We start from the raw sequence: 69,848 nt of genomic DNA on the forward strand, positions 1-69,848 counted from the left end.
TGGGGCAGTCGGTGCCCGGCTCTGGAGTCGCCTCCACGTCCTGCTCTGGACGGTGCTCAGGGCAGAAGGAGCTGGAAGAAAATGGATGGGCAAAGTGAGAAATGTTGGATCTTCTCGCAGGGGTGACCAGGAGTGGGGAGGAGGTACCGGTAATCTGGAATGTAGTGTGTGACACAGCCGCCCTCCTTGGCACAGGGCAGGTGGAACCATCTGCCACAGTCCTCCTTGCAACACATGATGGTTGCCCCGCTCTGGCCACAGACGCAGCAGCGCTGGAAAGAGCCAAGCAGCGCCATCAGCAGCAGCCTCGGGGCCTCCCCAGGCAGCCCCACGGCTCCGGGCAGGGCGTAGGATGTGGCCACTGCTGGGTCTCAGCCCACAGAGCCGTCTGGTGGAGGAGCCTCCTGTGCCAGAGCCTCGGTGCAGCTGCCGGGAGCCAGACTTTGTCCCCCAGCCGGCCGGAAGGGCAGGCCTTTCATTCCAAGTGTCTGGGCTCAGCTCTGGCAAACCTCGCCTGGCACAAATCTCCCTGCTCTTGTCAGGCGCTCACCTTTTGTGCCGCCCGCCAGACTGCAATTTGGATATCTCGAGGAAGAAACCCCATGAGTCCGACACGACAGTTCTCTCGACAAAAACGTAGAGTGGCAAAGAACTGCAGCAAAGGGGATGATCAGATGAGGAGAGAGAGGCAGGAATTGCCTGTTGCAATGGTGGAGGGAGCACCCAGAGCCACTCACCAGGCAGAACGCGTGGGCACAGAGCCCGCACTTCTCCAGTTGGTCGCCGCAGATGTCCGGGTCGGCCTCTGCACGGCGACACAGCACGCAGGCTGCAGGGGACAGAGCCAATGGCGGCGGGCATGAGCACCTCTGCGGGGCTCTTTGGCTGCAGCAGCATCGGCCCCAAGGGCTGCTCCGTCCCTGCCTGCCTGCCTGCCTGCCTGGCTGATGGGCAGGGCCGGAGGCCTTGCAGAGCAGGGGCCATTGCGGACACGGGTGTCCCAGGAGCTGCCCCCCGGCCCAGCTGGGCCCCACTTGGGGAGGAAGGAGGCTCCCAGCCACGGCATGGCTGAGCAGCTCCTGCCTCCCCCTGCCTCTGCCCTGGGCCCCACATCGCCTGCCACAAGCGTCCCTGGGCCAGGCTGTGGGAGGGCGGCTTTGCCCTCACCTGGCTGCCGGGCACCAGGGCCCTCCTGCTTGCTGTCGCGCATGGCAGCTGTCGGCGGGGAGTCCCTGTCCAGAACTGCCACAGTCTCCTCCAGGTGCTGGTCCTCTCTCTCTGTGGGAGAAAGAGGAGTGTGGGGAGTTTGCAGAACAGGCCCAGGGCCACGAGGGCACTGCTCCCTGCTCAGCCCCGCGTGAGCCCTGCTCCCGTCCGCCTTCTCCTCCCGTCGTCGCCTCGAGGAACACCGCTGTCTGCTCTGGCTGTTCCTCCGCTGATTCTGGGAAGGGAGAGGCAGGTGAGCCTGCAGCACAGGCCCAGGGCCCCGAGGTGAAGGTCAGATTGAAATCTGCATGGATTTCCACGTACGGTAAGTGGAGAAGATGGTGCAGTCTGCTGTGGTTGCTTTGGTTTTTACCCTAGAACAGAACGTGTTGGTACGAATTTGCCGGCTTGTTGTATTTTGCAACAGCCTGCTACTAAAAAATTGCCTGTCCAGGAAACCTGCACAGATGTGTGAAAAACGCGGTTCACTTTCCTGGTAAACGTAGCAGTTTAATAAAGGACAATAGGATATAAAATTAAGCAAAATTTAACGGCCGGTTGCTTGGCATTCAGCCAAGAGCGCACCCGGCTCTTTCGGAGACCCCCTCTACATAGCTTTTCTTTGCATCAGCCTATCGTATAAGCAATTCTGCGTATTTAAACCTTCCCCCAAACTAGTTTAGATGTTCCAAGGAGTGTTTAGCCTGGCTCCTCCTCGGGTCCACCCTTTTAGAGCATGCACATGGTTTGGCTGTGGTTCTAGTCTGCTCTTATTACCGTCTTCCGCCTGGGCTTTGGTCCATGCTTTCTACAGACGGTAGGTGCTGACAGTTGGCATGTCAGTAGCAGGGGTCTTCATCATACGTTCACTGGATGTTATCCCAAGCAAGCAGGCAGTTCAGTTACCACAGGCGTAACTATATCCGCTATTTCACTACTCTAAGCTAATTTTATAGCAGAAATAAAATATATATCTTTATAGCAACGTTGCTTTAACATTATACATATAGCATCCACTTTCATATTGGTGAAAAGCCAGTACTTTAATATGTACGTGTAACAGATGGATTAGGGATCAGCACCTGTTGGCAAAATGATGACTTCTTTTACTAAGTACTTACAGATATTCTCAGAACAGTCAGAGAGAAAAGGAGAGAGATTTCTACCAGGCTAAGCCTGGGGAAAAGTCCAAGAGGCATGTAAACTAGCCACTGTCTCTCTTCTGTTCATCTTGTTTATAGGCATCTTCTACCACGGTGTGCTACTCATAGTGCACCAGTGGTGTGGAAGGTTTTCACTCTGAGACCAGTCATACCTCACCTTAGCGGATCCTGGTTATAAAAGAGGAACGCTAGCTGTTAATGAAGTTCGGATCATTCTTTGCCTTCTGAACTAGGAGTCATTTTCATTGCCGTCCCTGCCTCAACAGCGACAAGTACTTACTACAGAACTAGGACAGAAGGGAGGACTTCTTTTACCAACTCATGGCTTCCCTGGAATCTAAGCCCTCAGCTCCCTTGATGTGGAGTACTGGAGGGAACACTGTACCAAATCTCATCATTAAATTGGTAGCACCGGACAAAGGAATGCCCGACTGCTTTTTAAGAGTTTAACATACTTGCAGAACGATGAAGGTGACCCTTTTCAATGGCAAAACCTTTAGTAGGTTTTTTCAGCATCATGTTTCTCCTGATACACTTATGAGAATAATGTGAAGATTAGGATTCAATATGTTTTCAGCCATCCCTTTCATGCCTATTATCTTTTGACACACCTTCATTTTGCTTTCAATTCTACAGCTTCCCTCTGGTGTTTTAAATCAGGCGCAATATTTTGCTGCTTCGTGGTGCCACTCTCTCGATCTACTGAAGAGGGCCAAGCAATGCCGGGCTGTCAGCAGGCCCCATCCGTCGCTCCTGCTGGCCGCCCCGGGGCAGGAGCGGCCCCGGCCGTGCCATGGCAGCGCTTCCCTCGGGTGTCGGCACTGCCGGCCCGGCTCTGCCGAGCGGCCCCGGCCGTGCCATGGCAGCGCTTCCCTCGGGTGTCGGCACTGCCGGCCCGGCTCTGCCGAGCGGCCCCGGCCGTGCCACGGCAGCGCTTCCCTCGGGTCTCGGCACTGCCGGCCCGGCTCTGCCGGGGGGCTGGGGCAGTGCCACGGCGCACGGCAGCTCTGGCCCTGCAGCCTCGGCCAGCAGCAAGATCTGCGCGCTGGGACCCCGCAGCGGCCACCCGCTTCTCCCAGAGCCCGAGGAACGTCCGCACGCTCCCAACAGCGCGGCGGGAATGCGCTGAGGGAGCCGCGCGCGCTCGGCTCCGGGCGGCAGCCGCCCCGCCCCTCACCCCCGCCCCCCCTTCCCGCCCTCCGGCCCCGCCGCGCGGCGCCAGCGCTGTCATGGCGGCTCTCGCCCACAAGGCCGCGCCCTGAGCCCGGCAATGGTGCCGGGAACGTTCTGGAAGTCTGGAAGGCGCGGGCGGGGACCCGTTGCAAACTGTGCGAGAGGTCCCATTTCCTGAAAAAAGCATGTCCTGTAATGCTTCAGCTTTGCACACGTCCAAGCCTGATCAACAAGAAGAGACATTTAACCTGTGACACACATAGCAGCCTGCAAGCTCGAAGGCCAGGTGTTAGAAAAAGCAAAGTACTTGTTGCTAGAATTGTCTTTTAAGACTCAGGGCTGGGCACGTTTCATTGATCTCAGACCCCGAGGGAAGTTGACAAAGCTTGGGAAGAAGGATGCCTGCTGGTAGTGGACACAAGGGATCCAGAATTTAGGGGCCATAAGGCCACCTGCTAGAACTGCCGAGATAAGGAAAACACTCCTAAAGTCAACTCGGCAAATATGCTGAAATCAGCTCCAGCTGGGTAAAAAAGTGTGATGGTTGCAGGCAACGGGACTTTGGCACCCAAATGATCCTGGGCCTGACCATGGGATGGTTCTGGTCACCAGAACACACAAAAAGTCGGCGCAGTGCAAGCTCTGGGCATTGTGCTTCAAGAACCAGGCTGAAAAAGCTGGTGAGACTGTGCTGCATTCTTGTGTGGTATCGACCCCTTCTCTCTCCTTCTTCTCAAAATCTATTGTAAGCCTGACTAAAAAACCCTAGTTAGAGCCACGCTCACTGCCTTATTCTCTCTCAAAACTTGCAGCAGACTTAGAGGTTTGGTACCTTACAGAGCGGATGTGAGGCCCTGGAGCTGGAGGGACAGACAAGTGATGAAGTGGGCAAAAGTCCTTCTGGAAGAGAGGGGGCACAGAGTACCGGTAGGACAGGCAACACCATGGGACGTGGCCTCCTCTGTTCCAAAGGAAGGCAGGGTCCTGGCAGGCCTTCCCGAAAGCGTCTCAAAGGAAGAGGATTTTTTAGTAGCAGGCTGTTGCAAAATACAACAAGCCGGCAAATTCGTACCAACACGTTCTGTTCTAGGGTAAAAACCAAAGCAACCACAGCAGACTGCACCATCTTCTCCACTTATCCTACTAGGAAATCCATGCAGATTTCAATCTGACCTTCACCTCGGGGCTCTGGGCCTGTGCTGCAGGCTCACCTGCCTCTCCCTTCCCAGAATCAGCGGAGGAACAGCCAGAGCAGACAGCGGTGTTCCTCGAGGTGACGACGGGAGGAGAAGGCGGACAGGAGCAGGGCTCACGCGGGGCTGAGCAGGGAGCAGTGCCCTCGTGGCCCTGGGCCTGTTCTGCAAACTCCCCACACTCCTCTTTCTCCCACAGAGAGAGAGGACCAGCACCTGGAGGAGACTGTGGCAGTTCTGGACAGGGACTCCCCGCCGACAGCTGCCATGCGCGACAGCAAGCAGGAGGGCCCTGGTGCCCGGCAGCCAGGTGAGGGCAAAGCCGCCCTCCCACAGCCTGGCCCAGGGACGCTTGTGGCAGGCGATGTGGGGCCCAGGGCAGAGGCAGGGGGAGGCAGGAGCTGCTCAGCCATGCCGTGGCTGGGAGCCTCCTTCCTTCCCAAGTGGGGCCCAGCTGGGCCGGGGGGCAGCTCCTGGGACACCCGTGCCCGCAATGGCCCCTGCTCTGCAAGGCCTCCGGCCCTGCCCATCAGCCAGGCAGGCAGGCAGGCAGGCAGGGACGGAGCAGCCCTTGGGGCCGATGCTGCTGCAGCCAAAGAGCCCCGCAGAGGTGCTCATGCCCGCTGCCATTGGCTCTGTCCCCTGGAGCCTGCGTGCTGTGTTGCCGTGCAGAGGCTGACTCCTGTGCTTCCCCAGGCCCTGTCAACAGCTCCTGTGCTGCCCAGGGCACCCACGGCCGCTGCTGGCTTCTCACTCTGACCAGAACCAGCTGGGGCGTGACAGCTCTGCTGCTCTGGGCACGGCTCTCGGGCAGAGCACCCGCGTGTCCCTGGGCTGGGGGCAGTGCCCAGGCCGGGCTTGGCAGAGCCCGTCCGCTCCTGGAGGGCTGGGGTCTCTGCTCTGGTCCCACCTGGCCCCGGTCCAGAGGGCCTTTGGCATTCCCGCTTGCCCTTACAGCCGCCAGGCATGAGCCGGAGCTCAATGGCCTCAGCCTGGCCGGACAGTCAGGACTGGAGCCTTCCCGTGGCTCCCCAGCACCCAAGACCATCAGCCCCAGCTCGGAAACACTGCCTAACAGGGTTTGCCAATATTTTTTCCTGTTAGATCGTTGAAGGGATTTTGAAAGTAACATTCTTTGGCAACTTCTTCGAGGAACAAAAGTGACACGCTTCTAAGCAGTAAAAGGTTTATTGGTTTCCTCGTATTTTCTATCTGGTACCCGTCTGCTTCCTTCGGTGTTCCGGAAAATAATGAAAATCTAACAAGTTCTTCGGAGAAGGTTCTGGATCCGCTATGAGGAGAGGTCTCTAAATTCACTCTTTCTCTTAAATACATTCTTTACATAGAGTTAAGTAGCTGCTCCTGTAACAGACAAAGATGTCGTGGTTTACCTGACCGGAGAACACCACTTGGTGTTATCCACACCGGCACACTAAAACGCTTTTGTTCCTGGGGACTTACAAAGTTGCAGGCTCTTCTCGAGGGCCTGAATTAATTCTGCATGCCCGTTCATGCCAGCATTCCCTCCCCCTGCTCAGCTTTCACCTGGCATTCCCATGGAACAGATCTTAGATACTCACCTCAAGCAATAATCTCCATCTGTCTTCCCAGTCCTCTTTTTCTTCACTGAGCTCTGCTGATCTGCAAAATAACGTTGGGCCCTCTGCACAAAACAAAGAACCAATTAACAGGCTTAACCACTTCTGATAGTGCTGCTGCTTCTAACAGTCATGGACAACACAGCAATAATGTTCTTCAGAAATCAATTCTTCACATCCTTCCTGTTCTCTTGCCCCCCACCAGACGTTGGCTCCAACAGAAATGTTCCCTACCGCAGCCTGGTGTACGAAGGACCAGGAAAGGCAGCAGCAGTTTTCCTCAGCGTGCTGCAATCTAAATTGCAGTGAAATAGCAGCTGTTTCGTTAGAAGCTCAGCACCAGGATCGCCCATCTTCTCCCAGAATTGAGGCCTGCTGAGGACCGAGCTCTCCATTGTAACACACCCTGTCAATCAGACGGGCTGGAAGATTGCTGGGCACTAACTGCATGAACACAGCAATACATTTCAGCAGCGTTACCGAATCAGTCTCGAGAAACGCGCATCATTTAAGCCTGTCTTAAGACTCTATTCTACAAAACATGTAACAAGCAATTGTTTTGCTGGCCTTTGCAATTTTGGGGGACTCTGTATGTTTCCTTTGGTTGTTGCTTTCTTAGTTTCTAAATACAAAATTCACTGGATTCGGAAGAGAAAACCCCAGGTTCATTAGGACCAAGAACCCCAGGGACATATGTGGCTGACAGGAACACTCAACATTCCTAATGGTAACACCAGAAAGACAGGGAAAAGTTAAAGATGATACAAATACCTGAAAGGATCCAAAATATCTAGGTAAACTGTCAAGTGCCTAATGTTTTGGTAAGCTCTAAAAGTCCAGATTCCTATTAGGCAATTATCTGAAAGAAAAGAAAGCCAGAAATCTGCTTGGCCTTTATTTTACCAGGACTTTCTCACGGGATTCTACCACAACTTTGACCGCAAGTAAGGATGCCAAATTTTGACTAGAAAACATTCATAAGCAGGCAGCATTTTTCCTCCTCACGGAATTCCAGGAACAGTTAAAAAAAAATACAAAAGGCGCTGAAGACATTCTGTCGTACCTCTTAAGCGTTCATCATCTTTGGAGAAGAAGAAAACTCTAGCACTTTCTGTGCGTGGTAAAGAAAGAAACCTAGACAAGTACAAAGGGATTTTAGCACCCTAAATTGGCCTATCAAATTCCATGAACACAACTTAAAACTGTACCGCTTCAGAGAAATGGTATACATTGAAAAGCTTTATTCCCTAGTAATCAAGGAAAGCCTTCTATTAAAAAAAACCAAAACGCTTCTTAAAGGAAAATTGACTGTGTCTTTGGCTTTTGGCCAAACTCAGTTTGGAGTTGGTCAAACCAAAACGACCCAGTTAATTGCTTGTGCTCAACGTCTCTCTTTTCATATTCAACTTCACATCAAGTGGGCTGCTGGGAATTTTGACTCTGGGCAGCACAAATGGTTTTCCAAGATGACTTTCATTGCTCAGGGGTGTGCAGTGCCAGTTTCCCATTTCCTGAGTGCTGCTATTAATATTCCCACAGCATCCAACTACTACAGCCAAGTAGACAACAAGTAGAAACAGAACTTGCATTTCTTGGTCCTTCTCAATTTCTCATATCTCAGGCTCATCATCACCCTCAGAACTGCTGTCTTGGAAACGTGGATCCTCTTGCTATGTGACTTTACCGGCTTTATTGTTCCAAGGACGCACGGCTCTGCAATAAGAGCACCAAAAAAGAAACAAAGCCAAAACCAGATTATCCCCTCCACTAGGTGCTGCTGTTGGAGGTCCCAGTTGAGGCCCGACGTGGCTGGCGGGAGCGGTTGCTCCTGCGGGACATCCCTGACGGCGTCCCCCTGCGCCTGGGCCTCTCAGCGCTTGCTGCTGTCCTGTGGCTCATGTCACGGCGACTCCTGGACCGGACAGGTGGACTCTGGGCCTGACCTTGCTGGTGGGCGCGGCTGCGTCCGGGGGATGCCCGTGGCGATGTCTGCCTTCGCCCGGGCGTCTCAGTCCTTGGTCTTGTCCTGCTGCTCCTGTCACGGCGACTCCTGGGGCGGACAGGTGCACTTAGGGCCCGACCTTGCTGGCGGGCGCGGCTGCGTCCGGGGGATGCCCGTGAAGGTGTCTCCCTTCGCCTGGGCCTCTCAGCCCTTGTTGTTGTCCTGCTGCTCCTGTCACGGCGACTCCTCAATCGGACGGGTCCATCTGGGGCCCGACCTGGCTGGCGAGAGCGGGTTCGCCTGCGGCCGGGCCCAGCACGTCTGGAATGGACCCTGTCCCCAGAGTCAGGGGAGTTGTTGTACGTTGACCTTGATGTGCTGGGGCTGCTGGTGGCCAGCGAGGAAGACGGCAGAGACTGCTGCCATGCTGTGTGTTGCTGGCTGTTGCGGCCACTGGGCTCTGCAGAGGAAGACTGGGGATCCAGCCCCGATGGCACCGGGGTGCAGGAGCTGGGGCTGATGGCCTCAGATTCTGGGGAGCCATGAGCAGGCTCCAGTCCTGACTGTCTGATCCAGCTGGGGCCACTGAGCTCTGACTCATCCCTGGAAGCTGTAAGGCCAAGCAGGAATGTCAAAGACCACCCAGGCCTGAGGCAAGCCAGGCCAGAGCAGAACCCCCAGCCCTTCAGGAGCAGAGGGGCTCTGCCCAGCCCGGCCTGGGCACTGTCCCCAGCCCAGGGGCACCGGCTGCTTTGCCTCATACCCGTTCCGAGACCAGCACAGCTGTCACACTCCCAGCTCTGTATGCGGTTTCTCAGGCCAGAGCAGCGCCTGTGGGTGCCCTCAGCAGCGCAGGAGGAGCACAGGAGCAGTTCCCAGGGCCTGAGGAGGCAAAGGGGCTCATGGACAACGTGTCCACAGCACAGGATTGTCCAGACACGTTCTTCTCTTTCTTTCCCCTTTGAGCCCTTGAAGTGACACACGTACCCTGCAGAGCCTCAGGTGCAGCTCCCCAGACTCACAGGACAGGGCAGGGCCAGGACTGCTGGGGCAGGGCCTGGCACAGCACAGCACTTGCACCTCCTGTCCTGGGAGCCAGGCAGAAGGACACCAACCTGAAAGGGATTCGGATCCCCACGATGAACATTTGTACAAGAAATTCTCCCGTGTCCCTGCACAGGGGGCAGCGGAGGAAAAAAAGACCAGCGCGCATGGCCTGTCCCTGCAGGGCAAACAGAAGCAGGGTGAGCAAGGCCCTGGTGCCGCTGGGCACCTGCTGTGGCCCGGGGCTGAGGGGATGGCTCCTACCTGGATGCAGTCCCTGTGGAACCAGGCCCTTTTGCACGCTGGGCACACCAGGGTTCGGAAGGTCTTTCTATCCTCCACAGGCTCCATGCAGATGGGGCAGTCGGTGCCCGGCTCTGGAGTCGCCTCCACGTCCTGCTCTGGACGGTGCTCAGGGCAGAAGGAGCTGGAGGAAAATGGATGGGCAAAGTGAGAAATGTTGGATCTTCTCGCAGGGGTGACCAGGAGTGGGGAGGAGGTACCTGTAATCTGGAATGTAGTGTGTGACACAGCCGCCCTCCTTGGCACAGGGCAGGTGGAACCATCTGTCACAGTCCTCCTTGCAACACATGATGGTTGCCCCGCTCTGGCCACAGACGCAGCAGCGCTGGAAAGAGCCAAGCAGCGCCATCAGCAGCAGCCTCGGGGCCTCCCCAGGCAGCCCCACGGCTCCGGGCAGGGCGTAGGATGTGGCCACTGCTGGGTCTCAGCCCACAGAGCCGTCTGGTGGAGGAGCCTCCTGTGCCAGAGCCTCGGTGCAGCTGCCGGGAGCCAGACTTTGTCCCCCAGCCGGCCAGAAGGGCAGGCCTTTCATTCCAAGTGTCTGGGCTCAGCTCTGGCAAACCTCGCCTGGCACAAATCTCCCTGCTCTTGTCAGGCGCTCACCTTTTGTGCCGCCCGCCAGACTGCAATTTGGATATCTCGAGGAAGAAACCCCACGAGTCCGACACGACGGTTCTCTTGACGAGAAAGTAGAGTGGCAAAGAACTGCAGCAAAGGGGACGAGCAGATGAGGAGAGAGAGGCAGGAATTGCCTGTTGCAATGGTGGAGGGAGCACCCAGAGCCACTCACCAGGCAGAACGCGTGGGCACAGAGCCCGCACTTCTCCAGTTGGTCGCCGCAGATGTCCGGGTCGGCCTCTGCACGGCGACACAGCACGCAGGCTGCAGGGGACAGAGCCAATGGCGGCGGGCATGAGCACCTCTGCGGGGCTCTTTGGCTGCAGCAGCATCGGCCCCAAGGGCTGCTCCGTCCCTGCCTGCCTGCCTGCCTGCCTGGCTGATGGGCAGGGCCGGAGGCCTTGCAGAGCAGGGGCCATTGCGGGCACGGGTGTCCCAGGAGCTGCCCCCCGGCCCAGCTGGGCCCCACTTGGGGAGGAAGGAGGCTCCCAGCCACGGCATGGCTGAGCAGCTCCTGCCTCCCCCTGCCTCTGCCCTGGGCCCCACATCGCCTGCCACAAGCGTCCCTGGGCCAGGCTGTGGGAGGGCGGCTTTGCCCTCACCTGGCTGCCGGGCACCAGGGCCCTCCTGCTTGCTGTCGCGCATGGCAGCTGTCGGCGGGGAGTCCCTGTCCAGAACTGCCACAGTCTCCTCCAGGTGCTGGTCCTCTCTCTCTGTGGGAAAAAGAGGAGTGTGGGGAGTTTGCAGAACAGGCCCAGGGCCACGAGGGCACTGCTCCCTGCTCAGCCCCGCGTGAGCCCTGCTCCCGTCCGCCTTCTCCTGCCGTCGTCGCCTCGAGGAACACCGCAGACGGCTCCGCTTGTTCCTCCGCCGATTCTGGGAAGGGAGAGGCAGGTGAGCCTGCAGCACAGGCCCAGAGCCCCGAGGTGTGGGGTTCCTCTGGTCGCTGGGCAGCAGCGTCCCTGCCCTGCCTTCTCCTCCCGTTGTCAGGTCGCACTGAGCCACGGCCTGAGCCCAGCGTTGCCTTTTGGGGCCAAAGGAAATCTCTGCTCCTGCCTCTGGCACAGGGCATTCTGCCAGCAGGTCAGGGAAGGCTGTAGCCCCCGAGAGAGGCGTGAGCAGTGGAGGAAAGCCAGCATCTCTCCAGTCTTCCAAAAGGGCACTAAGAAGGAGCCAGGAAACTGCAGGCCCATCAGCCTCAGCTCCATCCCCAGAAAGGTGACAGAATATCTCCTCTTGGATGTCATCTCTAAGCGTGTGGAATAGCAGGAAGAGAAAACTGGATGGGCTTAGCAGCTGTTCTGCAGGGCAAACAACTGAGTTCGCAGAAGAAGAAATTCATAAAATACGGGTTTATCCATGGCAAGGACGCAAACAAGGCCGTCCGCATGGAAACTGGAAAACACGTCAGGGTTACTTGTAGTTAGAGGACACGTGCCTTAGTCGGCAGCGTACGTGCCTTAATAATTTGTGGTAAGCTCTTGCCAATGAATTATTGACGCTAAATGCTTTGCACCAATAGAATACAATAAGCTATTGCTTTGCCCATTGAATAGGATGAGCTGTTTTGATGTAACTAGTGGCTTAGGATCACACTTTTTTAGGGGTATAAAACTTGAGAACAACTTGTAATAAAGAAGAAGCCGTTGTTGTCACTGCACAGGTGTATGTGTATGTCTCGTGTCCATCTCTACTGCGACAGAAAACCATGCTTGGCCAATCTCATAGCCACCTCTGCTGCACTGACTGGCTGGGTTTGTGAGGGGAGAGCAGTGGCTGTTGTCAGCCGGGACTCCAGCAAGGCTTTGTTCCGGCCTCCCTTATCACGGTCATGGGGCAGCTCAGGGACAGTGGCGTGGAGAAGTGGGCAGTGGAGCTCCAAACCCAGACAGCTGCGAGCTCAGGGGGCCGTGCTGGGGCCACTCTTGTTTGCCTTATTCCCCAGCGACCTGGCAGAAGGGACGGAGCGCTCCCTCAGCACGTTTGCGGATGGGACAGAAGCGGGAGCAGGGGCTGGTGAACCACACGGCTGTGCTGCCTTTCAGTGCGGCCTGGACAGGCTTGAGAGTTGAGCAGAGAGGGGCCTCGTGAAGTTGCACAGGGGAAAGCCTCTAGAAGAGCTTGAAGCTTTGTAATTACCAGGCAGCAGAAGTTTTCTAGTATAGAGGAGTGTATAACGTCATCTTGTGATGTCCAGTCAGGGAAACCACTGCATCTCTTTATGTTAGAGGAGCAGTTTCTTGTAGGTATGTAAAGAAAGCCTTTGAGAAAAACACTGACTTCAGAAACTTCCTCTAATATTATGTTGGATTTCCATGATTTTCTGGAATGCCAGGCCAAGCGTAAGGATTCCAAAAGGAAAGTGAAAGCAAATTAATAAATCTACTTGTAGAGGTCAGAAGCATTTCCCGTTTGTTCCTCGAAGAAGTTGCCAATGTTACTTTTGAAATCCTTTCAAAGATCTAATAGGAAAAAGCATTGGCCCCAAGTGTTAGCCTGTGTTTCTGAAGAGGAATATGCTTTTTGTGTCAATTCAATGTTTGTAGCAGGGTTTGGGTTTTTTTTTTTTTTTCGTGTGTGTGCTTTGAATGTGAGTCTTTGCAGGACTTTGAATAATTCGATCATATACCCAAGACAACATTTTACTGTGTCCTGCTGTCCAGTGCTGAACAGGGTTGAGACAGAGCAGGTAGCTCTGTGTCTGTATGAAACTTGCAGGAGCAGCACCAGGAGCAGCAGCAGAGCAGTGCCCGATGGTTGCCTCGGGGCCTGGCATTTGACCCTGCACTTGCTGCAGGAGTCCCTGCCTGGTTCCCTGCTGACCAAACCTTCGCAGCCATCCCAGAACCTGGGTTCCCAAGGGGGCCGCCTCAAGTGGTTGCCAGGCACCTGAGGCCATGGCTGCCCAATGTTGGCTGCACGATGCTGATGTCAGCGTGGCCATTGTGACCCGTGCGACCAAGGCCACAAGAGGCAACGCTGGGCTCAGGCCGTGGCTCAGTGCGACCTGACAACGCGAGGAGAAGGCAGGGCAGGAACGCTGCTGCCCAGCGACCAGAGGAACCCCACACCTCGGGCTCTGGGCCTGTGCTGCAGGCTCACCTGCCTCTCCATTCCCAGAATCGGCGGAGGAACAAGCGGAGCCGTCTGCGGTGGTCCTCGAGGCGACGACGGCAGGAGAAGGCGGACAGGAGCAGGGCGCACGCGGGGCTGAGCAGGGAGCAGTGCCCTCGTGGCCCTGGGCCTGTTCTGCAAACTCCCCACACTCCTCTTTTTCCCACAGAGAGAGAGGACCAGCACCTGGAGGAGACTGTGGCAGTTCTGGACAGGGACACCCCGCTGACAGCTGCCATGCGTGACAGCAAGCAGGAGGGCCCTGGTGCCCGGCAGCCAGGTGAGGGCAAAGCCGCCCTCCCACAGCCTGGCCCAGGGACGCTTGTGGCAGGCGATGTGGGGCCCAGGGCAGAGGCAGGGCGAGGCGGGAGCTGCTCAGCCATGCCGTGGCTGGGAGCCTCCTTCCTCCCCAAGTGGGGCCCAGCTGGGCCGGGGGGCAGCTCCTGGGACACCCGTGCCCGCAATGGCCCCTGCTCTGCAAGGCCTCCGGCCCTGCCCATCAGCCAGGCAGGCAGGCAGGCAGGCAGGGACGGAGCAGCCCTTGGGGCCGATGCTGCTGCAGCCAAAGAGCCCCGCAGAGGTGCTCATGCCCGCCGCCATTGGCTCTGTCCCCTGCAGCCTGCGTGCTGTGTCACCGTGCAGAGGCCGACCCGGACATCTGCGGCGACCAACTGGAGAAGTGCGGGCTCTGTGCCCACGCGTTCTGCCTGGTGAGTGGCTCTGGGTGCTCCCTCCACCATTGCAACGGGCAATTCCTGCCTCTCTCTCCTCATCTGCTCGTCCCCTTTGCTGCAGTTCTTTGCCACTCTACTTTCTCGACAAGAGAACCGTCGTGTCGGACTCATGGGGTTTCTTCCTCGAGATATCCAAATTGCAGTCTGGCGGGCGGCACAAAAGGTGAGCGCCTGACAAGAGCAGGGAGATTTGTGCCAGGCGAGGTTTGCCAGAGCTGAGCCCAGACACTTGGAATGAAAGGCCTGCCCTTCCGGCCAGCTGGGGGACAAAGTCTGGCTCCCGGCAGCTGTACCGAGGCTCTGGCACAGGAGGCTCCTCCACCAGACGGCTCTGTGGGCTGAGGCCCAGCAGTGGCCACATCCTACGCCCTGCCCGGAGCCGTGGGGCTGCCTGGGGAGGCCCCGAGGCTGCTGCTGATGGCGCTGCTTGGCTCTTTCCAGCGCTGCTGCGTCTGTGGCCAGAGCGGGGCAACCATCATGTGTTGCAAGGAGGACTGTGACAGATGGTTCCACCTGCCCTGTGCCAAGGAGGGCGGCTGTGTCAATGTATACGTTACCCCATACAGGTACCTCCTCGCCCCTTCTGGCCACCCCTGTGGAACGGTGTTGCATTTCTCACTTTGCCCATCCATTTTCCTCCAGCTCCTTCTGCCCTGAGCACCGTCCAGAGCAGGACGTGGAGGCGACTCCAGAGCCGGGCACCGACTGCCCCATCTGCATGGAGCCTGTGGAGGATAGAAAGACCTTCCGAACCCTGGTGTGCCCAGCGTGCAAAAGGGCCTGGTTCCACAGGGACTGCATCCAGGTAGGAGCCATCCCCTCAGCCCCGGGCCACAGCAGGTGCCCAGCGGCACCAGGGCCTTGCTCACCCTGCTTCTGTTTGCCCTGCAGGGACAGGCCATGCGCGCTGGTCTTTTTTCCCTCCGCTGCCCCCTGTGCAGGGACACGGGAGAATTTCTTGTACAAATGTTCATCGTGGGGATCCGAATCCCTTTCAGGTTGGTGTCCTTCTGCCTGGCTCCCAGGACAGGAGGTGCAAGTGCTGTGCTGTGCCAGGCCCTGCCCCAGCAGTCCTGGCCCTGCCCTGTCCCGTGAGTCTGGGCTTCAACTTCACGCAGGACTTGGAAAAGCGCTGGAGAAAGAGCAGGGACAACCTGTACCTCCATGAGGGCACGACATCAGAAACTCATCAGCTTTCCCTTTCTCCATCAGACTGCCAACATGGGAGGACAACGACGCCTTTGCGGATCTAGGAGAGCGGCACAGCAGGTGCAATGCCAGGGACTGCCTTTACCCGGGAGGCAGGGAGGAGGCAGAGGAAGAGGGGTAAGTTGGGGAGCTGCACCTGAGGCTCTGCAGGGTACGTGTGTCACTTCAAGGGCTCAAGGGGGAAAGAAAGAGAAGAACGTGTCTGGACAATCCTGTGCTGTGGACACGTTGTCCATGAGCCCCTTTGCCTCCTCAGGCCCTGGGAACTGCTCCTGTGCTCCTCCTGCGCTGCTGAGGGCACCCACAGGCGCTGCTCTGGCCTGAGAAACCGCATACAGAGCTGGGAGTGTGACAGCTGTGCTGGTCTCGGAACGGGTATGAGGCAAAGCAGCCGGTGCCCCTGGGCTGGGGACAGTGCCCAGGCCGGGCTGGGCAGAGCCCCTCTGCTCCTGAAGGGCTGGGGGTTCTGCTCTGGCCTGGCTTGCCTCGGGCCTGGGTGGTCTTTGACATTCCTGCTTGGCCTTACAGCTTCCAGGGATGAGTCAGAGCTCAGTGGCCCCAGCCGGATCAGACAGTCAGGACTGGAGCCTGCTCATGGCTCCCCAGAATCTGAGGCCATCAGCCCCAGCTCCCGCACCCCGGTGCCATCGGGGCTGGATCCCCAGTCTTCCTCTGCAGAGCCCAGCGGCCGCAGCAGCCAGCAACACACAGCATGGCAGCAGTCTCTGCCGTCTTCCTCGCTGGCCACCAGCAGCCCCAGCACATCAAGGTCAACGTACAACAACTCCCCTGACTCTGGGGACAGGGTCCATTCCAGACGTGCTGGGCCCGGCCGCAGGCGAACCCGCTCTCGCCAGCCAGGTCGGGCCCCAGATGGACCCGTCCGACTGAGGAGTCGCCGTGACAGGAGCAGCAGGACAACAACAAGGGCTGAGAGGCCCAGGCGAAGGGAGACACCTTCACGGGCATCCCCCGGACGCAGCCGCGCCCGCCAGCAAGGTCGGGCCCTAAGTGCACCTGTCCGCCCCAGGAGTCGCCGTGACAGGAGCAGCAGGACAAGACCAAGGACTGAGACGCCCGGGCGAAGGCAGACATCGCCACGGGCATCCCCCGGACGCAGCCGCGCCCACCAGCAAGGTCAGGCCCAGAGCCCACCTGTCCAGTCCAGGAGTCGCCGTGACATGAGCCACAGGACAGCAGCAAGCGCTGAGAGGCCCAGGCGAAGGCAAACATCGCCACGGGCATGCCCCGGACGCAGCCGCGCCCGCCAGCAAGGCCGGGCCCTAAGTGCACCTGCCTGCCCCAGGAGTCGCCGTGGCAGGAGCAGGAGGACAGCAGCCAGCGCTGAGAGGCCCAGGCGCAGGGGGACGCCGTCAGGGATGTCCCGCAGGAGCAACCGCTCCCGCCAGCGACGTCGGGCCTCACCTGGGACCTCCAACAGCAGCACCTAGTGTCGTCTTTTCTTTCTGGTCCGTCTGTTCGCTGCCGGAAGTGAAGGTGAGAACGGTCCGTACAGGGACCTTGAGATTTGCAGGTCTGTGAGCAAACCGAATTCACTCTTGGCATTTCTACTGGCAGGAAAGTAGTCTTATGCTAAATACCTTGATTTCTGTCTCACCATGTATTAAGTGAAAAGTCACTTAAATGATGTGGCTAATTAAAAAGGACTCTTGTTCCTGCCTTTAGACTCCAACCTCAGATGCTTCCGCACTGCTTTCTCTTGAAAGTGAAGCACTCCTTGATGGGCTTGGATAGGGTTAGGGAGACATTCAGAGCAAGGTGGCTCTTAGGGAAGCTCTCTTGGAAAAGGATGTGTGCTGTCTTGCTATCCTTGAGCAATCTCATTCAGTAAAGCCAAAAGGAAGAAGAGAGAAGAGAGTGACACACTGCCTCAAGCGCCTGAAGAAATCGATCACTATATTGCTGCTGATTTCAAAGACTTGCTTGGACCTTGAAAGAACAAACCAGAAAAGACAGTGGAAATATCCTGGGACAAAGAGGATGCGCAGGACTCTGCCCCCGATGACCATTTGGGACCTTTGCCTGAGAATTAACTCAGGCCCTCAAGAAGAGCCTGCAACTTCGTAACTCCCCGGGAACAAAAGCGTTTTAGTGTGCCGGTGTGGATAACATCACGTGGTGTTGTCCAGTCAGCTAAACCACGACATCTTTGTCTGTTACAGGAGCAGCTACTTAACTCTATGTAAAGAATGTATTTAAGAGAAAGAGTGAATTTAGAGACCTCTCCTCATAGCGGATCCAGAACCTTCTCCGAAGAATTTGTTAGATTTTCATTATTTTCCGGAACACCGAAGGAAGCAGACGGGTACCAGATAGAAAATACGAGGAAACCAATAAACCTTTTACTGCTTAGAAGCGTGTCACTTTTGTTCCTCGAAGAAGTTGCCAAAGAATGTTACTTTCAAAATCCCTTCAACGATCTAACAGGAAAAAATATTGGCAAACCCTGTTAGGCAGTGTTTCCGAGCTGGGGCTGATGGTCTTGGGTGCTGGGGAGCCACGGGAAGGCTCCAGTCCTGACTGTCCGGCCAGGCTGAGGCCATTGAGCTCCGGCTCATGCCTGGCAGCTGTAAGGGCAAGCGGGAATGCCAAAGGCTCTCATGGACCCAGGCCAGGCAGGAACAGAGCAGAGTCCCCAGCCCTCCAGGAGCGGACGGGCTCTGCCAAGCCCGGCCTGGGCACTGCCCCCAGCCCAGGGACACGCGGGTGCTCTGCCCGAGAGCCGTGCCCAGAGCAGCAGAGCTGTCACGCCCCAGCTGGTTCTGGTCAGAGTGAGAAGCCAGCAGCGGCCGTGGGTGCCCTGGGCAGCACAGGAGCTGTTGCCAGGGCCTGGGGAAGCACAGGAGTCAGCCTCTGCACGGCGACACAGCACGCAGGCTGCAGGGGACAGAGCCAATGGCAGCGGGCATGAGCACCTCTGCGGGGCTCTTTGGCTGCAGCAGCATCGGCCCCAAGGGCTGCTCCGTCCCTGCCTGCCTGCCTGCCTGCCTGGCTGATGGGCAGGGCCGGAGGCCTTGCAGAGCAGGGGCCATTGCGGGCACGGGTGTCCCAGGAGCTGCCCCCCGGCCCAGCTGGGCCCCACTTGGGGAGGAAGGAGGCTCCCAGCCACGGCATGGCTGAGCAGCTCCTGCCTCCCCCTGCCTCTGCCCTGGGCCCCACATCGCCTGCCACAAGCGTCCCTGGGCCAGGCTGTGGGAGGGCGGCTTTGCCCTCACCTGGCTGCCGGGCACCAGGGCCCTCCTGCTTGCTGTCGCGCATGGCAGCTGTCGGCGGGGAGTCCCTGTCCAGAACTGCCACAGTCTCCTCCAGGTGCTGGTCCTCTCTCTCTGTGGGAGAAAGAGGAGTGTGGGGAGTTTGCAGAACAGGCCCAGGGCCACGAGGGCACTGCTCCCTGCTCAGCCCCGCGTGAGCCCTGCTCCCGTCCGCCTTCTCCTGCCGTCGTCGCCTCGAGGAACACCGCAGACGGCTCCGCTTCTTCCTCCGCCGATTCTGGGAAGGGAGAGGCAGGTGAGCCTGCAGCACAGGCCCAGAGCCCCGAGGTGTGGGGTTCCTCTGGTCGCTGGGCAGCAGCGTCCCTGCCCTGCCTTCTCCTCCCGTTGTCAGGTCGCACTGAGCCACGGCCTGAGCCCAGCGTTGCCTTTTGGGGCCAAAGGAAATCTCTGCTCCTGCCTCTGGCACAGGGCATTCTGCCAGCAGGTCAGGGAAGGCTGTAGCCCCCGAGAGAGGCGTGAGCAGTGGAGGAAAGCCAGCATCTCTCCAGTCTTCCAAAAGGGCACTAAGAAGGAGCCAGGAAACTGCAGGCCCATCAGCCTCAGCTCCATCCCCAGAAAGGTGACAGAATATCTCCTCTTGGATGTCATCTCTAAGCGTGTGGAATAGCAGGAAGAGAAAACTGGATGGGCTTAGCAGCTGTTCTGCAGGGCAAACAACTGAGTTCGCAGAAGAAGAAATTCATAAAATACGGGTTTATCCATGGCAAGGACGCAAACAAGGCCGTCCGCATGGAAACTGGAAAACACGTCAGGGTTACTTGTAGTTAGAGGACACGTGCCTTAGTCGGCAGCGTACGTGCCTTAATAATTTGTGGTAAGCTCTTGCCAATGAATTATTGACGTTAAATGCTTTGCACCAATAGAATACAATAAGCTATTGCTTTGCCCATTGAATAGGATGATCTGTTTTGATGTAACTAGTGGCTTAGGATCACACTTTTTTAGGGGTATAAAACTTGAGAACAACTTGTAATAAAGAAGAAGCCGTTGTTGTCACTGCACAGGTGTATGTGTATGTCTCGTGTCCATCTCTACTGCGACAGAAAACCATGCTTGGCCAATCTCATAGCCACCTCTGCTGCACTGACTGGCTGGGTTTGTGAGGGGAGAGCAGTGGCTGTTGTCAGCCGGGACTCCAGCAAGGCTTTGTTCCGGCCTCCCTTATCACGGTCATGGGGCAGCTCAGGGACAGTGGCGTGGAGAAGTGGGCAGTGGAGCTCCAAACCCAGACAGCTGCGAGCTCAGGGGGCCGTGCTGGGGCCACTCTTGTTTGCCTTATTCCCCAGCGACCTGGCAGAAGGGACGGAGCGCTCCCTCAGCACGTTTGCGGATGGGACAGAAGCGGGAGCAGGGGCTGGTGAACCACACGGCTGTGCTGCCTTTCAGTGCGGCCTGGACAGGCTTGAGAGTTGAGCAGAGAGGGGCCTCGTGAAGTTGCACAGGGGAAAGCCTCTAGAAGAGCTTGAAGCTTTGTAATTACCAGGCAGCAGAAGTTTTCTAGTATAGAGGAGTGTATAACGTCATCTTGTGATGTCCAGTCAGGGAAACCACTGCATCTCTTTATGTTAGAGGAGCAGTTTCTTGTAGGTATGTAAAGAAAGCCTTTGAGAAAAACACTGACTTCAGAAACTTCCTCTAATATTATGTTGGATTTCCATGATTTTCTGGAATGCCAGGCCAAGCGTAAGGATTCCAAAAGGAAAGTGAAAGCAAATTAATAAATCTACTTGTAGAGGTCAGAAGCATTTCCCGTTTGTTCCTCGAAGAAGTTGCCAATGTTACTTTTGAAATCCTTTCAAAGATCTAATAGGAAAAAGCATTGGCCCCAAGTGTTAGCCTGTGTTTCTGAAGAGGAATATGCTTTTTGTGTCAATTCAATGTTTGTAGCAGGGTTTGGTTTTTTTTTTTTTTTCGTGTGTGTGCTTTGAATGTGAGTCTTTGCAGGACTTTGAATAATTCGATCATATACCCAAGACAACATTTTACTGTGTCCTGCTGTCCAGTGCTGAACAGGGTTGAGACAGAGCAGGTAGCTCCGTGTCTGTATGAAACTTGCAGGAGCAGCACCAGGAGCAGCAGCAGAGCAGTGCCCGATGGTTGCCTCGGGGCCTGGCATTTGACCCTGCACTTGCTGCAGGAGTCCCTGCCTGGTTCCCTGCTGACCAAACCTTCGCAGCCATCCCAGAACCTGGGTTCCCAAGGGGGCCGCCTCAAGTGGTTGCCAGGCACCTGAGGCCATGGCTGCCCAATGTTGGCTGCACGATGCTGATGTCAGCGTGGCCATTGTGACCCGTGCGACCAAGGCCACAAGAGGCAACGCTGGGCTCAGGCCGTGGCTCAGTGCGACCTGACAACGCGAGGAGAAGGCAGGGCAGGGACGCTGCTGCCCAGCGACCAGGGGAACCCCACACCTCGGGGCTCTGGGCCTGTGCTGCAGGCTCACCTGCCTCTCTCTTCCCAGAATCGGCGGAGGAACAAGCGGAGCCGTCTGCGGTGTTCCTCGAGGCGACGACGGCAGGAGAAGGCGGACGGGAGCAGGGCTCACGCGGGGCTGAGCAGGGAGCAGTGCCCTCGTGGCCCTGGGCCTGTTCTGCAAACTCCCCACACTCCTCTTTTTCCCACAGAGAGAGAGGACCAGCACCTGGAGGAGACTGTGGCAGTTCTGGACAGGGACTCCCCGCTGACAGCTGCCATGCGTGACAGCAAGCAGGAGGGCCCTGGTGCCCGGCAGCCAGGTGAGGGCAAAGCCACCCTCCCACAGCCTGGCCCAGGGACGCTTGTGGCAGGTGATGTGGGGCCCAGGGCAGAGGCAGGGCGAGGCGGGAGCTGCTCAGCCATGCCGTGGCTGGGAGCCTCCTTCCTCCCCAAGTGGGGCCCAGCTGGGCCGGGGGGCAGCTCCTGGGACACCCGTGCCCGCAATGGCCCCTGCTCTGCAAGGCCTCCGGCCCTGCCCATCAGCCAGGCAGGCAGGCAGGCAGGCAGGGACGGAGCAGCCCTTGGGGCCGATGCTGCTGCAGCCAAAGAGCCCCGCAGAGGTGCTCATGCCCGCTGCCATTGGCTCTGTCCCCTGCAGCCTGCGTGCTGTGTCACCGTGCAGAGGCCGACCCGGACATCTGCGGCGACCAACTGGAGAAGTGCGGGCTCTGTGCCCACGCGTTCTGCCTGGTGAGTGGCTCTGGGTGCTCCCTCCACCATTGCAACGGGCAATTCCTGCCTCTCTCTCCTCATCTGCTCGTCCCCTTTGCTGCAGTTCTTTGCCACTCTACTTTCTCGTCAAGAGAACCGTCGTGTCGGACTCGTGGGGTTTCTTCCTCGAGATATCCAAATTGCAGTCTGGCGGGCGGCACAAAAGGTGAGCGCCTGACAAGAGCAGGGAGATTTGTGCCAGGCGAGGTTTGCCAGAGCTGAGCCCAGACACTTGGAATGAAAGGCCTGCCCTTCCGGCCGGCTGGGGGACAAAGTCTGGCTCCCGGCAGCTGCACCGAGGCTCTGGCACAGGAGGCTCCTCCACCAGACGGCTCTGTGGGCTGAGACCCAGCAGTGGCCACATCCTACGCCCTGCCCGGAGCCGTGGGGCTGCCTGGGGAGGCCCCGAGGCTGCTGCTGATGGCGCTGCTTGGCTCTTTCCAGCGCTGCTGCGTCTGCGGCCAGAGCGGGGCAACCATCATGTGTTGCAAGGAGGACTGTGGCAGATGGTTCCACCTGCCCTGTGCCAAGGAGGGCGGCTGTGTCAATGTATACGTTACCCCATACAGGTACCTCCTCGCCCCTTCTGGCCACCCCTGTGGAACGGTGTTGCATTTCTCACTTTGCCCATCCATTTTCCTCCAGCTCCTTCTGCCCTGAGCACCGTCCAGAGCAGGACGTGGAGGCGACTCCAGAGCCGGGCACCGACTGCCCCATCTGCATGGAGCCTGTGGAGGATAGAAAGACCTTCCGAACCCTGGTGTGCCCAGCGTGCAAAAGGGCCTGGTTCCACAGGGACTGCATCCAGGTAGGAGCCATCCCCTCAGCCCCGGGCCACAGCAGGTGCCCAGCGGCACCAGGGCCTTGCTCACCCTGCTTCTGTTTGCCCTGCAGGGACAGGCCATGCGCGCTGGTCTTTTTTCCCTCCGCTGCCCCCTGTGCAGGGACACGGGAGAATTTCTTGTACAAATGTTCATCGTGGGGATCCGAATCCCTTTCAGGTTGGTGTCCTTCTGCCTGGCTCCCAGGACAGGAGGTGCAAGTGCTGTGCTGTGCCAGGCCCTGCCCCAGCAGTCCTGGCCCTGCCCTGTCCCGTGAGTCTGGGCTTCAACTTCACGCAGGACTTGGAAAAGCGCTGGAGAAAGAGCAGGGACAACCTGTACCTCCATGAGGGCACGACATCAGAAACTCATCAGCTTTCCCTTTCTCCATCAGACTGCCAACATGGGAGGACAACGACGCCTTTGCGGATCTAGGAGAGCGGCACAGCAGGTGCAATGCCAGGGACTGCCTTTACCCGGGAGGCAGGGAGGAGGCAGAGGAAGAGGGGTAAGTTGGGGAGCTGCACCTGAGGCTCTGCAGGGTACGTGTGTCACTTCAAGGGCTCAAGGGGGAAAGAAAGAGAAGAACGTGTCTGGACAATCCTGTGCTGTGGACACGTTGTCCATGAGCCCCTTTGCCTCCTCAGGCCCTGGGAACTGCTCCTGTGCTCCTCCTGCGCTGCTGAGGGCACCCACAGGCGCTGCTCTGGCCTGAGAAACCGCATACAGAGCTGGGAGTGTGACAGCTGTGCTGGTCTCGGAACGGGTATGAGGCAAAGCAGCCGGTGCCCCTGGGCTGGGGACAGTGCCCAGGCCGGGCTGGGCAGAGCCCCTCTGCTCCTGAAGGGCTGGGGGTTCTGCTCTGGCCTGGCTTGCCTCGGGCCTGGGTGGTCTTTGACATTCCTGCTTGGCCTTACAGCTTCCAGGGATGAGTCAGAGCTCAGTGGCCCCAGCCGGATCAGACAGTCAGGACTGGAGCCTGCTCATGGCTCCCCAGAATCTGAGGCCATCAGCCCCAGCTCCCGCACCCCGGTGCCATCGGGGCTGGATCCCCAGTCTTCCTCTGCAGAGCCCAGCGGCCGCAGCAGCCAGCAACACACAGCATGGCAGCAGTCTCTGCCGTCTTCCTCGCTGGCCACCAGCAGCCCCAGCACATCAAGGTCAACGTACAACAACTCCCCTGACTCTGGGGACAGGGTCCATTCCAGACGTGCTGGGCCCGGCCGCAGGCGAACCCGCTCTCGCCAGCCAGGTCGGGCCCCAGATGGACCCGTCCGATTGAGGAGTCGCCGTGACAGGAGCAGCAGGACAACAACAAGGGCTGAGAGGCCCAGGCGAAGGGAGACACCTTCACGGGCATCCCCCGGACGCAGCCGCGCCCGCCAGCAAGGTCGGGCCCTAAGTGCACCTGTCCGCCCCAGGAGTCGCCGTGACAGGAGCAGCAGGACAAGACCAAGGACTGAGACGCCCGGGCGAAGGCAGACATCGCCACGGGCATCCCCCGGACGCAGCCGCGCCCACCAGCAAGGTCAGGCCCAGAGCCCACCTGTCCAGTCCAGGAGTCGCCGTGACATGAGCCACAGGACAGCAGCAAGCGCTGAGAGGCCCAGGCGAAGGCAAACATCGCCACGGGCATGCCCCGGACGCAGCCGCGCCCGCCAGCAAGGCCGGGCCCTAAGTGCACCTGCCTGCCCCAGGAGTTGCCGTGGCAGGAGCAGGAGGACAGCAGCCAGCGCTGAGAGGCCCAGGCGCAGGGGGACGCCGTCAGGGATGTCCCGCAGGAGCAACCGCTCCCGCCAGCGACGTCGGGCCTCACCTGGGACCTCCAACAGCAGCACCTAGTGTCGTCTTTTCTTTCTGGTCCGTCTGTTCGCTGCCGGAAGTGAAGGTGAGAACGGTCCGTACAGGGACCTTGAGATTTGCAGGTCTGTGAGCAAACCGAATTCGCTCTTGGCATTTCTACTGGCAGGAAAGTAGTCTTATGCTAAATACCTTGATTTCTGTCTCACCATGTATTAAGTGAAAAGTCACTTAAATGATGTGGCTAATTAAAAAGGACTCTTGTTCCTGCCTTTAGACTCCAACCTCAGATGCTTCCGCACTGCTTTCTCTTGAAAGTGAAGCACTCCTTGATGGGCTTGGATAGGGTTAGGGAGACATTCAGAGCAAGGTGGCTCTTAGGGAAGCTCTCTTGGAAAAGGATGTGTGCTGTCTTGCTATCCTTGAGCAATCTCATTCAGTAAAGCCAAAAGGAAGAAGAGAGAAGAGAGTGACACACTGCCTCAAGCGCCTGAAGAAATCGATCACTATATTGCTGCTGATTTCAAAGACTTGCTTGGACCTTGAAAGAACAAACCAGAAAAGACAGTGGAAATATCCTGGGACAAAGAGGATGCGCAGGACTCTGCCCCCGATGACCATTTGGGACCTTTGCCTGAGAATTAACTCAGGCCCTCGAGAAGAGCCTGCAACTTCGTAACTCCCCGGGAACAAAAGCGTTTTAGTGTGCCGGTGTGGATAACATCACGTGGTGTTGTCCAGTCAGCTAAACCACGACATCTTTGTCTGTTACAGGAGCAGCTACTTAACTCTATGTAAAGAATGTATTTAAGAGAAAGAGTGAATTTAGAGACCTCTCCTCATAGCGGATCCAGAACCTTCTCCGAAGAATTTGTTAGATTTTCATTATTTTCCGGAACACCGAAGGAAGCAGACGGGTACCAGATAGAAAATACGAGGAAACCAATAAACCTTTTACTGCTTAGAAGCGTGTCACTTTTGTTCCTCGAAGAAGTTGCCAAAGAATGTTACTTTCAAAATCCCTTCAACGATCTAACAGGAAAAAATATTGGCAAACCCTGTTAGGCAGTGTTTCCGAGCTGGGGCTGATGGTCTTGGGTGCTGGGGAGCCACGGGAAGGCTCCAGTCCTGACTGTCCGGCCAGGCTGAGGCCATTGAGCTCCGGCTCATGCCTGGCAGCTGTAAGGGCAAGCGGGAATGCCAAAGGCTCTCATGGACCCAGGCCAGGCCGGAACAGAGCAGAGCCCCCAGCCCTCCAGGAGCGGACGGGCTCTGCCAAGCCCGGCCTGGGCACTGCCCCCAGCCCAGGGACACGCGGGTGCTCTGCCCGAGAGCCGTGCCCAGAGCAGCAGAGCTGTCACGCCCCAGCTGGTTCTGGTCAGAGTGAGAAGCCAGCAGCGGCCGTGGGTGCCCTGGGCAGCACAGGAGCTGTTGCCAGGGCCTGGGGAAGCACAGGAGTCAGCCTCTGCACGGCGACACAGCACGCAGGCTGCAGGGGACAGAGCCAATGGCAGCGGGCATGAGCACCTCTGCGGGGCTCTTTGGCTGCAGCAGCATCGGCCCCAAGGGCTGCTCCGTCCCTGCCTGCCTGCCTGCCTGCCTGGCTGATGGGCAGGGCCGGAGGCCTTGCAGAGCAGGGGCCATTGCGGGCACGGGTGTCCCAGGAGCTGCCCCCCGGCCCAGCTGGGCCCCACTTGGGGAGGAAGGAGGCTCCCAGCCACGGCATGGCTGAGCAGCTCCTGCCTCCCCCTGCCTCTGCCCTGGGCCCCACATCGCCTGCCACAAGCGTCCCTGGGCCAGGCTGTGGGAGGGCGGCTTTGCCCTCACCTGGCTGCCGGGCACCAGGGCCCTCCTGCTTGCTGTCGCGCATGGCAGCTGTCGGCGGGGAGTCCCTGTCCAGAAATGCCACAGTCTCCTCCAGGTGCTGGTCCTCTCTCTCTGTGGGAGAAAGAGGAGTGTGGAGAGTTTGCAGAACAGGCCCAGGGCCACGAGGGCACTGCTCCCTGCTCAGCCCCGCGTGAGCCCTGCTCCCGTCCGCCTTCTCCTGCCGTCGTCGCCTCGAGGAACACCGCAGACGGCTCCGCTTGTTCCTCCGCCGATTCTGGGAATGGTGAGGCAGGTGAGCCTGCAGCACAGGCCCAGAGCCCCGAGGTGTGGGGTTCCTCTGGTCGCTGGGCAGCAGCGTCCCTGCCCTGCCTTCTCCTCCCGTTGTCAGGTCGCACTGAGCCACGGCCTGAGCCCAGCGTTGCCTTTTGGGGCCAAAGGAAATCTCTGCTCCTGCCTCTGGCACAGGGCATTCTGCCAGCAGGTCAGGGAAGGTGGTACCCCCCGAGAGAGGCGTGAGCAGTGGAGGAAAGCCAGCATCTCTCCAGTCTTCCAAAAGGGCACTAAGAAGGAGCCAGGAAACTGCAGGCCCATCGGCCTCAGCTCCATCCCCAGAAAGGTGACAGAATATCTCCTCTTGGATGTCATCTCTAAGCGTGTGGAATAGCAGGAAGAGAAAACTGGATGGGCTTAGCAGCTGTTCTGCAGGGCAAACAACTGAGTTCGCAGAAGAAGAAATTCATAAAATACGGGTTTATCCATGGCAAGGACGCAAACAAGGCCGTCCGCATGGAAACTGGAAAACACGTCAGGGTTACTTGTAGTTAGAGGACACGTGCCTTAGTCGGCAGCGTACGTGCCTTAATAATTTGTGGTAAGCTCTTGCCAATGAATTATTGACGTTAAATGCTTTGCACCAATAGAATACAATAAGCTATTGCTTTGCCCATTGAATAGGATGAGCTGTTTTGATGTAACTAGTGGCTTAGGATCACACTTTTTTAGGGTATAAAACTTGAGAAACAACTTGTAATAAAGAAGAAGCCGTTGTTGTCACTGCACAGGTGTATGTGTATGTCTCGTGTCCATCTCTACTGCGACAGAAAACCATGCTTGGCCAATCTCATAGCCACCTCTGCTGCACTGACTGGCTGGGTTTGTGAGGGGAGAGCAGTGGCTGTTGTCAGCCGGGACTCCAGCAAGGCTTTGTCCCGGCCTCCCTTATCACGGTCATGGGGCAGCTCAGGGACAGTGGCGTGGAGAAGTGGGCAGTGGAGCTCCAAACCCAGACAGCTGCGAGCTCAGGGGGCCGTGCTGGGGCCACTCTTGTTTGCCTTATTCCCCAGCGACCTGGCAGAAGGGACGGAGCGCTCCCTCAGCACGTTTGCGGATGGGACAGAAGCGGGAGCAGGGGCTGGTGAACCACACGGCTGTGCTGCTTTCAGTGAGACCTGGACAGGCTTGAGGGTTGAGCAGAGAGGGGCCTCGTGAAGTTGCACAGGGAAAGCCTCTAGAAGAGCTTGAAGCTTTGTAATTACCAGGCAGCAGAAGTTTTCTAGTATAGAGGAGTGTATAACGTCATCTTGTGATGTCCAGTCAGGGAAACCACTGCATCTCTTTATGTTAGAGGAGCAGTTTCTTGTAGGTATGTAAAGAAAGCCTTTGAGAAAACACTGACTTCAGAAACTTCCTCTAATATTATGTTGGATTTCCATGATTTTCTGGAATGCCAGGCCAAGCGTAAGGATTCAAAAGGAAAGTGAAAGAAAGCAAATTAATAAATCTACTTGTAGAGGTCAGAAGCATTTCCCGTTTGTTCCTCGAAGAAGTTGCCAATGTTACTTTTGAAATCCTTTCAAAGATCTAATAGGAAAAAGCATTGGCCCCAAGTGTTAGCCTGTGTTTCTGAAGAGGAATATGCTTTTTGTGTCAATTCAATGTTTGTAGCAGGGTTTGGTTTTTTTTTTTTTTCGTGTGTGTGCTTTGAATGTGAGTCTTTGCAGGACTTTGAATAATTCGATCATATACCCAAGACAACATTTTACTGTGTCCTGCTGTCCAGTGCTGAACAGGGTTGAGACAGAGCAGGTAGCTCCGTGTCTGTATGAAACTTGCAGGAGCAGCACCAGGAGCAGCAGCAGAGCAGTGCCCGATGGTTGCCTCGGGGCCTGGCATTTGACCCTGCACTTGCTGCAGGAGTCCCTGCCTGGTTCCCTGCTGACCAAACCTTCGCAGCCATCCCAGAACCTGGGTTCCCAAGGGGGCCGCCTCAAGTGGTTGCCAGGCACCTGAGGCCATGGCTGCCCAATGTTGGCTGCACGATGCTGATGTCAGCGTGGCCATTGTGACCCGTGCGACCAAGGCCACAAGAGGCAACGCTGGGCTCAGGCCGTGGCTCAGTGCGACCTGACAACGGGAGGAGAAGGCAGGGCAGGGACGCTGCTGCCCAGCGACCAGAGGAACCCCACACCTCGGGGCTCTGGGCCTGTGCTGCAGGCTCACCTGCCTCTCCCTTCCCAGAATCGGCGGAGGAACAAGCGGAGCCGTCTGCGGTGTTCCTCGAGGCGACGACGGCAGGAGAAGGCGGACGGGAGCAGGGCTCACGCGGGGCTGAGCAGGGAGCAGTGCCCTCGTGGCCCTGGGCGTGTTCTGCAAACTCCCCACACTCCTCTTTTTCCCACAGAGAGAGAGGACCAGCACCTGGAGGAGACTGTGGCAGTTCTGGACAGGGACACCCCGCTGACAGCTGCCATGCGTGACAGCAAGCAGGAGGGCCCTGGTGCCCGGCAGCCAGGTGAGGGCAAAGCCGCCCTCCCACAGCCTGGCCCAGGGACGCTTGTGGCAGGCGATGTGGGGCCCAGGGCAGAGGCAGGGCGAGGCGGGAGCTGCTCAGCCATGCCGTGGCTGGGAGCCTCCTTCCTCCCCAAGTGGGGCCCAGCTGGGCCGGGGGGCAGCTCCTGGGACACCCGTGCCCGCAATGGCCCCTGCTCTGCAAGGCCTCCGGCCCTGCCCATCAGCCAGGCAGGCAGGCAGGCAGGCAGGGACGGAGCAGCCCTTGGGGCCGATGCTGCTGCAGCCAAAGAGCCCCGCAGAGGTGCTCATGCCCGCTGCCATTGGCTCTGTCCCCTGCAGCCTGCGTGCTGTGTCACTGTGCAGAGGCCGACCCGGACATCTGCGGCGACCAACTGGAGAAGTGCGGGCTCTGTGCCCACGCGTTCTGCCTGGTGAGTGGCTCTGGGTGCTCCCTCCACCATTGCAACGGGCAATTCCTGCCTCTCTCTCCTCATCTGCTCGTCCCCTTTGCTGCAGTTCTTTGCCACTCTACTTTCTCGTCAAGAGAACCGTCGTGTCGGACTCATGGGGTTTCTTCCTCGAGATATCCAAATTGCAGTCTGGCGGGCGGCACAAAAGGTGAGCGCCTGACAAGAGCAGGGAGATTTGTGCCAGGCGAGGTTTGCCAGAGCTGAGCCCAGACACTTGGAATGAAAGGCCTGCCCTTCCGGCCGGCTGGGGGACAAAGTCTGGCTCCCGGCAGCTGCACCGAGGCTCTGGCACAGGAGGCTCCTCCACCAGACGGCTCTGTGGGCTGAGACCCAGCAGTGGCCACATCCTACGCCCTGCCCGGAGCCGTGGGGCTGCCTGGGGAGGCCCCGAGGCTGCTGCTGATGGCGCTGCTTGGCTCTTTCCAGCGCTGCTGCGTCTGTGGCCAGAGCGGGGCAACCATCATGTGTTGCAAGGAGGACTGTGACAGATGGTTCCACCTGCCCTGTGCCAAGGAGGGCGGCTGTGTCAATGTATACGTTACCCCATACAGGTACCTCCTCGCCCCTTCTGGCCACCCCTGTGGAACGGTGTTGCATTTCTCACTTTGCCCATCCATTTTCCTCCAGCTCCTTCTGCCCTGAGCACCGTCCAGAGCAGGACGTGGAGGCGACTCCAGAGCCGGGCACCGACTGCCCCATCTGCATGGAGCCTGTGGAGGATAGAAAGACCTTCCGAACCCTGGTGTGCCCAGCGTGCAAAAGGGCCTGGTTCCACAGGGACTGCATCCAGGTAGGAGCCATCCCCTCAGCCCCGGGCCACAGCAGGTGCCCAGCGGCACCAGGGCCTTGCTCACCCTGCTTCTGTTTGCCCTGCAGGGACAGGCCATGCGCGCTGGTCTTTTTTCCCTCCGCTGCCCCCTGTGCAGGGACACGGGAGAATTTCTTGTACAAATGTTCATCGTGGGGATCCGAATCCCTTTCAGGTTGGTGTCCTTCTGCCTGGCTCCCAGGACAGGAGGTGCAAGTGCTGTGCTGTGCCAGGCCCTGCCCCAGCAGTCCTGGCCCTGCCCTGTCCCGTGAGTCTGGGCTTCAACTTCACGCAGGACTTGGAAAAGCGCTGGAGAAAGAGCAGGGACAACCTGTACCTCCATGAGGGCACGACATCAGAAACTCATCAGCTTTTCCTTTCTCCATCAGACTGCCAACATGGGAGGACAACGACGCCTTTGCGGATCTAGGAGAGCGGCACAGCAGGTGCAATGCCAGGGACTGCCTTTACCCGGGAGGCAGGGAGGAGGCAGAGGAAGAGGGGTAAGTTGGGGAGCTGCACCTGAGGCTCTGCAGGGTACGTGTGTCACTTCAAGGGCTCAAGGGGGAAAGAAAGAGAAGAACGTGTCTGGACAATCCTGTGCTGTGGACACGTTGTCCATGAGCCCCTTTGCCTCCTCAGGCCCTGGGAACTGCTCCTGTGCTCCTCCTGCGCTGCTGAGGGCACCCACAGGCGCTGCTCTGGCCTGAGAAACCGCATACAGAGCTGGGAGTGTGACAGCTGTGCTGGTCTCGGAACGGGTATGAGGCAAAGCAGCCGGTGCCCCTGGGCTGGGGACAGTGCCCAGGCTGGGCTGGGCAGAGCCCCTCTGCTCCTGAAGGGCTGGGGGTTCTGCTCTGGCCTGGCTTGCCTCGGGCCTGGGTGGTCTTTGACATTCCTGCTTGGCCTTACAGCTTCCAGGGATGAGTCAGAGCTCAGTGGCCCCAGCCGGATCAGACAGTCAGGACTGGAGCCTGCTCATGGCTCCCCAGAATCTGAGGCCATCAGCCCCAGCTCCCGCACCCCGGTGCCATCGGGGCTGGATCCCCAGTCTTCCTCTGCAGAGCCCAGCGGCCGCAGCAGCCAGCAACACACAGCATGGCAGCAGTCTCTGCCGTCTTCCTCGCTGGCCACCAGCAGCCCCAGCACATCAAGGTCAACGTACAACAACTCCCCTGACTCTGGGGACAGGGTCCATTCCAGACGTGCTGGGCCCGGCCGCAGGCGAACCCGCTCTCGCCAGCCAGGTCGGGCCCCAGATGGACCCGTCCGACTGAGGAGTCGCCGTGACAGGAGCAGCAGGACAACAACAAGGGCTGAGAGGCCCAGGCGAAGGGAGACACCTTCACGGGCATCCCCCGGACGCAGCCGCGCCCGCCAGCAAGGTCGGGCCCTAAGTGCACCTGTCCGCCCCAGGAGTCGCCGTGACAGGAGCAGCAGGACAAGACCAAGGACTGAGACGCCCGGGCGAAGGCAGACATCGCCACGGGCATCCCCCGGACGCAGCCGCGCCCACCAGCAAGGTCAGGCCCAGAGCCCACCTGTCCAGTCCAGGAGTCGCCGTGACATGAGCCACAGGACAGCAGCAAGCGCTGAGAGGCCCAGGCGAAGGCAAACATCGCCACGGGCATGCCCCGGACGCAGCCGCGCCCGCCAGCAAGGCCGGGCCCTAAGTGCACCTGCCTGCCCCAGGAGTCGCCGTGGCAGGAGCAGGAGGACAGCAGCCAGCGCTGAGAGGCCCAGGCGCAGGGGGACGCCGTCAGGGATGTCCCGCAGGAGCAACCGCTCCCGCCAGCGACGTCGGGCCTCACCTGGGACCTCCAACAGGAGCACCTAGTGTCGTCTTTTCTTTCTGGTCCGTCTGTTCGCTGCCGGAAGTGAAGGTGAGAACGGTCCGTACAGGGACCTTGAGATTTGCAGGTCTGTGAGCAAACCGAATTCGCTCTTGGCATTTCTACTGGCAGGAAAGTAGTCTTATGCTAAATACCTTGATTTCTGTCTCACCATGTATTAAGTGAAAAGTCACTTAAATGATGTGGCTAATTAAAAAGGACTCTTGTTCCTGCCTTTAGACTCCAACCTCAGATGCTTCCGCACTGCTTTCTCTTGAAAGTGAAGCACTCCTTGATGGGCTTGGATAGGGTTAGGGAGACATTCAGAGTAAGGTGGCTCTTAGGGAAGCTCTCTTGGAAAAGGATGTGTGCTGTCTTGCTATCCTTGAGCAATCTCATTCAGTAAAGCCAAAAGGAAGAAGAGAGAAGAGAGTGACACACTGCCTCAAGCGCCTGAAGAAATCGATCACTATATTGCTGCTGATTTCAAAGACTTGCTTGGACCTTGAAAGAACAAACCAGAAAAGACAGTGGAAATATCCTGGGACAAAGAGGATGCGCAGGACTCTGCCCCCGATGACCATTTGGGACCTTTGCCTGAGAATTAACTCAGGCCCTCGAGAAGAGCCTGCAACTTCGTAACTCCCCGGGAACAAAAGCGTTTTAGTGTGCCGGTGTGGATAACATCATGTGGTGTTGTCCAGTCAGGTAAACCACGACATCTTTGTCTGTTACAGGAGCAGCTACTTAACTCTATGTAAAGAATGTATTTAAGAGAAAGAGTGAATTTAGAGACCTCTCCTCATAGCGGATCCAGAACCTTCTCCGAAGAATTTGTTAGATTTTCATTATTTTCCGGAACACCGAAGGAAGCAGACGGGTACCAGATAGAAAATACGAGGAAACCAATAAACCTTTTACTGCTTAGAAGCGTGTCACTTTTGTTCCTCGAAGAAGTTGCCAAAGAATGTTACTTTCAAAATCCCTTCAACGATCTAACAGGAAAAAATATTGGCAAACCCTGTTAGGCAGTGTTTCTGAGCTGGGGCTGATGGTCTTGGGTGCTGGGGAGCCACGGGAAGGCTCCAGTCCTGACTGCCCGGCCAGGCTGAGGCCATTGAGCTCCGGCTCATGCCTGGCAGCTGTAAGGGCAAGCGGGAATGCCAAAGGCTCTCATGGACCCAGGCCAGGCCGGAACAGAGCAGAGCCCCCAGCCCTCCAGGAGCGGACGGGCTCTGCCAAGCCCGGCCTGGGCACTGCCCCCAGCCCAGGGACACGCGGGTGCTCTGCCCGAGAGCCGGGCCCAGAGCAGCAGAGCTGTCACGCCCCAGCTGGTTCTGGTCAGAGTGAGAAGCCAGCAGCGGCCGTGGGTGCCCTGGGCAGCACAGGAGCTGTTGACAGGGCCTGGGGAAGCACAGGAGTCAGCCTCTGCACGGCAACACAGCACACAGGCTGCAGGGGACAGAGCCAATGGCAGCGGGCATGAGCACCTCTGCGGGGCTCTTTGGCTGCAGCAGCATCGGCCCCAAGGGCTGCTCCGTCCCTGCCTGCCTGCCTGCCTGCCTGGCTGATGGGCAGGGCCGGAGGCCTTGCAGAGCAGGGGCCATTGCGGGCACGGGTGTCCCAGGAGCTGCCCCCCGGCCCAGCTGGGCCCCACTTGGGGAGGAAGGAGGCTCCCAGCCACGGCATGGCTGAGCAGCCACAAGCGTCCCTGGGCCAGGCTGTGGGAGGGCGGCTTTGCCCTCACCTGGCTGCCGGGCACCAGGGCCCTCCTGCTTGCTGTCGCGCATGGCAGCTGTCGGCGGGGAGTCCCTGTCCAGAACTGCCACAGTCTCCTCCAGGTGCTGGTCCTCTCTCTCTGTGGGAGAAAGAGGAGTGTGGGGAGTTTGCAGAACACGCCCAGGGCCACGAGGGCACTGCTCTCTGCTCAGCCCCGCGTGAGCCCTGCTCCCGTCCGCCTTCTCCTGCCGTCGTCGCCTCGAGGAACACCGCAGACGGCTCCGCTTCTTCCTCCGCCGATTCGGAGAAGGGAGAGGCAGGTGAGCCTGCAGCACAGGCCCAGAGCCCCGAGGTGAAGGTCAGATTGAAATCTGCATGGATTTCCACGTACAGTAAGTGGAGAAGATGGTGCAGTCTGCTGTTGTTACTTTGGTTTTTACCCTAGAACAGAACGTGTTGGTACGAATTTGCCGGCTTGTTGTATTTTGCAACAGCCTGCTACTAAAAAATTGCCTGTCCAGGAAACCTGCAGAGATGTGTGAAAAACGCGGTTCACTTTCCTGGTAAACGTAGCAGTTTAATAAAGGACAATAGGATATAAAATTAAGCAAAATTTAACGGCCGGTTGCTTGGCATTCAGCCAAGAGCGCACCCGGCTCTTTCGGAGACCCCCTCTACATAGCTTTTCTTTGCATCAGCCTATTGTATAAGCAATTCTGCGTATTTAAACCTTCCCCCAAACTAGTTTAGATGTTCCAAGGAGTGTTTAGCCTGGCTCCTCCTCGGGTCCACCCTTTTAGAGCATGCACATGGTTTGGCTGTGGTTCTAGTCTGCTCTTATTACCGTCTTCCGCCTGGGCTTTGGTCCATGCTTTCTACAGACGGTAGGTGCTGACAGTTGGCATGTCAGTAGCAGGGGTCTTCATCATACGTTCACTGGATGTTATCCCAAGCAAGCAGGCAGTTCAATTACCACAGGCGTAACTATATCCGCTATTTCGCTACTCTAAGCTAACTTTATAGCAGAAATAAAATATATATCTTTATAGCAACGTTGCTTTAACATTATACATATAGCATCCACTTTCATATTGGTGAAAAGCCAGTACTTTAATATGTACGTGTAACAGATGGATTAGGGATCAGCACCTGTTGGCAAAATGATGACTTCTTTTACTAAGTACTTACAGATATTCTCAGAACAGTCAGAGAGAAAAGGAGAGAGATTTCTACCAGGCTAAGCCTGGGGAAAAGTCCAAGAGGCATGTAAACTAGCCACTATCTCTCTTCTGTTCATACTGTTTATAGGCATCTTCTACCACGGTGTGCTACTCATAGTGCACCAGTGGTGTGGAAGGTTTTCACTCTGAGACCAGCCATACCTCACCTTAGCGATCCTGGTTATAAAAGAGGAACGCTAGCTGTTAATGAAGTTCGGATCATTCTTTGCCTTCTGAACTAGGAGTCATTTTCATTGCCGTCCCTGCCTCAACAGCGACAAGTACTTACTACAGAACTAGGACAGAAGGGAGGACTTCTTTTACCAACTCATGGCTTCCCTGGAATCTAAGCCCTCAGCTCCCTTGATGTGGAGTACTGGAGGGAACACTGTACCAAATCTCATCATTAAATTGGTAGCACCGGACAAAGGAATGCCCGACTGCTTTTTAAGAGTTTAACATACTTGCAAAACGATGAAGGTGACCCTTTTCAATGGCAAAACCTTTAGTAGGTTTTTTCAGCATCATGTTTCTCCTGATACACTTATGAGAATAATGTGAAGATTAGGATTCAATATGTTTTCAGCCATCCCTTTCATGCCTATTATCTTTTGACACGCCTTCATTTTGCTTTCAATTCTACAGCTTCCCTCTGGTGTTTTAAATCAGGCGCAATATTTTGCTGCTTCGTGGTGCCACTCTCTCGATCTACTGAAGAGGGCCAAGCAATATCGGGCTGTCAGCAGGTCCCAGCCGTCGCTCCTGCTGGCCGCCCCGGGGCAGGAGCGGCCCTGGGCTTTATCTTTGTTAATTAGGCTCGATAATTAGTTCAGACTCAATTTTAAATGGCCTTGCATGTCATGCTCCTTTGCAAAGATGCTAGATTGGTCTTTGATGGGCATTCAACCAAGAAACAAGTACATCAAAGCCTCTGGAGGTGGCTGCCATGGCAGGTTTCCCTGAGCGGTTACAGCCCCAGCCCCGCTCCATGGTGGGTTTCCCTGAGCGGTTACAGCCCCAGCCCCGCTCCATGGTGGGTTTCCCTGAGCGGTTACAGCCCCAGCCCCGCTCCATGGTCGGTTTCCCTGAGGGGGACAGCCACAGCCCCGCTCCATGGTGGGTTTCCCTGAGCGGTTACAGCCCCAGCCCCGCTCCATGGTGGGTTTCCCTGAGGGTGACAGCCCCAGCCCTGCTCCATGGTCGGTTTCCCTGAGCGGTTACAGCCCCAGCCACGCTCCATGGTGGGTTTCCCTGAGGGTGACAGCCCCAGCCGCACTCCATGGTGGGTTTCCCTCAGCGGTTACAGCCCCAGCCCCGCTCCATGGTGGGTTTCCCTGAGCGGTTTAAAGCCACAGCCCCGCTCCATGGTGGGTTTCCCTGAGCGGTTACAGCCACAGCCCCGCTCCATGGTGGGTTTCCCTGAGCGGTTACAGCCCCAGCCCCGCTCCATGGTGGGTTTCCCTGAGGGTGACAGCCCCAGCCCCGCTCCATGGTGGGTTTCCCGCAGTGGTTACAGCCCCAGCCCCGCTCCATGGTGGGCTTCTCTGAGAGGTGACAACCCCAGCCCCGCTCCATGGTGGGTTTCACTGAGGAGCGAGAGCCTCAACCCTGCGCCATGGCGGCTTTCTTTCTTCCAAAGGCCCCCAAGACCCGGGCCCGGTGGGACCAGAGCAGAGCCCCCAGCCCTCCAGGAGCAGACGGGCTCTGCCAAGCCCGGCCTGGGCACTGCCTCCAGCCCAGGGACACGCGGGTGCTCTGTCCGAGAGCCGTGCCCAGAGCAGCAGAGCTGTCACACCCCAGCTGGTTCTGGTCAGAGTGAGAAGCCAGCAGCGGCCGTGGGTGCCCTGGGCAGCACAGGAGCTCTTGGCAGGGCCTGGGGAAGCACAGGAGTCAGCCTCTGCACGGCGACACAGCACGCAGGCTGCAGGGGACAGAGCCAATGGCAGCGGGCATGAGCACCTCTGCGGGGCTCTTTGGCTGCAGCAGCATCGGCCCCAAGGGCTGCTCCGTCCCTGCCTGCCTGCCTGCCTGCCTGGCTGATGGGCAGGGCCGGAGGCCTTGCAGAGCAGGGGCCATTGCGGGCACGGGTGTCCCAGGAGCTGCCCCCCGGCCCAGCTGGGCCCCACTTGGGGAGGAAGGAGGCTCCCAGCCACGGCATGGCTGAGCAGCCACAAGCGTCCCTGGGCCAGGCTGTGGGAGGGCGGCTTTGCCCTCACCTGGCTGCCGGGCACCAGGGCCCTCCTGCTTGCTGTCGCGCATGGCAGCTGTCGGCGGGGAGTCCCTGTCCAGAACTGCCACAGTCTCCTCCAGGTGCTGGTCCTCTCTCTCTGTGGGAGAAAGAGGAGTGTGGGGAGTTTGCAGAACACGCCCAGGGCCACGAGGGCACTGCTCCCTGCTCAGCCCCGCGTGAGCCCTGCTCCCGTCCGCCTTCTCCTGCCGTCGTCGCCTCGAGGAACACCGCAGACGGCTCCGCTTCTTCCTCCGCCGATTCGGAGAAGGGAGAGGCAGGTGAGCCTGCAGCACAGGCCCAGAGCCCCGAGGTGAAGGTCAGATTGAAATCTGCATGGATTTCCACGTACAGTAAGTGGAGAAGATGGTGCAGTCTGCTGTTGTTACTTTGGTTTTTACCCTAGAACAGAACGTGTTGGTACGAATTTGCCGGCTTGTTGTATTTTGCAACAGCCTGCTACTAAAAAATTGCCTGTCCAGGAAACCTGCACAGATGTGTGAAAAACGCGGTTCACTTTCCTGGTAAACGTAGCAGTTTAATAAAGGACAATAGGATATAAAATTAAGCAAAATTTAACGGCCGGTTGCTTGGCATTCAGCCAAGAGCGCACCCGGCTCTTTCGGAGACCCCCTCTACATAGCTTTTCTTTGCATCAGCCTATTGTATAAGCAATTCTGCGTATTTAAACCTTCCCCCAAACTAGTTTAGATGTTCCAAGGAGTGTTTAGCCTGGCTCCTCCTCGGGTCCACCCTTTAGAGCATGCACATGGTTTGGCTGTGGTTCTAGTCTGCTCTTATTACCGTCTTCCGCCTGGGCTTTGGTCCATGCTTTCTACAGACGGTAGGTGCTGACAGTTGGCATGTCAGTAGCCAGGGGTCTTCATCATACGTTCACTGGATGTTATCCCAAGCAAGCAGGCAGTTCAATTACCACAGGCGTAACTATATCCGCTATTTCGCTACTCTAAGCTAACTTTATAGCAGAAAATAAAATATATATCTTTATAGCAACGTTGCTTTAACATTATACATATAGCATCCACTTTCATATTGGTGAAAAGCCAGTACTTTAATATGTACGTGTAACAGATGGATTAGGGATCAGCACCTGTTGCAAAATGATGACTTCTTTTACTAAGTACTTACAGATATTCTCAGAACAGTCAGAGAGAAAAGGAGAGAGATTTCTACCAGGCTAAGCCTGGGGAAAAGTCCGAGAGGCATGTAAACTAGCCACTATCTCTCTTCTGTTCAAATTGTTTATAGGCATCTTCTACCACGGTGTGCTACTCATAGTGCACCAGTGGTGTGGAAGGTTTTCACTCTGAGACCAGCCATACCTCACCTTAGCGATCCTGGTTATAAAAGAGGAACGCTAGCTGTTAATGAAGTTCGGATCATTCTTTGCCTTCTGAACTAGGAGTCATTTCATTGCCGTCCCTGCCTCAACAGCGACAAGTACTTACTACAGAACTAGGACAGAAGGGAGGACTTCTTTTACCAACTCATGGCTTCCCTGGAATCTAAGCCCTCAGCTCCCTTGATGTGGAGTACTGGAGGGAACACTGTACCAAATCTCATCATTAAATTGGTAGCACCGGACAAAGGAATGCCCGACTGCTTTTTAAGAGTTTAACATACTTGCAAAACGATGAAGGTGACCCTTTTCAATGGCAAAACCTTTAGTAGGTTTTTTCAGCATCATGTTTCTCCTGATACACTTATGAGAATAATGTGAAGATTAGGATTCAATATGTTTTCAGCCATCCCTTTCATGCCTATTATCTTTTGACACGCCTTCATTTTGCTTTCAATTCTACAGCTTCCCTCTGGTGTTTTAAATCAGGCGCAATATTTTGCTGCTTCGTGGTGCCACTCTCTCGATCTACTGAAGAGGGCCAAGCAATATCGGGCTGTCAGCAGGTCCAGCCGTCGCTCCTGCTGGCCGCCCCGGGGCAGGAGCGGCCCTGGGCTTTATCTTTGTTAATTAGGCTCGATAATTAGTTCAGACTCAATTTTAAATGGCCTTGCATGTCATGCTCCTTTGCAAAGATGCTAGATTGGTCTTTGATGGCATTCAACCAAGAAACAAGTACATCAAAGCCTCTGGAGGTGGCTGCCATGGCAGGTTTCCCTGAGCGGTTACAGCCCAGCCCCGCTCCATGGTGGGTTTCCCTGAGCGGTTTACAGCCCCAGCCCCGCTCCATGGTGGGTTTCCCTGAGCGGTTACAGCCCCAGCCCCGCTCCATGGTCGGTTTCCCTGAGGGGGACAGCCACAGCCCCGCTCCATGGTGGGTTTCCCTGAGCGGTTACAGCCCCAGCCCCCGCTCCATGGTGGGTTTCCCTGAGGGTGACAGCCCCAGCCGCACTCCATGGTGGGTTTCCCTGAGCGGTTACAGCCCCAGCCCCGCTCCATGGTGGGGTTTCCCTGAGCGGTTAAAGCCACAGCCCCGCTCCATGGTGGGTTTCCCTGAGCGGTTACAGCCACAGCCCCGCTCCATGGTGGGTTTCCCTGAGCGGTTACAGCCCCAGCCACGCTCCATGGTGGGTTTCCCTGAGGGTGACAGCCCCAGCCCCGCTCCATGGTGGGTTTCCCGCAGTGGTTACAGCCCCAGCCCCGCTCCATGGTGGGCTTCTCTGAGAGGTGACAACCCCAGCCCCGCTCCATGGTGGGTTCACTGAGGAGCGAGAGCCTCAACCCTGCGCCATGGTGGCTTTCTTTCTTCCAAAGGCCCCCAAGACCCGGGCCCGGTGGGACCAGAGCAGAGCCCCCAGCCCTCCAGGAGCAGACGGGCTCTGCCAAGCCCGGCCTGGGCACTGCCTCCAGCCCAGGGACACGCGGGTGCTCTGTCCGAGAGCCGTGCCCAGAGCAGCAGAGCTGTCACGCCCCAGCTGGTTCTGGTCAGAGTGAGAAGCCAGCAGCGGCCGTGGGTGCCCTGGGCAGCACAGGAGCTGTTGCCAGGGCCTGGGGAAGCACAGGAGTCAGCCTCTGCACGGCGACACAGCACGCAGGCTGCAGGGGACAGAGCCAATGGCAGCGGGCATGAGCACCTCTGCGGGGCTCTTTGGCTGCAGCAGCATCGGCCCAAGGGCTGCTCCGTCCCTGCCTGCCTGCCTGCCTGCCTGGCTGATGGGCAGGGCCGGAGGCCTTGCAGAGCAGGGGCCATTGCGGGCACGGGTGTCCCAGGAGCTGCCCCCCCGGCCCAGCTGGGCCCCACTTGGGGAGGAAGGAGGCTCCCAGCCACGGCATGGCTGAGCAGCTCCTGCCTCCCCCTGCCTCTGCCCTGGCCCCACATCGCCTGCCACAGCGTCCCTGGGCCAGGCTGTGGGAGGGCGGCTTTGCCCTCACCTGGCTGCCGGGCACCAGGGCCCTCCTGCTTGCTGTCGCGCATGGCAGCTGTCGGCGGGGAGTCCCTGTCCAGAACTGCCACAGTCTCCTCCAGGTGCTGGTCCTCTCTCTCTGTGGGAGAAAGAGGAGTGTGGGGAGTTTGCAGAACAGGCCCAGGGCCACGAGGGCACTGCTCCCTGCTCAGCCCCGCGTGAGCCCTGCTCCTGTCCGCCTTCTCCTCCCGTCGTCGCCTCGAGGAACACCGCTGTCTGCTCTGGCTGTTCCTCCGCTGATTCTGGGAAGGGAGAGGCAGGTGAGCCTGCAGCACAGGCCCAGAGCCCCGAGGTGAAGGTCAGATTGAAATCTGCATGGATTTCCTAGTAGGATAAGTGGAGAAGATGGTGCAGTCTGCTGTGGTTGCTTTGGTTTTTACCCTAGAACAGAACGTGTTGGTACGAATTTGCCGGCTTGTTGTATTTTGCAACAGCCTGCTACTAAAAAATTGCCTGTCCAGGAAACCTGCACAGATGTGTGAAAAACGCGGTTCACTTTCCTGGTAAACGTAGCAGTTTAATAAAGGACAATAGGATATAAAATTAAGCAAAATTTAACGGCCGGTTGCTTGGCATTCAGCCAAGAGCGCACCCGGCTCTTTCGGAGACCCCCTCTACATAGCTTTTCTTTGCATCAGCCTATCGTATAAGCAATTCTGCATATTTAAACCTTCCCCAAGCTAGTTTAGATGTTCCAAGGAGTGTTTAGCCTGGCTCCTCCTCGGGTCCACCCTTTTAGAGCATGCACATGGTTTGGCTGTGGTTCTAGTCTGCTCTTATTATCATCTTCCGCCTGGGCTTTGGTCCATGCTTTCTACAGACGGTAGGTGCTGACAGTTGGCATGTCAGTAGCAGGGGTCTTCATCATACGTTCACTGGATGTTATCCCAAGCAAGCAGGCAGTTCAGTTACCACAGGCGTAACTATATCCGCTATTTCACTACTCTAAGCTAATTTTATAGCAGAAATAAAATATATATCTTTATAGCAACGTTGCTTTAACATTATACATATAGCATCCACTTTCATATTGGTGAAAAGCCAGTACTTTAATATGTACGTGTAACAGATGGATTAGGGATCAGCACCTGTTGGCAAAATGATGACTTCTTTTACTAAGTACTTACAGATATTCTCAGAACAGTCAGAGAGAAAAGGAGAGAGATTTCTACCAGGCTAAGCCTGGGGAAAAGTCCAAGAGGCATGTAAACTAGCCACTGTCTCTCTTCTGTTCATCTTGTTTATAGGCATCTTCTACCACGGTGTGCTACTCATAGTGCACCAGTGGTGTGGAAGGTTTTCACTCTGAGACCAGTCATACCTCACCTTAGCGGATCCTGGTTATAAAAGAGGAACGCTAGCTGTTAATGAAGTTCGGATCATTCTTTGCCTTCTGAACTAGGAGTCATTTTCATTGCCGTCCCTGCCTCAACAGCGACAAGTACTTACTACAGAACTAGGACAGAAGGGAGGACTTCTTTTACCAACTCATGGCTTCCCTGGAATCTAAGCCCTCAGCTCCCTTGATGTGGAGTACTGGAGGGAACACTGTACCAAATCTCATCATTAAATTGGTAGCACCGGACAAAGGAATGCCCGACTGCTTTTTAAGAGTTTAACATACTTGCAAAACGATGAAGGTGACCCTTTTCAATGGCAAAACCTTTAGTAGGTTTTTTCAGCATCATGTTTCTCCTGATACACTTATGAGAATAATGTGAAGATTAGGATTCAATATGTTTTCAGCCATCCCTTTCACGCCTATTATCTTTTGACACGCCTTCATTTTGCTTTCAATTCTACAGCTTCCCTCTGGTGTTTTAAATCAGGCGCAATATTTTGCTGCTTCGTGGTGCCACTCTCTCGATCTACTGAAGAGGGCCAAGCAATGCCGGGCTGTCAGCAGGTCCCATCCGTCGCTCCTGCTGGCCGCCCCGGGGCAGGAGCGGCCCCGGCCGTGCCATGGCAGCGCTTCCCTCGGGTGTCGGCACTGCCGGCCCGGCTCTGCCGAGCGGCCCCGGCCGTGCCATGGCAGCGCTTCCCTCGGGTCTCGGCACTGCCGGCCCGGCTCTGCCGAGCGGCCCCGGCCGTGCCACGGCAGCGCTTCCCTCGGGTCTCGGCACTGCCGGCCCGGCTCTGCCGGGGGGCTGGGGCAGTGCCACGGCGCACGGCAGCTCTGGCCCTGCAGCCTCGGCCAGCAGCAAGATCTGCGCGCTGGGACCCCGCAGCGGCCACCCGCTTCTCCCAGAGCCCGAGGAACGTCCGCACGCTCCCAACAGCGCGGCGGGAATGCGCTGAGGGAGCCGCGCGCGCTCGGCTCCGGGCGGCAGCCGCCCCGCCCCTCACCCCCGCCCCCCCTTCCCGCCCTCCGGCCCCGCCGCGCGGCGCCAGCGCTGTCATGGCGGCTCTCGCCCACAAGGCCGCGCCCTGAGCCCGGCAATGGTGCCGGGAACGTTCTGGAAGTCTGGAAGGCGCGGGCGGGGACCCGTTGCAAACTGTGCGAGAGGTCCCATTTCCTGAAAAAAGCATGTCCTGTAATGCTTCAGCTTTGCACACGTCCAAGCCTGATCAACAAGAAGAGACATTTAACCTGTGACACACATAGCAGCCTGCAAGCTCGAAGGCCAGGTGTTAGAAAAAGCAAAGTACTTGTTGCTAGAATTGTCTTTTAAGACTCAGGGCTGGGCACGTTTCACTGATCTCAGACCCCGAGGGAAGCTGACAAAGCTTGGGAAGAAGGATGCCTGCTGGTAGTGGACACAAGGGATCCAGAATTTAGGGGCCATAAGGCCACCTGCTAGAACTGCCGAGATAAGGAAAACACTCCTAAAGTCAACTCGGCAAATATGCTGAAATCAGCTCCAGCTGGGTAAAAAAGTGTGATGGTTGCAGGCAACGGGACTTTGGCACCCAAATGATCCTGGGCCTGACCATGGGATGGTTCTGGTCACCAGAACACACAAAAAGTCGGCGCAGTGCAAGCTCTGGGCATTGTGCTTCAAGAACCAGGCTGAAAAAGCTGGTGAGACTGTGCTGCATTCTTGTGTGGTATCGACCCCTTCTCTCTCCTTCTTCTCAAAATCTATTGTAAGCCTGACTAAAAAACCCTAGTTAGAGCCACGCTCACTGCCTTATTCTCTCTCAAAACTTGCAGCAGACTTAGAGGTTTGGTACCTTACAGAGCGGATGTGAGGCCCTGGAGCTGGAGGGACAGACAAGTGATGAAGTGGGCAAAAGTCCTTCTGGAAGAGAGGGGGCACAGAGTACCGGTAGGACAGGCAACACCATGGGACGTGGCCTCCTCTGTTCCAAAGGAAGGCAGGGTCCTGGCAGGCCTTCCCGAAAGCGTCTCAAAGGAAGAGGATTTTTTAGTAGCAGGCTGTTGCAAAATACAACAAGCCGGCAAATTCGTACCAACACGTTCTGTTCTAGGGTAAAAACCAAAGCAACCACAGCAGACTGCACCATCTTCTCCACTTATCCTACTAGGAAATCCATGCAGATTTCAATCTGACCTTCACCTCGGGGCTCTGGGCCTGTGCTGCAGGCTCACCTGCCTCTCCCTTCCCAGAATCAGCGGAGGAACAGCCAGAGCAGACAGCGGTGTTCCTCGAGGCGACGACGGGAGGAGAAGGCGGACAGGAGCAGGGCTCACGCGGGGCTGAGCAGGGAGCAGTGCCCTCGTGGCCCTGGGCCTGTTCTGCAAACTCCCCACACTCCTCTTTCTCCCACAGAGAGAGAGGACCAGCACCTGGAGGAGACTGTGGCAGTTCTGGACAGGGACTCCCCGCCGACAGCTGCCATGCGCGACAGCAAGCAGGAGGGCCCTGGTGCCCGGCAGCCAGGTGAGGGCAAAGCCGCCCTCCCACAGCCTGGCCCAGGGACGCTTGTGGCTGCTCAGCCATGCCGTGGCTGGGAGCCTCCTTCCTCCCCAAGTGGGGCCCAGCTGGGCCGGGGGGCAGCTCCTGGGACACCCGTGCCCGCAATGGCCCCTGCTCTGCAAGGCCTCCGGCCCTGCCCATCAGCCAGGCAGGCAGGCAGGCAGGCAGGGACGGAGCAGCCCTTGGGGCCGATGCTGCTGCAGCCAAAGAGCCCCGCAGAGGTGCTCATGCCCGCTGCCATTGGCTCTGTCCCCTGCAGCCTGCGTGATGTGTCGCCGTGCAGAGGCTGACTCCTGTGCTTCCCCAGGCCCTGGCAACAGCTCCTGTGCTGCCCAGGGCACCCACGGCCGCTGCTGGCTTCTCCCTCTGACCAGAACCAGCTGGGGCGTGACAGCTCTGCTGCTCTGGGCCCGGCTCTCGGGCAGAGCACCCGCGTGTCCCTGGGCTGGGGGCAGTGCCCAGGCCGGGCTTGGCAGAGCCCGTCTGCTCCTGGAGGGCTGGGGGCACTGCTCTGGTCCTGCCTGGCCCGGGTCCAGAGGGCCTGTGGAAGAAAGAAAGCCGCCATGGAGCAGGGCTGAGGCTGTCGCTTCACAGGGAAACCCACCATGGAGCGGGGCTGGGGCTGTCACCCTCAGGGAAACCCACCATGGAGCGGGGCTGGGGCTGTCACCCTCAGTGAAACCCACCATGGAGCGGGACTGAGGCTGTCGCTCCACAGGGAAACCCACCATGGAGCGTGGCTGGGGTTGTAACCGCTCAGGGAAACCCACCATGGAGCGGGGCTGGGGCTGTGACCCTCAGGGAAACCCACCATGGAGCGGGGCTGGGGCTGTAACCGCTCAGGGAAACCTGCCATGGCAGCCACCTCCAGAGGCTTTGATGTACTTGTTTCTTGGTTGAATGCCCATCAAAGACCAATCTAGCATCTTTGCAAAGGAGCATGACATGCAAGGCCATTTAAAATTGAGTCTGAACTAATTATCGAGCCTAATTAACAAAGATAAAGCCCGGGGCCGCTCCTGCCCCGGGGCGGCCAGCAGGAGCGACGGCTGGGACCTGCTGACAGCCCGGCATTGCTTGGCCCTCTTCAGTAGATCGAGAGAGTGGCACCACGAAGTAGCAAAATATTGCGCCTGATTTAAAACACCAGAGGGAAGCTGTAGAATTGAAAGCAAAATGAAGGCGTGTCAAAAGATAATAGGCGTGAAAGGGATGGCTGAAAACATATTGAATCCTAATCTTCACATTATTCTCATAAGTGTATCAGGAGAAACATGATGCTGAAAAAACCTACTAAAGGTTTTGCCATTGAAAAGGGTCACCTTCATCGTTTTGCAAGTATGTTAAACTCTTAAAAAGCAGTCGGGCATTCCTTTGTCCGGTGCTACCAATTTAATGATGAGATTTGGTACAGTGTTCCCTCCAGTACTCCACATCAAGGGAGCTGAGGGCTTAGATTCCAGGGAAGCCATGAGTTGGTAAAAGAAGTCCTCCCTTCTGTCCTAGTTCTGTAGTAAGTACTTGTCGCTGTTGAGGCAGGGACGGCAATGAAAATGACTCCTAGTTCAGAAGGCAAAGAATGATCCGAACTTCATTAACAGCTAGCGTTCCTCTTTTATAACCAGGATCGCTAAGGTGAGGTATGGCTGGTCTCAGAGTGAAAACCTTCCACACCACTGGTGCACTATGAGTAGCACACCGTGGTAGAAGATGCCTATAAACAAGATGAACAGAAGAGAGACAGTGGCTAGTTTACATGCCTCTTGGACTTTTCCCCAGGCTTAGCCTGGTAGAAATCTCTCTCCTTTTCTCTCTGACTGTTCTGAGAATATCTGTAAGTACTTAGTAAAAGAAGTCATCATTTTGCCAACAGGTGCTGATCCCTAATCCATCTGTTACACGTACATATTAAAGTACTGGCTTTTCACCAATATGAAAGTGGATGCTATATGTATAATGTTAAAGCAACGTTGCTATAAAGATATATATTTTATTTCTGCTATAAAATTAGCTTAGAGTAGTGAAATAGCGGATATAGTTACGCCTGTGGTAACTGAACTGCCTGCTTGCTTGGGATAACATCCAGTGAACGTATGATGAAGACCCCTGCTACTGACATGCCAACTGTCAGCACCTACCGTCTGTAGAAAGCATGGACCAAAGCCCAGGCGGAAGACGGTAATAAGAGCAGACTAAAACCACAGCCAAACCATGTGCATGCTCTAAAAGGGTGGACCCGAGGAGGAGCCAGGCTAAACACTCCTTGGAACATCTAAACTAGCTTGGGGGAAGGTTTAAATACGCAGAATTGCTTATACGATAGGCTGATGCAAAGAAAAGCTATGTAGAGGGGGTCTCCGAAAGAGCCGGGTGCGCTCTTGGCTGAATGCCAAGCAACCGGCCGTTAAATTTTGCTTAATTTTATATCCTATTGTCCTTTATTAAACTGCTACGTTTACCAGGAAAGTGAACCGCGTTTTTCACACATCTCTGCAGGTTTCCTGGACAGGCAATTTTTTAGTAGCAGGCTGTTGCAAAATACAACAAGCCGGCAAATTCGTACCAACACGTTCTGTTCTAGGGTAAAAACCAAAGCAACCACAGCAGACTGCACCATCTTCTCCACTTATCCTACTAGGAAATCCATGCAGATTTCAATCTGACCTTCACCTCGGGGCTCTGGGCCTGTGCTGCAGGCTCACCTGCCTCTCCCTTCCCAGAATCAGCGGAGGAACAGCCAGAGCAGACAGCGGTGTTCCTCGAGGCGACGACGGGAGGAGAAGGCGGACAGGAGCAGGGCTCACGCGGGGCTGAGCAGGGAGCAGTGCCCTCGTGGCCCTGGGCCTGTTCTGCAAACTCCCCACACTCCTCTTTCTCCCACAGAGAGAGAGGACCAGCACCTGGAGGAGACTGTGGCAGTTCTGGACAGGGACTCCCCGCCGACAGCTGCCATGCGCGACAGCAAGCAGGAGGGCCCTGGTGCCCGGCAGCCAGGTGAGGGCAAAGCCGCCCTCCCACAGCCTGGCCCAGGGACGCTTGTGGCTGCTCAGCCATGCCGTGGCTGGGAGCCTCCTTCCTCCCCAAGTGGGGCCCAGCTGGGCCGGGGGGCAGCTCCTGGGACACCCGTGCCCGCAATGGCCCCTGCTCTGCAAGGCCTCCGGCCCTGCCCATCAGCCAGGCAGGCAGGCAGGCAGGCAGGGACGGAGCAGCCCTTGGGGCCGATGCTGCTGCAGCCAAAGAGCCCCGCAGAGGTGCTCATGCCCGCTGCCATTGGCTCTGTCCCCTGCAGCCTGCGTGCTGTGTCGCCGTGCAGAGGCTGACTCCTGTGCTTCCCCAGGCCCTGGCAACAGCTCCTGTGCTGCCCAGGGCACCCACGGCCGCTGCTGGCTTCTCACTCTGACTAGAACCAGCTGGGGCGTGACAGCTCTGCTGCTCTGGGCACGGCTCTCGGGCACAGCACCCGCGTGTCCCTGGGCTGGAGGCAGTGTCCAGGCCGGGCTTGGCAGAGCCCATCTGCTCCTGGAGGGCTGGGGGCACTGCTCTGGTCCTGCCTGGCCCGGGTCTGGGGGGCCTTTGGAAGAAAGAAAGACGCCATGGAGCAGGGCTGAGGCTGTCGCTCCACAGGGAAACCCACCATGGCACGGGGCTGGGGCTGTAACTGCTCAGGGAAACCCACCATGGAGCGGGGCTGGGGCTGTCACCCTCAGGGAAACCCACCATGGAGCGGGGCTGGGGCTGTAACCGCTCAGGGAAACCCGCCATGGAGCGGGGCTGGGGCTGTCCCCCTCAGGGAAACCCACCATGGAGCGGGGCTGGGGCTGTAACCGCTCAGGGAAACCCACCATGGAGCGGGGCTGGGGCTGTCCCCCTCAGGGAAACCCACCATGGAGCGGGGCTGGGGCTGTAACCGCTCAGGGAAACCTGCCATGGCAGCCACCTCCAGAGGCTTTGATGTACTTGTTTCTTGGTTGAATGCCCATCAAAGACCAATCTAGCATCTTTGCAAAGGAGCATGACATGCAAGGCCATTTAAAATTGAGTCTGAACTAATTATCGAGCCTAATTAACAAAGATAATGCCCGGGGCCGCTCCTGCCCCGGGGCGGCCAGCAGGAGCGACGGCTGGGACCTGCTGACAGCCCGGCATTGCTTGGCCCTCTTCAGTAGATCGAGAGAGTGGCACCACGAAGTAGCAAAATATTGCGCCTGATTTAAAACACCAGAGGGAAGCTGTAGAATTGAAAGCAAAATGAAGGCGTGTCAAAAGATAATAGGCGTGAAAGGGATGGCTGAAAACATATTGAATCCTAATCTTCACATTATTCTCATAAGTGTATCAGGAGAAACATGATGCTGAAAAAACCTACTAAAGGTTTTGCCATTGAAAAGGGTCACCTTCATCGTTTTGCAAGTATGTTAAACTCTTAAAAAGCAGTCGGGCATTCCTTTGTCCGGTGCTACCAATTTAATGATGAGATTTGGTACAGTGTTCCCTCCAGTACTCCACATCAAGGGAGCTGAGGGCTTAGATTCCAGGGAAGCCATGAGTTGGTAAAAGAAGTCCTCCCTTCTGTCCTAGTTCTGTAGTAAGTACTTGTCGCTGTTGAGGCAGGGACGGCAATGAAAATGACTCCTAGTTCAGAAGGCAAAGAATGATCCGAACTTCATTAACAGCTAGCGTTCCTCTTTTATAACCAGGATCGCTAAGGTGAGGTATGGCTGGTCTCAGAGTGAAAACCTTCCACACCACTGGTGCACTATGAGTAGCACACCGTGGTAGAAGATGCCTATAAACAAGATGAACAGAAGAGAGACAGTGGCTAGTTTACATGCCTCTTGGACTTTTCCCCAGGCTTAGCCTGGTAGAAATCTCTCTCCTTTTCTCTCTGACTGTTCTGAGAATATCTGTAAGTACTTAGTAAAAGAAGTCATCATTTTGCCAACAGGTGCTGATCCCTAATCCATCTGTTACACGTACATATTAAAGTACTGGCTTTTCACCAATATGAAAGTGGATGCTATATGTATAATGTTAAAGCAACGTTGCTATAAAGATATATATTTTATTTCTGCTATAAAATTAGCTTAGAGTAGTGAAATAGCGGATATAGTTACGCCTGTGGTAACTGAACTGCCTGCTTGCTTGGGATAACATCCAGTGAACGTATGATGAAGACCCCTGCTACTGACATGCCAACTGTCAGCACCTACCGTCTGTAGAAAGCATGGACCAAAGCCCAGGCGGAAGACGGTAATAAGAGCAGACTAAAACCACAGCCAAACCATGTGCATGCTCTAAAAGGGTGGACCCGAGGAGGAGCCAGGCTAAACACTCCTTGGAACATCTAAACTAGTTTGGGGGAAGGTTTAAATACGCAGAATTGCTTATACGATAGGCTGATGCAAAGAAAAGCTATGTAGAGGGGGTCTCCGAAAGAGCCGGGTGCGCTCTTGGCGGAATGCCAAGCAACCGGCCGTTAAATTTTGCTTAATTTTATATCCTATTGTCCTTTATTAAACTGCTACGTTTACCAGGAAAGTGAACCGCGTTTTTCACACATCTGTGCAGGTTTCCTGGACAGGCAATTTTTTAGTAGCAGGCTGTTGCAAAATACAACAAGCCGGCAAATTCGTACCAACACGTTCTGTTCTAGGGTAAAAACCAAAGCAACAACAGCAGACTGCACCATCTTCTCCACTTACTGTACGTGGAAACCCATGCAGATTTCAATCTGACCTTCACCTCGGGGCTCTGGGCCTGTGCTGCAGGCTCACCTGCCTCTCCCTTCCCAGAATCAGCGGAGGAACAGCCAGAGCAGACAGCGGTGTTCCTCGAGGCGACGACGGGAGGAGAAGGCGGACAGGAGCATGGCTCACGCGGGGCTGAGCAGGGAGCAGTGCCCTCGTGGCCCTGGGCCTGTTCTGCAAACTCCCCACACTCCTCTTTCTCCCACAGAGAGAGAGGACCAGCACCTGGAGGAGACTGTGGCATTTCTGGACAGGGACTCCCCGCCGACAGCTGCCATGCGCGACAGCAAGCAGGAGGGCCCTGGTGCCCGGCAGCCAGGTGAGGGCAAAGCCGCCCTCCCACAGCCTGGCCCAGGGACGCTTGTGGCTGCTCAGCCATGCCGTGGCTGGGAGCCTCCTTCCTCCCCAAGTGGGGCCCAGCTGGGCCGGGGGGCAGCTCCTGGGACACCCGTGCCCGCAATGGCCCCTGCTCTGCAAGGCCTCCGGCCCTGCCCATCAGCCAGGCAGGCAGGCAGGCAGGCAGGGACGGAGCAGCCCTTGGGGCCGATGCTGCTGCAGCCAAAGAGCCCCGCAGAGGTGCTCATGCCCGCTGCCATTGGCTCTGTCCCCTGCAGCCTGCGTGCTGTGTCGCCGTGCAGAGGCTGACTCCTGTGCTTCCCCAGGCCCTGGCAACAGCTCCTGTGCTGCCCAGGGCACCCACGGCCGCTGCTGGCTTCTCACTCTGACTAGAACCAGCTGGGGCGTGACAGCTCTGCTGCTCTGGGCACGGCTCTCGGGCACAGCACCCGCGTGTCCCTGGGCTGGAGGCAGTGTCCAGGCCGGGCTTGGCAGAGCCCGTCTGCTCCTGGAGGGCTGGGGGCACTGCTCTGGTCCTGCCTGGCCCGGGTCTGGGGGGCCTTTGGAAGAAAGAAAGACGCCATGGAGCAGGGCTGAGGCTGTCGCTCCACAGGGAAACCCACCATGGAGCGGGGCTGGGGCTGTAACTGCTCAGGGAAACCCACCATGGAGCGGGGCTGGGGCTGTCCCCCTCAGGGAAACCCACCATGGAGCGGGGCTGGGGCTGTAACCGCTCAGGGAAACCCACCATGGAGCGGGGCTGGGGCTGTCCCCCTCAGGGAAACCCACCATGGAGCGGGGCTGGGGCTGTAACCGCTCAGGGAAACCCACCATGGAGCGGGGCTGGGGCTGTCCCCCTCAGGGAAACCCACCATGGAGCGGGGCTGGGGCTGTAACTGCTCAGGGAAACCCACCATGGAGCGGGGCTGGGGCTGTCACCCTCAGGGAAACCCACCATGGAGCGGGGCTGGGGCTGTAACCGCTCAGGGAAACCCACCATGGAGCGGGGCTGGGGCTGTCCCCCTCAGGGAAACCCACCATGGAGCGGGGCTGGGGCTGTAACCACTCAGGGAAACCCACCATGGAGCGGGGCTGGGGCTGTAACCGCTCAGGGAAACCCACCATGGAGCGGGGCTGGGGCTGTAACCGCTCAGGGAAACCTGCCATGGCAGCCACCTCCAGAGGCTTTGATGTACTTGTTTCTTGGTTGAATGCCCATCAAAGACCAATCTAGCATCTTTGCAAAGGAGCATGACATGCAAGGCCATTTAAAATTGAGTCTGAACTAATTATCGAGCCTAATTAACAAAGATAAAGCCCGGGGCCGCTCCTGCCCCGGGGCGGCCAGCAGGAGCGACGGCTGGGACCTGCTGACAGCCCGGCATTGCTTGGCCCTCTTCAGTAGATGGAGAGAGTGGCACCACGAAGTAGCAAAATATTGCGCCTGATTTAAAACACCAGAGGGAAGCTGTAGAATTGAAAGCAAAATGAAGGCGTGTCAAAAGATAATAGGCGTGAAAGGGATGGCTGAAAACATATTGAATCCTAATCTTCACATTATTCTCATAAGTGTATCAGGAGAAACATGATGCTGAAAAAACCTACTAAAGGTTTTGCCATTGAAAAGGGTCACCTTCATCGTTTTGCAAGTATGTTAAACTCTTAAAAAGCAGTCGGGCATTCCTTTGTCCGGTGCTACCAATTTAATGATGAGATTTGGTACAGTGTTCCCTCCAGTACTCCACATCAAGGGAGCTGAGGGCTTAGATTCCAGGGAAGCCATGAGTTGGTAAAAGAAGTCCTCCCTTCTGTCCTAGTTCTGTAGTAAGTACTTGTCGCTGTTGAGGCAGGGACGGCAATGAAAATGACTCCTAGTTCAGAAGGCAAAGAATGATCCGAACTTCATTAACAGCTAGCGTTCCTCTTTTATAACCAGGATCGCTAAGGTGAGGTATGGCTGGTCTCAGAGTGAAAACCTTCCACACCACTGGTGCACTATGAGTAGCACACCGTGGTAGAAGATGCCTATAAACAAGATGAACAGAAGAGAGACAGTGGCTAGTTTACATGCCTCTTGGACTTTTCCCCAGGCTTAGCCTGGTAGAAATCTCTCTCCTTTTCTCTCTGACTGTTCTGAGAATATCTGTAAGTACTTAGTAAAAGAAGTCATCATTTTGCCAACAGGTGCTGATCCCTAATCCATCTGTTACACGTACATATTAAAGTACTGGCTTTTCACCAATATGAAAGTGGATGCTATATGTATAATGTTAAAGCAACGTTGCTATAAAGATATATATTTTATTTCTGCTATAAAATTAGCTTAGAGTAGTGAAATAGCGGATATAGTTACGCCTGTGGTAACTGAACTGCCTGCTTGCTTGGGATAACATCCAGTGAACGTATGATGAAGACCCCTGCTACTGACATGCCAACTGTCAGCACCTACCGTCTGTAGAAAGCATGGACCAAAGCCCAGGCGGAAGACGGTAATAAGAGCAGACTAAAACCACAGCCAAACCATGTGCATGCTCTAAAAGGGTGGACCCGAGGAGGAGCCAGGCTAAACACTCCTTGGAACATCTAAACTAGCTTGGGGGAAGGTTTAAATACGCAGAATTGCTTATACGATAGGCTGATGCAAAGAAAAGCTATGTAGAGGGGGTCTCCGAAAGAGCCGGGTGCGCTCTTGGCTGAATGCCAAGCAACCGGCCGTTAAATTTTGCTTAATTTTATATCCTATTGTCCTTTATTAAACTGCTACGTTTACCAGGAAAGTGAACCGCGTTTTTCACACATCTGTGCAGGTTTCCTGGACAGGCAATTTTTTAGTAGCAGGCTGTTGCAAAATACAACAAGCCGGCAAATTCGTACCAACACGTTCTGTTCTAGGGTAAAAACCAAAGCAACCACAGCAGACTGCACCATCTTCTCCACTTATCCTACTAGGAAATCCATGCAGATTTCAATCTGACCTTCACCTCGGGGCTCTGGGCCTGTGCTGCAGGCTCACCTGCCTCTCCCTTCCCAGAATCAGCGGAGGAACAGCCAGAGCAGACAGCGGTGTTCCTCGAGGCGACGACGGGAGGAGAAGGCGGACAGGAGCAGGGCTCACGCGGGGCTGAGCAGGGAGCAGTGCCCTCGTGGCCCTGGGCCTGTTCTGCAAACTCCCCACACTCCTCTTTCTCCCACAGAGAGAGAGGACCAGCACCTGGAGGAGACTGTGGCAGTTCTGGACAGGGACTCCCCGCCGACAGCTGCCATGCGCGACAGCAAGCAGGAGGGCCCTGGTGCCCGGCAGCCAGGTGAGGGCAAAGCCGCCCTCCCACAGCCTGGCCCAGGGACGCTTGTGGCTGCTCAGCCATGCCGTGGCTGGGAGCCTCCTTCCTCCCCAAGTGGGGCCCAGCTGGGCCGGGGGGCAGCTCCTGGGACACCCGTGCCCGCAATGGCCCCTGCTCTGCAAGGCCTCCGGCCCTGCCCATCAGCCAGGCAGGCAGGCAGGCAGGCAGGGACAGAGCAGCCCTTGGGGCCGATGCTGCTGCAGCCAAAGAGCCCCGCAGAGGTGCTCATGCCCGCTGCCATTGGCTCTGTCCCCTGCAGCCTGCGTGCTGTGTCGCCGTGCAGAGGCTGACTCCTGTGCTTCCCCAGGCCCTGGCAACAGCTCCTGTGCTGCCCAGGGCACCCACGGCCGCTGCTGGCTTCTCACTCTGACCAGAACCAGCTGGGGCGTGACAGCTCTGCTGCTCTGGGCACGGCTCTCGGGCACAGCACCCGCGTGTCCCTGGGCTGGGGGCAGTGCCCAGGCCGGGCTTGGCAGAGCCCATCTGCTCCTGGAGGGCTGGGGGCACTGCTCTGGTCCTGCCTGGCCCGGGTCCAGAGGGCCTTTGGAAGAAAGAAAGCTGCCATGGAGCAGGGCTGAGGCTGTCGCTTCACAGGGAAACCCACCATGGAGCGGGGCTGGGGCTGTCCCCCTCAGGGAAACCCACCATGGAGCGGGGCTGGGGCTGTCACCCTCAGTGAAACCCACCATGGAGCGGGGCTGAGGCTGTCGCTCCACAGGGAAACCCACCATGGAGCGTGGCTGGGGTTGTAACCGCTCAGAGAAACCCACCATGGAGCGGGGCTGGGGCTGTCCCCCTCAGGGAAACCCACCATGGAGCGGGGCTGGGGCTGTAACCGCTCAGGGAAACCCACCATGGAGCGGGGCTGGGGCTGTAACCGCTCAGGGAAACCCACCATGGAGCGGGGCTGGGGCTGTAACCGCTCAGGGAAACCTGCCATGGCAGCCACCTCCAGAGGCTTTGATGTACTTGTTTCTTGGTTGAATGCCCATCAAAGACCAATCTAGCATCTTTGCAAAGGAGCATGACATGCAAGGCCATTTAAAATTGAGTCTGAACTAATTATCGAGCCTAATTAACAAAGATAAAGCCCAGGGCCGCTCCTGCCCCGGGGCGGCCAGCAGGAGCGACGGCTGGGACCTGCTGACAGCCCGGCATTGCTTGGCCCTCTTCAGTAGATGGAGAGAGTGGCACCACGAAGTAGCAAAATATTGCGCCTGATTTAAAACACCAGAGGGAAGCTGTAGAATTGAAAGCAAAATGAAGGCGTGTCAAAAGATAATAGGCGTGAAAGGGATGGCTGAAAACATATTGAATCCTAATCTTCACATTATTCTCATAAGTGTATCAGGAGAAACATGATGCTGAAAAAACCTACTAAAGGTTTTGCCATTGAAAAGGGTCACCTTCATCGTTTTGCAAGTATGTTAAACTCTTAAAAAGCAGTCGGGCATTCCTTTGTCCGGTGCTACCAATTTAATGATGAGATTTGGTACAGTGTTCCCTCCAGTACTCCACATCAAGGGAGCTGAGGGCTTAGATTCCAGGGAAGCCATGAGTTGGTAAAAGAAGTCCTCCCTTCTGTCCTAGTTCTGTAGTAAGTACTTGTCGCTGTTGAGGCAGGGACGGCAATGAAAATGACTCCTAGTTCAGAAGGCAAAGAATGATCCGAACTTCATTAACAGCTAGCGTTCCTCTTTTATAACCAGGATCGCTAAGGTGAGGTATGGCTGGTCTCAGAGTGAAAACCTTCCACACCACTGGTGCACTATGAGTAGCACACCGTGGTAGAAGATGCCTATAAACAAGATGAACAGAAGAGAGACAGTGGCTAGTTTACATGCCTCTTGGACTTTTCCCCAGGCTTAGCCTGGTAGAAATCTCTCTCCTTTTCTCTCTGACTGTTCTGAGAATATCTGTAAGTACTTAGTAAAAGAAGTCATCATTTTGCCAACAGGTGCTGATCCCTAATCCATCTGTTACACGTACATATTAAAGTACTGGCTTTTCACCAATATGAAAGTGGATGCTATATGTATAATGTTAAAGCAACGTTGCTATAAAGATATATATTTTATTTCTGCTATAAAATTAGCTTAGAGTAGTGAAATAGCGGATATAGTTACGCCTGTGGTAACTGAACTGCCTGCTTGCTTGGGATAACATCCAGTGAACGTATGATGAAGACCCCTGCTACTGACATGCCAACTGTCAGCACCTACCGTCTGTAGAAAGCATGGACCAAAGCCCAGGCGGAAGACGGTAATAAGAGCAGACTAAAACCACAGCCAAACCATGTGCATGCTCTAAAAGGGTGGACCCGAGGAGGAGCCAGGCTAAACACTCCTTGGAACATCTAAACTAGCTTGGGGGAAGGTTTAAATACGCAGAATTGCTTATACGATAGGCTGATGCAAAGAAAAGCTATGTAGAGGGGGTCTCCGAAAGAGCCGGGTGCGCTCTTGGCTGAATGCCAAGCAACCGGCCGTTAAATTTTGCTTAATTTTATATCCTATTGTCCTTTATTAAACTGCTACGTTTACCAGGAAAGTGAACCGCGTTTTTCACACATCTGTGCAGGTTTCCTGGACAGGCAATTTTTTAGTAGCAGGCTGTTGCAAAATACAACAAGCCGGCAAATTCGTACCAACACGTTCTGTTCTAGGGTAAAAACCAAAGCAACCACAGCAGACTGCACCATCTTCTCCACTTATCCTACTAGGAAATCCATGCAGATTTCAATCTGACCTTCACCTCGGGGCTCTGGGCCTGTGCTGCAGGCTCACCTGCCTCTCCCTTCCCAGAATCAGCGGAGGAACAGCCAGAGCAGACAGCGGTGTTCCTCGAGGCGACGACGGGAGGAGAAGGCGGACAGGAGCAGGGCTCACGCGGGGCTGAGCAGGGAGCAGTGCCCTCGTGGCCCTGGGCCTGTTCTGCAAACTCCCCACACTCCTCTTTCTCCCACAGAGAGAGAGGACCAGCACCTGGAGGAGACTGTGGCAGTTCTGGACAGGGACTCCCCGCCGACAGCTGCCATGCGCGACAGCAAGCAGGAGGGCCCTGGTGCCCGGCAGCCAGGTGAGGGCAAAGCCGCCCTCCCACAGCCTGGCCCAGGGACGCTTGTGGCTGCTCAGCCATGCCGTGGCTGGGAGCCTCCTTCCTCCCCAAGTGGGGCCCAGCTGGGCCGGGGGGCAGCTCCTGGGACACCCGTGCCCGCAATGGCCCCTGCTCTGCAAGGCCTCCGGCTCTGCCCATCAGCCAGGCAGGCAGGCAGGCAGGCAGGGACAGAGCAGCCCTTGGGGCCGATGCTGCTGCAGCCAAAGAGCCCCGCAGAGGTGCTCATGCCCGCTGCCATTGGCTCTGTCCCCTGCAGCCTGCGTGCTGTGTCGCCGTGCAGAGGCTGACTCCTGTGCTTCCCCAGGCCCTGGCAACAGCTCCTGTGCTGCCCAGGGCACCCACGGCCGCTGCTGGCTTCTCACTCTGACCAGAACCAGCTGGGGCGTGACAGCTCTGCTGCTCTGGGCACGGCTCTCGGGCACAGCACCCGCGTGTCCCTGGGCTGGGGGCAGTGCCCAGGCCGGGCTTGGCAGAGCCCATCTGCTCCTGGAGGGCTGGGGGCACTGCTCTGGTCCTGCCTGGCCCGGGTCCAGAGGGCCTTTGGAAGAAAGAAAGCTGCCATGGAGCAGGGCTGAGGCTGTCGCTTCACAGGGAAACCCACCATGGAGCGGGGCTGGGGCTGTCCCCCTCAGGGAAACCCACCATGGAGCGGGGCTGGGGCTGTCACCCTCAGTGAAACCCACCATGGAGCGGGGCTGAGGCTGTCGCTCCACAGGGAAACCCACCATGGAGCGTGGCTGGGGTTGTAACCGCTCAGAGAAACCCACCATGGAGCGGGGCTGGGGCTGTCCCCCTCAGGGAAACCCACCATGGAGCGGGGCTGGGGCTGTAACCGCTCAGGGAAACCCACCATGGAGCGGGGCTGGGGCTGTAACCGCTCAGGGAAACCCACCATGGAGCGGGGCTGGGGCTGTAACCGCTCAGGGAAACCTGCCATGGCAGCCACCTCCAGAGGCTTTGATGTACTTGTTTCTTGGTTGAATGCCCATCAAAGACCAATCTAGCATCTTTGCAAAGGAGCATGACATGCAAGGCCATTTAAAATTGAGTCTGAACTAATTATCGAGCCTAATTAACAAAGATAAAGCCCAGGGCCGCTCCTGCCCCGGGGCGGCCAGCAGGAGCGACGGCTGGGACCTGCTGACAGCCCGGCATTGCTTGGCCCTCTTCAGTAGATGGAGAGAGTGGCACCACGAAGTAGCAAAATATTGCGCCTGATTTAAAACACCAGAGGGAAGCTGTAGAATTGAAAGCAAAATGAAGGCGTGTCAAAAGATAATAGGCGTGAAAGGGATGGCTGAAAACATATTGAATCCTAATCTTCACATTATTCTCATAAGTGTATCAGGAGAAACATGATGCTGAAAAAACCTACTAAAGGTTTTGCCATTGAAAAGGGTCACCTTCATCGTTTTGCAAGTATGTTAAACTCTTAAAAAGCAGTCGGGCATTCCTTTGTCCGGTGCTACCAATTTAATGATGAGATTTGGTACAGTGTTCCCTCCAGTACTCCACATCAAGGGAGCTGAGGGCTTAGATTCCAGGGAAGCCATGAGTTGGTAAAAGAAGTCCTCCCTTCTGTCCTAGTTCTGTAGTAAGTACTTGTCGCTGTTGAGGCAGGGACGGCAATGAAAATGACTCCTAGTTCAGAAGGCAAAGAATGATCCGAACTTCATTAACAGCTAGCGTTCCTCTTTTATAACCAGGATCGCTAAGGTGAGGTATGGCTGGTCTCAGAGTGAAAACCTTCCACACCACTGGTGCACTATGAGTAGCACACCGTGGTAGAAGATGCCTATAAACAAGATGAACAGAAGAGAGACAGTGGCTAGTTTACATGCCTCTTGGACTTTTCCCCAGGCTTAGCCTGGTAGAAATCTCTCTCCTTTTCTCTCTGACTGTTCTGAGAATATCTGTAAGTACTTAGTAAAAGAAGTCATCATTTTGCCAACAGGTGCTGATCCCTAATCCATCTGTTACACGTACATATTAAAGTACTGGCTTTTCACCAATATGAAAGTGGATGCTATATGTATAATGTTAAAGCAACGTTGCTATAAAGATATATATTTTATTTCTGCTATAAAATTAGCTTAGAGTAGTGAAATAGCGGATATAGTTACGCCTGTGGTAACTGAACTGCCTGCTTGCTTGGGATAACATCCAGTGAACGTATGATGAAGACCCCTGCTACTGACATGCCAACTGTCAGCACCTACCGTCTGTAGAAAGCATGGACCAAAGCCCAGGCGGAAGACGGTAATAAGAGCAGACTAAAACCACAGCCAAACCATGTGCATGCTCTAAAAGGGTGGACCCGAGGAGGAGCCAGGCTAAACACTCCTTGGAACATCTAAACTAGCTTGGGGGAAGGTTTAAATACGCAGAATTGCTTATACGATAGGCTGATGCAAAGAAAAGCTATGTAGAGGGGGTCTCCGAAAGAGCCGGGTGCGCTCTTGGCTGAATGCCAAGCAACCGGCCGTTAAATTTTGCTTAATTTTATATCCTATTGTCCTTTATTAAACTGCTACGTTTACCAGGAAAGTGAACCGCGTTTTTCACACATCTGTGCAGGTTTCCTGGACAGGCAATTTTTTAGTAGCAGGCTGTTGCAAAATACAACAAGCCGGCAAATTCGTACCAACACGTTCTGTTCTAGGGTAAAAACCAAAGCAACCACAGCAGACTGCACCATCTTCTCCACTTATCCTACTAGGAAATCCATGCAGATTTCAATCTGACCTTCACCTCGGGGCTCTGGGCCTGTGCTGCAGGCTCACCTGCCTCTCCCTTCCCAGAATCAGCGGAGGAACAGCCAGAGCAGACAGCGGTGTTCCTCGAGGCGACGACGGGAGGAGAAGGCGGACAGGAGCAGGGCTCACGCGGGGCTGAGCAGGGAGCAGTGCCCTCGTGGCCCTGGGCCTGTTCTGCAAACTCCCCACACTCCTCTTTCTCCCACAGAGAGAGAGGACCAGCACCTGGAGGAGACTGTGGCAGTTCTGGACAGGGACTCCCCGCCGACAGCTGCCATGCGCGACAGCAAGCAGGAGGGCCCTGGTGCCCGGCAGCCAGGTGAGGGCAAAGCCGCCCTCCCACAGCCTGGTCCAGGGACGCTTGTGGCTGCTCAGCCATGCCGTGGCTGGGAGCCTCCTTCCTCCCCAAGTGGGGCCCAGCTGGGCCGGGGGGCAGCTCCTGGGACACCCGTGCCCGCAATGGCCCCTGCTCTGCAAGGCCTCCGGCCCTGCCCATCAGCCAGGCAGGCAGGCAGGCAGGGACAGAGCAGCCCTTGGGGCCGATGCTGCTGCAGCCAAAGAGCCCTGCAGAGGTGCTCATGCCCGCTGCCATTGGCTCTGTCCCCTGCAGCCTGCGTGCTGTGTCGCCGTGCAGAGGCTGACTCCTGTGCTTCCCCAGGCCCTGGCAACAGCTCCTGTGCTGCCCAGGGCACCCACGGCCGCTGCTGGCTTCTCACTCTGACTAGAACCAGCTGGGGCGTGACAGCTCTGCTGCTCTGGGCACGGCTCTCGGGCACAGCACCCGCGTGTCCCTGGGCTGGGGGCAGTGCCCAGGCCGGGCTTGGCAGAGCCCATCTGCTCCTGGAGGGCTGGGGGCACTGCTCTGGTCCTGCCTGGCCCGGGTCCAGAGGGCCTTTGGAAGAAAGAAAGCTGCCATGGAGCAGGGCTGAGGCTGTCGCTTCACAGGGAAACCCACCATGGAGCGGGGCTGGGGCTGTCACCCTCAGGGAAACCCACCATGGAGCGGGGCTGGGGCTGTCCCCCTCAGGGAAACCCACCAGGGAGCGTGGCTGGGGCTGTAACCGCTCAGGGAAAACCACCATGGAGCGGGGCTGGGGCTGTCCCCCTCAGGGAAACCCACCATGGAGCGGGGCTGGGGCTGTAACCACTCAGGGAAACCCACCATGGAGCGGGGCTGGGGCTGTAACCGCTCAGGGAAACCCACCATGGAGCGGGGCTGGGGCTGTAACCGCTCAGGGAAACCCACCATGGAGCGGGGCTGGGGCTGTAACCGCTCAGGGAAACCTGCCATGGCAGCCACCTCCAGAGGCTTTGATGTACTTGTTTCTTGGTTGAATGCCCATCAAAGACCCATCTAGCATCTTTGCAAAGGAGCATGACATGCAAGGCCATTTAAAATTGAGTCTGAACTAATTATCGAGCCTAATTAACAAAGATAAAGCCCGGGGCCGCTCCTGCCCCGGGGCGGCCAGCAGGAGCGACGGCTGGGACCTGCTGACAGCCCGGCATTGCTTGGCCCTCTTCAGTAGATCGAGAGAGTGGCACCACGAAGTAGCAAAATATTGCGCCTGATTTAAAACACCAGAGGGAAGCTGTAGAATTGAAAGCAAAATGAAGGCGTGTCAAAAGATAATAGGCGTGAAAGGGATGGCTGAAAACATATTGAATCCTAATCTTCACATTATTCTCATAAGTGTATCAGGAGAAACATGATGCTGAAAAAACCTACTAAAGGTTTTGCCATTGAAAAGGGTCACCTTCATCGTTTTGCAAGTATGTTAAACTCTTAAAAAGCAGTCGGGCATTCCTTTGTCCGGTGCTACCAATTTAATGATGAGATTTGGTACAGTGTTCCCTCCAGTACTCCACATCAAGGGAGCTGAGGGCTTAGATTCCAGGGAAGCCATGAGTTGGTAAAAGAAGTCCTCCCTTCTGTCCTAGTTCTGTAGTAAGTACTTGTCGCTGTTGAGGCAGGGACGGCAATGAAAATGACTCCTAGTTCAGAAGGCAAAGAATGATCCGAACTTCATTAACAGCTAGCGTTCCTCTTTTATAACCAGGATCGCTAAGGTGAGGTATGGCTGGTCTCAGAGTGAAAACCTTCCACACCACTGGTGCACTATGAGTAGCACACCGTGGTAGAAGATGCCTATAAACAAGATGAACAGAAGAGAGACAGTGGCTAGTTTACATGCCTCTTGGACTTTTCCCCAGGCTTAGCCTGGTAGAAATCTCTCTCCTTTTCTCTCTGACTGTTCTGAGAATATCTGTAAGTACTTAGTAAAAGAAGTCATCATTTTGCCAACAGGTGCTGATCCCTAATCCATCTGTTACACGTACATATTAAAGTACTGGCTTTTCACCAATATGAAAGTGGATGCTATATGTATAATGTTAAAGCAACGTTGCTATAAAGATATATATTTTATTTCTGCTATAAAATTAGCTTAGAGTAGTGAAATAGCGGATATAGTTACGCCTGTGGTAACTGAACTGCCTGCTTGCTTGGGATAACATCCAGTGAACGTATGATGAAGACCCCTGCTACTGACATGCCAACTGTCAGCACCTACCGTCTGTAGAAAGCATGGACCAAAGCCCAGGCGGAAGACGGTAATAAGAGCAGACTAAAACCACAGCCAAACCATGTGCATGCTCTAAAAGGGTGGACCCGAGGAGGAGCCAGGCTAAACACTCCTTGGAACATCTAAACTAGCTTGGGGGAAGGTTTAAATACGCAGAATTGCTTATACGATAGGCTGATGCAAAGAAAAGCTATGTAGAGGGGGTCTCCGAAAGAGCCGGGTGCGCTCTTGGCTGAATGCCAAGCAACCGGCCGTTAAATTTTGCTTAATTTTATATCCTATTGTCCTTTATTAAACTGCTACGTTTACCAGGAAAGTGAACCGCGTTTTTCACACATCTGTGCAGGTTTCCTGGACAGGCAATTTTTTAGTAGCAGGCTGTTGCAAAATACAACAAGCCGGCAAATTCGTACCAACACGTTCTGTTCTAGGGTAAAAACCAAAGCAACCACAGCAGACTGCACCATCTTCTCCACTTATCCTACTAGGAAATCCATGCAGATTTCAATCTGACCTTCACCTCGGGGCTCTGGGCCTGTGCTGCAGGCTCACCTGCCTCTCCCTTCCCAGAATCAGCGGAGGAACAGCCAGAGCAGACAGCGGTGTTCCTCGAGGCGACGACGGGAGGAGAAGGCGGACAGGAGCAGGGCTCACGCGGGGCTGAGCAGGGAGCAGTGCCCTCGTGGCCCTGGGCCTGTTCTGCAAACTCCCCACACTCCTCTTTCTCCCACAGAGAGAGAGGACCAGCACCTGGAGGAGACTGTGGCAGTTCTGGACAGGGACTCCCCGCCGACAGCTGCCATGCGCGACAGCAAGCAGGAGGGCCCTGGTGCCCGGCAGCCAGGTGAGGGCAAAGCCGCCCTCCCACAGCCTGGCCCAGGGACGCTTGTGGCTGCTCAGCCATGCCGTGGCTGGGAGCCTCCTTCCTCCCCAAGTGGGGCCCAGCTGGGCCGGGGGGCAGCTCCTGGGACACCCGTGCCCGCAATGGCCCCTGCTCTGCAAGGCCTCCGGCCCTGCCCATCAGCCAGGCAGGCAGGCAGGCAGGCAGGGACAGAGCAGCCCTTGGGGCCGATGCTGCTGCAGCCAAAGAGCCCCGCAGAGGTGCTCATGCCCGCTGCCATTGGCTCTGTCCCCTGCAGCCTGCGTGCTGTGTCGCCGTGCAGAGGCTGACTCCTGTGCTTCCCCAGGCCCTGGCAACAGCTCCTGTGCTGCCCAGGGCACCCACGGCCGCTGCTGGCTTCTCACTCTGACCAGAACCAGCTGGGGCGTGACAGCTCTGCTGCTCTGGGCACGGCTCTCGGGCACAGCACCCGCATGTCCCTGGGCTGGGGGCAGTGCCCAGGCCGGGCTTGGCAGAGCCCATCTGCTCCTGGAGGGCTGGGGGCACTGCTCTGGTCCTGCCTGGCCCGGGTCCAGAGGGCCTTTGGAAGAAAGAAAGCTGCCATGGAGCAGGGCTGAGGCTGTCGCTTCACAGGGAAACCCACCATGGAGCGGGGCTGGGGCTGTCCCCCTCAGGGAAACCCACCATGGAGCGGGGCTGGGGCTGTCACCCTCAGTGAAACCCACCATGGAGCGGGGCTGAGGCTGTCGCTCCACAGGGAAACCCACCATGGAGCGTGGCTGGGGTTGTAACCGCTCAGAGAAACCCACCATGGAGCGGGGCTGGGGCTGTCCCCCTCAGGGAAACCCACCATGGAGCGGGGCTGGGGCTGTAACCGCTCAGGGAAACCCACCATGGAGCGGGGCTGGGGCTGTAACCGCTCAGGGAAACCTGCCATGGCAGCCACCTCCAGAGGCTTTGATGTACTTGTTTCTTGGTTGAATGCCCATCAAAGACCAATCTAGCATCTTTGCAAAGGAGCATGACATGCAAGGCCATTTAAAATTGAGTCTGAACTAATTATCGAGCCTAATTAACAAAGATAAAGCCCAGGGCCGCTCCTGCCCCGGGGCGGCCAGCAGGAGCGACGGCTGGGACCTGCTGACAGCCCGGCATTGCTTGGCCCTCTTCAGTAGATCGAGAGAGTGGCACCACGAAGTAGCAAAATATTGCGCCTGATTTAAAACACCAGAGGGAAGCTGTAGAATTGAAAGCAAAATGAAGGCGTGTCAAAAGATAATAGGCGTGAAAGGGATGGCTGAAAACATATTGAATCCTAATCTTCACATTATTCTCATAAGTGTATCAGGAGAAACATGATGCTGAAAAAACCTACTAAAGGTTTTGCCATTGAAAAGGGTCACCTTCATCGTTTTGCAAGTATGTTAAACTCTTAAAAAGCAGTCGGGCATTCCTTTGTCCGGTGCTACCAATTTAATGATGAGATTTGGTACAGTGTTCCCTCCAGTACTCCACATCAAGGGAGCTGAGGGCTTAGATTCCAGGGAAGCCATGAGTTGGTAAAAGAAGTCCTCCCTTCTGTCCTAGTTCTGTAGTAAGTACTTGTCGCTGTTGAGGCAGGGACGGCAATGAAAATGACTCCTAGTTCAGAAGGCAAAGAATGATCCGAACTTCATTAACAGCTAGCGTTCCTCTTTTATAACCAGGATCGCTAAGGTGAGGTATGGCTGGTCTCAGAGTGAAAACCTTCCACACCACTGGTGCACTATGAGTAGCACACCGTGGTAGAAGATGCCTATAAACAAGATGAACAGAAGAGAGACAGTGGCTAGTTTACATGCCTCTTGGACTTTTCCCCAGGCTTAGCCTGGTAGAAATCTCTCTCCTTTTCTCTCTGACTGTTCTGAGAATATCTGTAAGTACTTAGTAAAAGAAGTCATCATTTTGCCAACAGGTGCTGATCCCTAATCCATCTGTTACACGTACATATTAAAGTACTGGCTTTTCACCAATATGAAAGTGGATGCTATATGTATAATGTTAAAGCAACGTTGCTATAAAGATATATATTTTATTTCTGCTATAAAATTAGCTTAGAGTAGTGAAATAGCGGATATAGTTACGCCTGTGGTAACTGAACTGCCTGCTTGCTTGGGATAACATCCAGTGAACGTATGATGAAGACCCCTGCTACTGACATGCCAACTGTCAGCACCTACCGTCTGTAGAAAGCATGGACCAAAGCCCAGGCGGAAGACGGTAATAAGAGCAGACTAAAACCACAGCCAAACCATGTGCATGCTCTAAAAGGGTGGACCCGAGGAGGAGCCAGGCTAAACACTCCTTGGAACATCTAAACTAGCTTGGGGGAAGGTTTAAATACGCAGAATTGCTTATACGATAGGCTGATGCAAAGAAAAGCTATGTAGAGGGGGTCTCCGAAAGAGCCGGGTGCGCTCTTGGCTGAATGCCAAGCAACCGGCCGTTAAATTTTGCTTAATTTTATATCCTATTGTCCTTTATTAAACTGCTACGTTTACCAGGAAAGTGAACCGCGTTTTTCACACATCTGTGCAGGTTTCCTGGACAGGCAATTTTTTAGTAGCAGGCTGTTGCAAAATACAACAAGCCGGCAAATTCGTACCAACACGTTCTGTTCTAGGGTAAAAACCAAAGCAACCACAGCAGACTGCACCATCTTCTCCACTTATCCTACTAGGAAATCCATGCAGATTTCAATCTGACCTTCACCTCGGGGCTCTGGGCCTGTGCTGCAGGCTCACCTGCCTCTCCCTTCCCAGAATCAGCGGAGGAACAGCCAGAGCAGACAGCGGTGTTCCTCGAGGCGACGACGGGAGGAGAAGGCGGACAGGAGCAGGGCTCACGCGGGGCTGAGCAGGGAGCAGTGCCCTCGTGGCCCTGGGCCTGTTCTGCAAACTCCCCACACTCCTCTTTCTCCCACAGAGAGAGAGGACCAGCACCTGGAGGAGACTGTGGCAGTTCTGGACAGGGACTCCCCGCCGACAGCTGCCATGCGCGACAGCAAGCAGGAGGGCCCTGGTGCCCGGCAGCCAGGTGAGGGCAAAGCCGCCCTCCCACAGCCTGGCCCAGGGACGCTTGTGGCTGCTCAGCCATGCCGTGGCTGGGAGCCTCCTTCCTCCCCAAGTGGGGCCCAGCTGGGCCGGGGGGCAGCTCCTGGGACACCCGTGCCCGCAATGGCCCCTGCTCTGCAAGGCCTCCGGCCCTGCCCATCAGCCAGGCAGGCAGGCAGGCAGGCAGGGACAGAGCAGCCCTTGGGGCCGATGCTGCTGCAGCCAAAGAGCCCCGCAGAGGTGCTCATGCCCGCTGCCATTGGCTCTGTCCCCTGCAGCCTGCGTGCTGTGTCGCCGTGCAGAGGCTGACTCCTGTGCTTCCCCAGGCCCTGGCAACAGCTCCTGTGCTGCCCAGGGCACCCACGGCCGCTGCTGGCTTCTCACTCTGACTAGAACCAGCTGGGGCGTGACAGCTCTGCTGCTCTGGGCACGGCTCTCGGGCACAGCACCCGCGTGTCCCTGGGCTGGAGGCAGTGTCCAGGCCGGGCTTGGCAGAGCCCGTCTGCTCCTGGAGGGCTGGGGGCACTGCTCTGGTCCTGCCTGGCCCGGGTCTGGGGGGCCTTTGGAAGAAAGAAAGCTGCCATGGAGCAGGGCTGAGGCTGTCGCTCCACAGGGAAACCCACCATGGCGCGGGGCTGGGGCTGTAACTGCTCAGGGAAACCCACCATGGAGCGGGGCTGGGGCTGTCCCCCTCAGGGAAACCCACCATGGAGCGGGGCTGGGGCTGTAACCGCTCAGGGAAACCCACCATGGAGAGGGGCTGGGGCTGTAACCGCTCAGGGAAACCCACCATGGAGCGGGGCTGGGGCTGTAACCGCTCAGGGAAACCCACCATGGAGCGGGGCTGGGGCTGTAACCGCTCAGGGAAACCTGCCATGGCAGCCACCTCCAGAGGCTTTGATGTACTTGTTTCTTGGTTGAATGCCCATCAAAGACCAATCTAGCATCTTTGCAAAGGAGCATGACATGCAAGGCCATTTAAAATTGAGTCTGAACTAATTATCGAGCCTAATTAACAAAGATAAAGCCCGGGGCCGCTCCTGCCCCGGGGCGGCCAGCAGGAGCGACGGCTGGGACCTGCTGACAGCCCGGCATTGCTTGGCCCTCTTCAGTAGATCGAGAGAGTGGCACCACGAAGTAGCAAAATATTGCGCCTGATTTAAAACACCAGAGGGAAGCTGTAGAATTGAAAGCAAAATGAAGGCGTGTCAAAAGATAATAGGCGTGAAAGGGATGGCTGAAAACATATTGAATCCTAATCTTCACATTATTCTCATAAGTGTATCAGGAGAAACATGATGCTGAAAAAACCTACTAAAGGTTTTGCCATTGAAAAGGGTCACCTTCATCGTTTTGCAAGTATGTTAAACTCTTAAAAAGCAGTCGGGCATTCCTTTGTCCGGTGCTACCAATTTAATGATGAGATTTGGTACAGTGTTCCCTCCAGTACTCCACATCAAGGGAGCTGAGGGCTTAGATTCCAGGGAAGCCATGAGTTGGTAAAAGAAGTCCTCCCTTCTGTCCTAGTTCTGTAGTAAGTACTTGTCGCTGTTGAGGCAGGGACGGCAATGAAAATGACTCCTAGTTCAGAAGGCAAAGAATGATCCGAACTTCATTAACAGCTAGCGTTCCTCTTTTATAACCAGGATCGCTAAGGTGAGGTATGGCTGGTCTCAGAGTGAAAACCTTCCACACCACTGGTGCACTATGAGTAGCACACCGTGGTAGAAGATGCCTATAAACAAGATGAACAGAAGAGAGACAGTGGCTAGTTTACATGCCTCTTGGACTTTTCCCCAGGCTTAGCCTGGTAGAAATCTCTCTCCTTTTCTCTCTGACTGTTCTGAGAATATCTGTAAGTACTTAGTAAAAGAAGTCATCATTTTGCCAACAGGTGCTGATCCCTAATCCATCTGTTACACGTACATATTAAAGTACTGGCTTTTCACCAATATGAAAGTGGATGCTATATGTATAATGTTAAAGCAACGTTGCTATAAAGATATATATTTTATTTCTGCTATAAAATTAGCTTAGAGTAGTGAAATAGCGGATATAGTTACGCCTGTGGTAACTGAACTGCCTGCTTGCTTGGGATAACATCCAGTGAACGTATGATGAAGACCCCTGCTACTGACATGCCAACTGTCAGCACCTACCGTCTGTAGAAAGCATGGACCAAAGCCCAGGCGGAAGACGGTAATAAGAGCAGACTAAAACCACAGCCAAACCATGTGCATGCTCTAAAAGGGTGGACCCGAGGAGGAGCCAGGCTAAACACTCCTTGGAACATCTAAACTAGCTTGGGGGAAGGTTTAAATACGCAGAATTGCTTATACGATAGGCTGATGCAAAGAAAAGCTATGTAGAGGGGGTCTCCGAAAGAGCCGGGTGCGCTCTTGGCTGAATGCCAAGCAACCGGCCGTTAAATTTTGCTTAATTTTATATCCTATTGTCCTTTATTAAACTGCTACGTTTACCAGGAAAGTGAACCGCGTTTTTCACACATCTGTGCAGGTTTCCTGGACAGGCAATTTTTTAGTAGCAGGCTGTTGCAAAATACAACAAGCCGGCAAATTCGTACCAACACGTTCTGTTCTAGGGTAAAAACCAAAGCAACCACAGCAGACTGCACCATCTTCTCCACTTATCCTACTAGGAAATCCATGCAGATTTCAATCTGACCTTCACCTCGGGGCTCTGGGCCTGTGCTGCAGGCTCACCTGCCTCTCCCTTCCCAGAATCAGCGGAGGAACAGCCAGAGCAGACAGCGGTGTTCCTCGAGGCGACGACGGGAGGAGAAGGCGGACAGGAGCAGGGCTCACGCGGGGCTGAGCAGGGAGCAGTGCCCTCGTGGCCCTGGGCCTGTTCTGCAAACTCCCCACACTCCTCTTTCTCCCACAGAGAGAGAGGACCAGCACCTGGAGGAGACTGTGGCAGTTCTGGACAGGGACTCCCCGCCGACAGCTGCCATGCGCGACAGCAAGCAGGAGGGCCCTGGTGCCCGGCAGCCAGGTGAGGGCAAAGCCGCCCTCCCACAGCCTGGTCCAGGGACGCTTGTGGCTGCTCAGCCATGCCGTGGCTGGGAGCCTCCTTCCTCCCCAAGTGGGGCCCAGCTGGGCCGGGGGGCAGCTCCTGGGACACCCGTGCCCGCAATGGCCCCTGCTCTGCAAGGCCTCCGGCCCTGCCCATCAGCCAGGCAGGCAGGCAGGCAGGGACAGAGCAGCCCTTGGGGCCGATGCTGCTGCAGCCAAAGAGCCCCGCAGAGGTGCTCATGCCCGCTGCCATTGGCTCTGTCCCCTGCAGCCTGCGTGCTGTGTCGCCGTGCAGAGGCTGACTCCTGTGCTTCCCCAGGCCCTGGCAACAGCTCCTGTGCTGCCCAGGGCACCCACGGCCGCTGCTGGCTTCTCACTCTGACTAGAACCAGCTGGGGCGTGACAGCTCTGCTGCTCTGGGCACGGCTCTCGGGCACAGCACC

The 69,848-nt window shown here is 56.3% G+C and overlaps 3 long non-coding RNA genes across 3 annotated transcripts; all 3 read left to right on the forward strand.

The window, feature by feature from the left end:
- The first annotated feature begins 15,296 nt into the window (after window positions 1-15,296).
- On the forward strand, window positions 15,297-16,253 carry LOC137465994 (uncharacterized). The gene is made up of 3 exons (XR_010994932.1): window positions 15,297-15,414; window positions 15,554-15,672; window positions 15,826-16,253. It is a non-coding gene; the product is annotated as an uncharacterized lncRNA (long non-coding RNA).
- A 6,734-nt stretch (window positions 16,254-22,987) lies between these two features.
- On the forward strand, window positions 22,988-23,954 carry LOC137465990 (uncharacterized). Its single transcript, XR_010994929.1, has 3 exons — window positions 22,988-23,105; window positions 23,245-23,363; window positions 23,517-23,954. It is a non-coding gene; the product is annotated as an uncharacterized lncRNA (long non-coding RNA).
- A 6,613-nt stretch (window positions 23,955-30,567) lies between these two features.
- On the forward strand, window positions 30,568-31,634 carry LOC137465989 (uncharacterized). The gene is made up of 3 exons (XR_010994928.1): window positions 30,568-30,795; window positions 30,935-31,053; window positions 31,207-31,634. It is a non-coding gene; the product is annotated as an uncharacterized lncRNA (long non-coding RNA).
- Window positions 31,635-69,848: the final 38,214 nt, after the last annotated feature.

The sequence above is a fragment of the Anomalospiza imberbis genome, unplaced genomic scaffold (assembly GCF_031753505.1).
Source record: "Anomalospiza imberbis isolate Cuckoo-Finch-1a 21T00152 unplaced genomic scaffold, ASM3175350v1 scaffold_126, whole genome shotgun sequence".
In the NCBI taxonomy this organism is placed as follows: domain Eukaryota; kingdom Metazoa; phylum Chordata; class Aves; order Passeriformes; family Viduidae; genus Anomalospiza; species Anomalospiza imberbis.